This window comes from Chiloscyllium punctatum, chromosome 33 (genome assembly GCF_047496795.1).
Source record: "Chiloscyllium punctatum isolate Juve2018m chromosome 33, sChiPun1.3, whole genome shotgun sequence".
NCBI lineage: Eukaryota > Metazoa > Chordata > Chondrichthyes > Orectolobiformes > Hemiscylliidae > Chiloscyllium > Chiloscyllium punctatum.
This window is the reverse complement of record NC_092771.1, coordinates 17,146,817-17,218,905: the sequence shown is the minus strand read 5'-3', so window position 1 is coordinate 17,218,905 and position 72,089 is coordinate 17,146,817.

Below are 72,089 nucleotides of genomic sequence, written 5' to 3'. Positions count from 1 at the left end.
GGAAGCTCAAACAATATTCCAGCTTTGTGAAGTGTCAAGATAAAAGTGGCATGTTCAACCAAAATGCCAAAACACGATCACATGTCCCTACTTCACCCAGATTCCTGATCGGGGTTCCACTTCAATAAGGAGGTCTTTCAGATGCATTTACTGTTGTTGAATCTTTATAATTATGGGGTTAGGTTTAAAATGATATCTTCAAACCAGATCATTATGGGTTAATCTTCCAGGGTTAAGTGGATGTGGCAATGAGCAATTGAAACAAAATGGAAAAGTATATAAAGAAACAGGCCGATTGGAAAATCCAAAACTGAAAACACTATGGATTCAGTAAAGCAGAAAGAAAAACAGCAATTGTTGGAAAAGCTCAGTGGGCCTAGCAACATCTGTGAAGATCATCATAGAAGATCTTAGAATCCCGACAGTGTGGAAGCAGGTCATTTGGCACCGACCCTTTGAACATTGTCCCACCCAGACCCATTCCCCAACATTTCCCTTAACCAATGCACCTAGCCTCCACATCCCTAGACACTATAGCATCATCAATTCACCTGACCTGCCCATCTTTGGACTGTGGGAGGAAACTGAAGCACCCGGATGAAACCCGTGCAGTCACGGGGAGAAGGTGCAAACTCCACGCAGACAGTCATCTGGGACTGGAATTGAACCACGGTCCCTGGCACTGTGAGGCAGCAGTGCTAACCTCTGAGCCACCCTGCCACCCTAAAGAGAAATCAGAGTTAACATTTCAGATCAAGTGAGCCTTCCTCAGAACCCTCAGAGTTCTAATGAAGGGTCACTTAACCTAAAATGTTAACTCTAATCCCACAAACATCTGAATTTTTTTTCTTGGGATTCCATTACTGAAATTTCCAGACTCCTGTTCCCCATCTCCATTTCATCCCAAAGGAGGGATTATTAACCAGGACAGAAAACCAAGCCCATTATGGTCATATCTTCCCCTGCAGGGATGTAGTCCACTTATTGAGGCCTAGAAAACGTAGACACAGATTGATTTGGAGATGCCGGTGTTGGACTAGGGTGTACAAAGTTAAAAATCACACAACACCAGGTTATAGTCCAACAGGTTTAATTGGAAGCACACTAGCTTTCGGAGCGCCACTCCTTCATCAGGTGGTTGTGGACATGAACAGGAGTGTCTGGGGTTCTGTTCACTCTAAGAGCTGACTCTGAGAAGTCAAAGAGTGTCAGGTACTGTGTACGTGTAAATAAAGGGTGACTTGGTGAAGGGATATGGGCCTCTGAGGAGTTATCATTTTCTGTGTCATTATAAGACCATTCCATTTTAAGGGATGAAATTATTGAACATGGTCCCGAATAACATCTTGTTGTAATGATCTTTTTCATTCGTCCTGATGATTTCATGTTTCCATTAGCTTCATGTCTGAATTATACCAATCTCAGTAGGAGAACATTGTGATTAAATAAGAGCCTTGAATACTGAGGGGTGCTATTAACCAGGTATTATAGTCATCACTCCATTAACAGCAAATCATCCCCAGTGCTTTGCCATCAATGCGTGACGAGAGCCAAGTAATAAAATCCATTAAGCTTTCATTTGAAAACGGATTTCAATTTGAACACACTAACATCTTTCTCAACCCAGAGAAATTTCCTCAGCAAACGTTCTCCATTGAGCAAAGATGCAGGTTTCAATTGGCTAGATTTCATACTTAGTGTTGTTCATGGCAATCGCATAACTTTCTGAGTTATATCCACAATGGGCTTAGCATTGGAAAATGGTTCCCGGGCTTTGAAGATAAAGTAAGCCAAACTGAAACAGAAGTTGCTGGAAAAGCTTAGCAGGTCTGGCAGCATCTGTGGAGGGAAATCAAAGATAACACTTCAGGTCGAGTGACCCTTCCTCAGAACTGATGGTAGCGAGGAAAATGATGGTTTACATGAAGGAGATAAGGTGGGGGGAGGGGGTAAGGAGTAAACGATGGGTGGAGATAGAGCCCAAAGAGAGACAAGAACAGTTGGACAGACAAGGAGTGGATAATGATCCAGCTTGAAGGATCAATAGTTGTTAATGGGAACTGCTAGTAGCTGAAATGTGGGCCAAAAGGTCTGTTCCTGTTCTATCTTCTAATGGGTTGTGTGTAATAGCAGACTATGTGATAACAAAGTCTGGTTTGTGAAGTTTAGGGTCAGGAAATGAGACTGCTCAAGTCCTAAAATTGTTGAACTCGCCAGAGGGATGCAGGGCCCCCAAGTGGAAAATGAGGAGCTGTTCTTGCAGCTTACGCTGAGCTTCACTAGAGCACTGCAGCAAGTCTGAGACAGAGATGTTGGCCAGGGAACAGGGTGGGGTGTTAAAGTGGCAGGCAGCTCAGGGTAAGTTTTTTTGTGGGCAGAATGTAAGTGATCTGCAAAGGAGTTAACCAGCAAAACTCACTCTGGGTCTCTCAAAGATCTGTCCTGTGTAGCCAAAATTACATGCAAATGTTCGACATCAAAAAGAGTTTGAAGCCATGAGCGTGAAATGGCATACACATATCCTGAGCCATTTCTCCAAGCTTATAAACATACCCCCATTTAAATCTATCTATCTATCTTGCTGCAAATATATGTTGTAAAGACTGTGTCATTTTGATTTTTCTGAATTTATGGACAGGACTGGGGAAAGGACTGGTTTCAAACTCAAGGATTGCAGAAGGATTACGATGCTTTTTAAAGTTATGTAGCCTGACACTTAATGTAAGTACAATTTACACAGCTGCTTGTTCAAGCACTAGTGGGTCTTTCTACCTCACTTTCCTCTTCGGACTTTAGACATCTGACCTAATGCGTTGAATCATATGTTAGTTTGGCTATGCGTGAATTACCTCGAATGTTTAGGAGGGATTCACATTGCAAGGCCCAATGAGGTGTTGCACCAAACATACTTCGTAAGCAACCTACTCCATTCACATGGCGTCCTTCAATTCTGATTCTATCCCTAACTTACCATGCACCATTCACAGAAAAGCTCTTTACTCACTGAAAGACAAGAATGTCTTGCACCCATGCCATCTTTCAAAAGCCCATTCTGCATCTGGACATGTACTGTCAGTCCAGAGCTGCCCTGCGTGGTACTGGACATGGAGAACAGGGAAATGGGTGCCCTGCTTTTCAGGCAGGAACCTAGATGTCTTGCTGGATGGGGTAGTACTGATGTAGGGTGTCCTCTTCCCTCAGGACCAACAGTGGAGACCATGACACCAGACCATACCAGCCTGGTCTGAGGATACCACCCCAGTCAGTTTCAGCCATCTGGAAGAATGCCCAACACTGCAGGGAGAAAGGTCAATGGACTTTCTCCACTCTACCAGCATAAGTGTCACCATCCTCTCCCTGCTACTTCATGCCCACTCTGTCTCTCAAACTGTAACCATCTCCCTCCAAGGTACCTTCTTGACCATTCTCACGACTGGCTTCGAAACCTTCTCCACTCACTCTCATCCACCCCAAACCCCAACAACACCAGCTTTGCAAACCGGCTGAGTTGCCCACTCACTCACTTGAGACACCTTCCCACCTGCACTGACAGTAATATCTGTTCCACTGACTTTATCAATCTGATAACGTCCTCTGTCTCGTTCCTGGTGTAAAACAGGCCTCAACGGGGTGGATACTGGACTGCTCAATATTCAGGTTTTCATTCCTTATGAGGGAGAGCATCCTGACTCTGACCATGACTAAGCCCCTGGGAGGCTATCTTTGCTTTACAGTGGTGAGGCAGTGGTTGAGTGGTATTATTGCTGGACTATTAATCCAACTCATGTTCTCAGGGTGGCATAGTGGTTCAGTGGTTAGTGCTGCTGCCTCTCAGTGCCAGAAGCCTGAGTTTGATTCCATCCTCGGGCAACTCTCTGTGTGGAGTTTGCACATTCTCCCCGTGTCAGCGTGGGTTTCTTCCGGGTGCTCTGGTTTCCTCCTACAGTCCAAAGATATGCAGGTCAGCTGAATTGGCCATGCTAAGTTGCACTGTAGTGGCCAGGGATGCGTAGGCTCGGAGATTTCAGGGTTGGGGTCTTTTGGAGGGTTGTCATGAACACGATGGGCCAAATGGATGCCTCCACTCTGTTGGGATTCCACGATACTGTGCTGGGAACCTGTAACCAAAGGTTATTTCCTCTTGACTTGGCTGACATATCCATGACCATCCTCCTGGCTTTGTGTACGGGGCTAAAAGACACAGTGGTACAACAGTGATGTGAGCCTGGCTGAAAAGGAAAGACACCAAAAGGTGAGGCAGAGATGATATGAGTGTCCAGGTAGGCTCAGAGGAAAGTGCGGGCTCTGACAGAGAGTGAGGAGTACAATGATGCAGCTTTGTGTAGTCTGTAAGCTGGGTGCATAGCCCTGAACACATGGTGTCCTTGCTGCAACATTACAGCCAAGAGTTGCTGGTGCAGGCTGGGCACTGAAGTTCAAACATAAGCTGGAAGTGGATCGGAAATGCCCCACAAGGTCTCTTAGAGGCTGCATATCCTAGATGCCAATGTCCGTGGATGTAGGATCCATCTAGCTGGTGGATGTTTGCAGCCAGTAGTGAGCTGTATTCCATGACAAGAATTCTCAATGTCTCGTATGTTTGGTGCATTTGAGAAAGTACAAAGCTGAGCATTAATGTAGCACAGTGGTTCAGTGGTTAGCACTGCTGCCTCACAGCGCCAGAGATCTGTGTTCAATTCCAGCCTCGGGTGACTGTCTGTGTGGAGTTTGCACATTCTCCCCGTGGGTTTGCTCCGGTTTCCTGTCACAGTCCAAAGATGTGCAGGTTAGGGTGGATTGGCCATGGGAATTGTGCAGTTACAGGGTAGGGGTGTGACTCTGGATGGGATGTTTTTCCAGAGGGTTGGTGTGGACTTGATGGGCCAAATGGCCTGATTTCACACTGTAGGGATTCTACGATGTTAAGCGATAATTCAATTGGCAGGTCACAGCTGCCTAGTGGCAAATTCGTAAAAGATATGACGAGATGCTTACGATGTTGAGACAAGACTTGCTGGACTCTCACCTGATTCTGTCACAAATCTCACGATAGCCCATGTTACCCAGCCCACAATAAGATTTCACCAGTATCTCCTTATGCTTTGTCTGATAATGTCTCCTTTGAACAGTCTTGGGATGCTCTATCCCATTAATAACGTTTTAAAAATATAAATCATTGAACTTGAGCTGGATAGCTTATTGCAAACGTCATGAGTATTATGTCTGTCCTCAATTGATATCCTACAGAATTATTTTCTGTTTAATTCCTTTGTGCTCATCATTGCTTTGAAGTTTGCTGTTATAAGAATCCTATATTTCTGCCCTGGCTTTTTCTGGGGATGATTAATCTCCAGTTTCGAAACATCTCACTCATATTAGTTCCTTTGGTTCCATGTTTGAAATGCTATCTTAATCACAGCCAATAACCAGGATTAGCAACTCTCTCAGAGAGTGTCATCACATATTTCCTCACGTTATTGATCAACACCATACAAGTATATATTTATCGACAAAACAGTGTAAAGCAACAGATAATATTATGGGAACAAACATAATACAAAGAACTGCAGATGCCGGAGATCTGAAACAGAAACAGTAGTTGCTGGAGGAACTCAGCAGGTCTGACCGCATCGTTGGAGAGAAAGCCGAGGTAACCTTTCGAGTCCAGTGACCCTTCCTCCGAAGTTCTGGACTCTCTCTACACATGCTGCCGTACCTGCTGAGTTCCCCCAGCAATTTCTGCTTTTGTTTCAGGCTGTGCCACTGGGATCACATGGTGGCTCAGTGGTTAGCACTGCTGCCTCCTGGTACCAGGGATCCCAGCCTCGGGTGACTGTCTGTGTAGAGTTTGCACATTCTCCCTGTATCTGTGTGTGTTCCCTCCTACAGTCTAAAGGTATACAGGTTAGGTAATTTAGCCATGTGAAATGCAGGATTACACACATAGGGTTAGGTTTGGGTGGAATGTTCTTCAGAGAGGTGTTGTGGATCTGATGGACTGAATGGCCTACTTCCACACTGTAGGGATTCTATGAGGACAAGTGTCCATCATACTTGACTTTGATCACCTTATGATTTGGAGATGCCGGTGTTGGACTGAGGTGTACAAAGTTAAAAATCCCACAAAACCAGGTTATTGTCCAACAGGTTTAATTGGAAGCTCACTAGATTTTGGAGTGACGCTCCTTCATCAGGTATCACCTGATGAAGGAGCGTCGCTCCGAAAGTTAGTGTGCTTCCAAGTAAACCTGTTGGACTATAACCTGGTGTTGTGAGATTTTTAACTTTGATTACCTTAAGGACAGAAGAGCATTGTAAAACCGTATTTGTGTATAGGAAGTGGCAATCTTGCAGCATTTCCCATTCCTCCACTTGCAGGCAACTAATTCTGTCTTATAACAATACCTGAGGCTTAATTTTAATCTGTCCGGCTAACTTAAAATGGTGTAAGTCTCAGTGGTTTGGTTCTGATAAAATCAAAGCTGATCAGAGCAAGTACTATTTCTCCCCTCCCTTCTACTGTACCCCAGTTGTAACTGTCAGGGTTCAGGAATGTCAGTGGATTGTGGTCTTGTTCATATCGTGCTATCAGACTTCGGAGATGTGATTCACACCCCAGTACAGTTTTAACTCTGAAATGCACAAGTCTTTGAGGTTCCAGGAAAGGTGATCAATGTGAGCACTGATCCAGGGAAGGCCCGGGTAGGGAGTGAGTCAAAGAGGAAGATTGTGGTGTGATGAAGAAACTGAAGGCCTTTGTTGAGAAACAAAGAAACTTTCCAGTTTTGGAGATGCAGCAGCCTCCAGGTGATGGGAAGTAACTGAGTGGGAGATTTTCCATGGAGGTCTTCTCTCAGCAAATGCTTTTTTTTTTCAAATTCAGTTACAATTAATTGCTCTCGATAAAGTGCTGTCTTTCTGAACTGTTGTAGTCCATACAGCGTGGGCACATCTATAATGCCATTAATAAACAGGTTCCAAGGTTGTGACATGAAGGAACAGCAATATTGAATCCCTACAGTGGGGAAACAGGCCATTTGGCCCAACATACCCACACTGGCCTCAGCCAGGCCCATTCCCCTGCATTTCCCCTGATTAATGCCCCTAACCTACACATCCCTGTACACTATGGGGCAATTTAGCATGGCCAATTCACCTAATGTGCACGTCTTTGGACTTTGGGAGGAAACCAGAGCATTTGGAGGAAACCCATGCAGAGGGAGAGAATGTGCAAACTCCACCCAGACAGTCGCCCTCAGTTGGAATCAAACTTGGGTCCCTAGCGCTGTGAGGCAGCAGTGCTGACCACTGAGCCACCGTGCCGCTTTCTAAGACAGTTGTGTGGCCTAGATGGGAGTTTGCAAATGGAAATGTTTGCATGAATTGCTTCCTTTTTCCTTCTAAGAGGGTAGAGGTTTGTGAGGTGCTATTGAAGGACCCTTGGCAAATTACTGCAGTGTGCCCTAGAGATGGTACGCACGGCTGCTACTGTGCATTGGTGGTGGCGAGAGTGAGATTAGAAGGTCGCGGATGGGAATGCCAACTATGCGGGCTGCTTTGTCCTGGATGGTGTCAAGCTTCTTGAGCATTGTTGGAGCTGCACCCATCCAGGCAAGTGGAGAGTATTCCATCGCACTCACGACTTCTGCCTTGTGGGTGGTGCTTTGAGATGTCAAAAGGTGAGTTAATCACTGCAGAATTCCCAGCCCCTGACCTGCTCTTGTAAATACAGTGTTAATCATTTTCTCATCATGACCACAGCACAGTAACTGTGTACAAACTGCCTGCAATATTTCCTTATATTACAACAGTAACTACAACAGAAGAACATCCAATTAATGTCATCTGAAGTTCCAGAAAGATGCTGCATAAATGCAAGGTAATAATTTCTAAAACTTGGATACTTGCTGCTTCCTTAAAGTGCATGATGAAAAATATTCTTCCTCGGAATTTCAGTAAAATTAATAGCTGAAGCTTTAATCTGAGGAGATTAAAGAGATGGTCAAGGAGATGTTTTGAGAAGGGCTGAAGCCATTTTACAACTGTTTAAATAATAATGGCTAGCTAAGCGTAAAATTAGTGTTGTCAGTTGATTGTGCACAACTTAAATATTGCTGACAAAAGTGATGTATTCTCAAAGGTTCTCATCTTGAAACTCACCAGGACAGACACAAGGAAGCCAATTGTCAATAGGTGTTGCACATGATTTTCCCTGCTGGGGCGATGTTAGCTATGCAGGCTGTGGATGTCAATGAGTGGTGGAATGCATCAAATAGCAGGTTCCTCCATAATAGGCAAGTACTGACCTGTCCTCGGTCAGCCTGTTCTTACAAGATGCAGAATGCCACACCAATGCCGGGCTCTGACTGTAAGTGACAATTGAACCACTGCCCCTTGACAATGGTGTTCCCATCACTGAATCCCCCATTATCAACAGCCTGCGCAGTTGTCATCAACCCAAAATTCAATTGGACTCACCACATGAACACAACGGCTCCCAGTGGAGGGGTGTCCACGTGTGAGTCCTTCCCCTTTCTCTCGGGGATCTGGGATGGGTGCAGCACACAGTGGTCCCCTGCAATCGCAGATTGCGGTGGTTCATGGACTCCCAGCCCAACTGCTTGTTCTGTGGCGCTGTGGAGGCCGTGGACCATGTATATATTGGGTGTGGGTGTTTGCACTCTCTTTATAGTTTTCTGGAAAATCTTTTCCTCTGTTTTCGGCTACACTTCAGTCCCACGCTCCTGATCTTTAGGCACCTGGTGCCAAGGGGGGAGTATAGGTCAGAGGATCTCCTCGTGGGTCTGCTCCTGGGCCTGGCCAAGGTGGGAATAAACAGGTCAGACAGCGGGTCATGGAGGGGTTTGTTAAGGCCGATTGCCTGCCCCTCTTCCGTAGCTACGTCTGAGCCCGGGTGTCCCTGGAGAAGGTGCACGCAGTGTCAATCAACACCAAGGTTTTCAGGGAGAGGTGAGCACCACAGGGATTGTAGTGTTTTATTTTCCCCTCCACCTTTATTTTGATTTAATCCCTGCCCTCCCCTTTACTGTTTGATCACACAGCATTGGCCCTTGATGTGAAGGGCACTGCTTATCACTAGCCACTTGAGTGTTTCCTTTCTTCCTGGGGGTAGAAATTAAATAAAGATTTGTGCATCTGTTGTCTTTCACTGTGTCTCACACCTGCACACACACATTAAAAAAAAGAATAAACACAGTGGCTATAAGAGCACGTCAGTGCCTAGGAATACTGTGGTGAGTAACTCACCTCCTGATTCCTCAGAGCCTGTCCACCATCTACATGGCCCAAGTCAGGAGTGCATTAGAATGCTCCCCACTTGCCTGGTTGGGTGCAGCTCTCAAGATATTTGACACCTCCCAGGACAAAGCAACCCGCTTGTTTGGCACCACATCCACAACCATCCACTCCCTCCACCAACAACAGCAGCAGTGTGTACTATCTACAGGGTGCACTGCACAAATTCACTGAAGATCCTCAGACAGCACCTACTAAACCCAAAACCAGTTCCATCTAGTAGGACAAGGGCAGCAGATACGTGGGTTCAAGTTCCCCTCCAACTCATTTACAGTCCTGACTTGGAAATATATCGCCGTTCCTTCACTGTCGCTAGGTCAAAATCCTGGAATTCCCTCCCTGTTAGGGATAATGGACAGCAGGTGGACAGCAGCGGTTCATGAGGCAGCTCACCACCACTTTATCAAGGGCAACTAGAGATGGACAATAAATACTGGTCCAGCCAGCGACATCCATATCTCAGAAACGATTTTTAAAATTCTAAGGTTAGATGTGATTTCTCAATTAGATGACACTATCTGAAAAATCCCAAGAGTAAAATAGATAACCCATTTAAGATTATCAGATATGCTTGCAACATGGATCAGACTGCTAGATGCCATTTATACTCATACAAGGAGACATGTCTTGTGCAAGCAAAGGGAGCGTGGCCTAGCATTTCATATCATTTAAATAATAAGTATGGGGGGGAATCAATAATTTCCTGGCATACAAAGGCCTATGGTATGCTTGCCTTCATTGGAAGGGGCATTGAGTGCCAGGATTGACAAGTTACGCTGCAGCTTTCTCGAACTTTAATGAGTTGGAGATAATGAGGACTGCAGATGCAGGAATGTCAGAGTCGATAAAATGTGGAGTTGGAAACGGCACTGCAGATCAGGCAGCATCAGAGGATAGTTAAGCCACACTTGGAATACTGCGTACATTTCTGGTCACCACACAACCAGAAGGGTGTGGACGCTTTGGAGAGAGTACAGAAAAAGTTTACCGGGGGTGGGGGGAGGGAAGTGGTTGATATGAGGGATTTTAGCAAGGAAAGTTAGATATACTGGGTTTGTTTTTACTGGCGTTGTGAGGCATCCTGATTGAAGTTTAAATGATTGTGAATGGCATGGCTGGAATGGAAAATATGAGGCTTTTTTCCCAGGGTGGAGGGGTCAATTACTCAGATTTAAGGGGAAGTTTAAAAGAGATGCACGGGGCATGTTTTTCACACAGGTTGGTGAGTGCCTGGAACACGCTACCAGAAAAGGGTTAGGGTTAGGGTCAGGGTCAGGGTCAGGATCAGGGTTAGGGTTAGTGTTAGGGTCAGGGTTAGGTTTAGGGTTAGGGTCAGGGTTAGGGTAAGGGTTAGGGTTGGGGTCAGGGTCAAGGTGAGTGTCAGGATTAGGGTCAGGGTCAGGATTAAGGTCAGGGTCAGGGTTAGGGTCAGGGTCAGGATTAGGGTTAGGGTCAGGGTCAGGATTAGCATTAGGGTCAGGGTCAGGATTAGGGTCAGGGTCAGGGTTAGGGTCAGGGTTAGGTTTAGGGTTAGGGTCAGTGTCAGGGTCAAGGTCAGTGTCAGGATTAGGGTTAGGGTTAGGTCATGGAAGCAGTTACAATAGTAGCATTCAAGAAGCACTTGGATGAACACATGAATAGGAAGGGAACAGAGGGATACGCATCCTGTAAGTGAAGACAGTTTGATGGCAAAATGTGGCGGCACAGGTTTGGAGGGCCAAAGGGCCTGTTCCTGTTCTAAAACAATCTTCAATATGGCAAGAAAAGTTGCAGGTTGCTTGATACTTGGCGTCTCACCCGTTAGGTTGAGAACATCCTGACTCTGATGGCCTAGAATGGCTGACGGACCTTGTCCAAGCTGGTGTCAGAACCTGCCTTTGACTTGCTGTAACAGGATTCCCCAGATGAAAGCCACCTCCTCTGACTTGCCTGACAAGCAAGCTTCCCGGCTTTGTGTATGCATTAACCAGTGGAGGCAAGGTGACAGTAAGATGAGCCTGGTAACCTCGGGCTGAGGGGGTAAAACATACAAAGGCCATGCAAGGCAGCGACGCTGTCAGCATCCAGCTAGGTCTGGAGTAAGTGAGCAATGTCAGACCGAGTGAAAGTCTGGGGATCGAGCTATATACATCTCCTTAAAATCTGATTCCTGAATTATTTAGCCAGTTTGTTAACTGGTACTTAGAAAAAAAAGAATAAAAAATATACATGTCCTTGATGCCTTAGAGTGGCCGGAAGGTGGGAGGGACAAGTAGCTTGCTGGGTTGCTGGTATCTGTATTGTATGCACTGTTTTTTATCTCATTGAACTGTCTTATATGTATGTATCATTGTTACTATTTTGTGAAACTGGGATTTGAGATTTGTCCTCATTTCCCTGAAAACTGGTTGAATGGTAGGGTTTGGGGTTTGGCTTTGCTGCTCCTCTTCCTTGTAAAGTTGCTATTTGTCTGTACACAGCTCTTAATATTAACTGTTTTGTAAACTATATTGTTTCATAAAGAAAAAAACATGTCCTTGAGAGCTCAGTGTCCTTTCTGCAGCGTTACAATGGTCACCAGTGCAGCCTGAGGTGCAACATTGAAGAGCAGACAGCGTCACCCTGTCGAATGGATCTGAGATGTGCCATGAAGGTTCTGCAAGGCTGGCACATATCAGATGCTAATGTCCATGGGGTGGTATGTGGTTTATACCAAAAGAGTCTACCCTTAGAGATTGGTACCCAGTGCCCAAAGGAAGATGATTTGCAGCTAACAAGGCACTGAAGTTACTTGCTCTGACTTCCATGTTGAGGAGTCCCATGTCTAGCTTATGTATCCAGTCAGACGGGAAGCTTAATATTAGCAAGGCCAGTTGTGGCATTAATTGTCATCTATTAAGCTTTAATCTCCCTTAAATTGCTGCCGTCTAGTGAGAAATTCTCCCTATCATTCAGCAAGAACATAGAAGATGCAAGGAGATGTTCTCACCATTGAGATTGGTCTCACTGAGCTGCTCAGCTGATTCTGCCATAATTCCTACCTGAGCCCACATTGCTACATTCAACAAGCTGAGCTGCGGGACAAAAATCTTCAAATTCATTCCAATTATCATGAACAAAACAACGACTGATATTTTCTTTACAAAGAAATCACTATCTTTTCAAGCAATCTGCAATCGCTGTTCAGCGTGGGAAGTTCAATCTTTCAACTGAGTGCAACGTGACTGGTGAGAATAAACAGCCAAGTTGCCAGCGCTATAAGATACCGTGCGTAGGATTTTATGTCAGCACAGTAAGAAGTTGCTACAAGAGTCCCTCAGTTAGTTCAGCTCCATCACCATCTCCCGAAGCTCTGCAAACATTTTAAGATGGTGGTGGAGTAGCAGCCCTTTGTTTGAGCTCCTGTGCCCAGGGCACATCTACTTGCAATGCTTTTGGTTTTTGCTTCTTTTCCATTTTTCTTTCCTTTTTTTTGCATATTTTTTACCTTTGCGGTGGGGTCATTGGCATCAACATGACAATCAGAATAGGCAGTGCGTGGAATTGCGGCAACCTCCCGGCAATCAAAGGGGGCAGTGGCAAAGTTGTGACTCCTCCTGGCAGTTGGAGACTCCGGTAGCAAGGTCGCCACCTCTCCTGTCCATTGGCGATGGCATCAACACAGTCACGACTCGTCTTGGCAACTGGAGCTGGCGTCAGCAAGGTCGCAACCCTTACTGACAATTGGAGATGGTAGCAGCAAGGTCGTGACCCCTACTAGCAATTGGAAAAGATTGCGACTTGTGATTGGAGATGGATGGCAGCAAAGTTGCCACCCCTCCTGGCAATTGGAGACGGGGGCAGCAAGGTCGTGACCCCTAACGGCAATTGGAGACAGCGGCAGCAAGGTCGCGACCCCTCCTGGCAATTGGAAATGGTGGCAGCAAGGTCATGACCCCTAACGGCAATTGGAGACAGCGGCAGCAAGGTCGCGACCCCTCCTGGCAATTGGAGATGGTGGCAGCAAGGTCGCGACCCGTCCTGGTGATTGGAGACAGTGGCACTTCCGGCAAAACTTGTCCCAGCCCCTGAATCAATGGCAACAGTGGCACAAGAACACAGCCCCACCCAGTGATCATTTTACATTTTATTAACCAGACCAAATCACAAATAAACAGTTAACATGAACAACCATATACAGAGAAGCAGCAATTTACAAGGGAGAGGAGCTGCAAAGCCAAACCCCAAACCCCAAACCTCACCAATCAAACAGTTTTTCAGGGAAATGAGGACAAACATCAAATCCCACTTGTTTTCATCACAAAATTAACAGTAACAAATACATGCGAGACAGTCCATTCAAATAAGAAACAGTATATAGAATACAGAACACCCCCTCCTCCCAGCAACCCAGCAAACCACCCGTCCGTCCTACCATCCGGTCACTCAAAGGCAGGAAAGTCAAACTTTTGGCTGGAATCGTTGATTTTCCTGCTCCTCGGATGCTGTCTGACCCACTGTGCCTTGTCTGCTCCATTCCTATTGGCTCTGACTTCCAGCATTTGTAGTCCTTACTCTCCCCTCCTGGTGATCAATGGGAGGCTGCCTAAGCACTCTATACATCTTTTTTTGAGATGGGACTTTAAGAAGATATGGACGTTTTTCTTTCCTTATGGTTCTGTTTCTTTTATTTCTCCTGTTGCTTGTTTTTAAAATTCTGCATTGGTAACCAAGACAGCTCCAGAGAATAGCAATTTTGTACACTTTTTACTGTATTAAATCAGCTTTATTGGATTGAATTAACTTGACGGTCACATGTAGACAAATGTGTGCAGTGAAAAGTTTACAAGTAACCACCTGTGGGACAATCTTAGTACAAAGATACAGATTCTGAAGTGCAGATCCTTAGGAAGAATAGATAGAAAAATAAAGAAATAAAAAGTCCAGCATTAGAGGTCATAGGAATAAATCAGAAAAGTAGAGGAATTAAAAGTTCAGTATAACTGTCCTTCCAACTCAGTCCACAGCAGCACCTAACCTTCTATAACAGAAGGAATTCTCCACTGCCTCACTAGAACCAGGGGTCACAGTCTGAGGATTCGGGGTGGACCATTTAGAATGGAGATGAGGAGAAATTTAGAGTCATAGTCATAGAGATGTACAGCATGGAAATAGACTCTTCAGTCCGTCTCGTCCATGCCGACCAGAGATCCTAACCTAATCTAGTCCCATTTGCCAGCACTTGGCCCATATCCCTCTAAACCTGTCCTATTCATATACCCATCCAGATGCCTTTTAATTGCTGTATTTGTACCAGCCTCCACTTCTTCCTCTAGCAGCTCATTCCATACACGCACCATTGCAGCACAAAGGTGGAACGAGTGGAGAGTGTCAAGCTCCTGGGAGTGGTCATCAACAACAAGCTTTCTTGGACTCTTCATGTGGACACGCTGGTCACAAAGGCCCAATAACATCTCTTCTTCCTCAGGCAGTTGAGGAATTTTGGCATGGCAAATACCTTTACCAACTTTTATACATGCACCATTGAGAGCATTCTATCTGGATGTATCACTACCTGGTATGACAACTGTACCATTCAAGATCGGAGACGGTTACAGAGAGTGGTGAGCTCAGCCTGGACAATCACAAAGGCCAACCTCCCATCTATAGAAACCATCTACCAGGCCCGCTGTCAAGGAAAGGCCACCAGCATTCTCAAAGATCCATCCCACCCTGGTAATGCTTTTCTACAAAATCTACCATCGGGGAGAAGGTACAGAAGCCTGAACACACACATCAGCTGGTTTCAAAACAGTTTCTACCCCACTGCTGTTAGAATACTGAATGGACTCACAAACTCTTAACATTCGTCTGTACCTGTGTTTTTGTTCTTGCTGCTATTTACCTATTACTTACTTATCTATGTTATTTAACTCTGTGGTCTGCCTGTATTGCTCGCAAGACAAAGATTTTCACTGTGCCTCGGTACACGTGACAATAAATTCAATTAAATTCAATTCAGTTCCCTCTGTGTGAAAACATTATCCCTTAGATCCCTTTTAAATCTTTCCCCTCTCACCCTAAACCTATGCCCTCTAGTTCTGGACTCCCCCACCACATGGAAAAGACTTTGTCTATTTTTCCTATCCATGCCCCTCATGATTTTATAAACCTCTATAAGGTTACCTCTCAGCCTCCGACGCTCCAGGGAAAACAGCTCCAGGCTATTCAGCTTCTTCCTGTAGCTCAAATCTTCCAATCATGGCAACATCCTTGTAAATCTTTTCTGAACCCTTTCAAGTTTCACAACATCTTTTCAATAGGAAGGAAACCAGAATTGCATGTAATATTCCAAAGATGGCCTAACCAATGTCCTGTACAGCTGCAACATGACCTCCCAACTCCTGTACTCAATGCCCTGGTGAATAAAGGAGAGCATACTAAACACCTTCTTCACTATCCTATCTACCTTCGACTCCACTTTCAAGGAGCTAAGAACCTGCACTCCAAGGTCTCTTTGTTCAGCAACACTTCCCAGGACCTCACCATTAAGTATATAGGTCCTGCTTTTCCAAAATGCAGCACCTCACAATGATCTAAATTAAACTCCATCTGCCACTCCTCAGCCCATTGGCCTATCTGATCAATATCCCATTGTACTCTGAGGTAACCTTCTTTACTGTCCATTACACCTCCAATTATGGTGTCATCTGCAAACTTACTGACTATACCTCTTATGTTCTCATCCAAGTCATTTATATAAAAGATGAAAAGTATGGACCCAGCACCGACCCTTGTGACATACCAGGCCTCCAGTCTGAAAAATAGCCCTCCACCAACACCACCCTCTGTCTTGTACCTTTGAGCCAGTTCTGTATCCAAATGGCTAGTTCTCCCTGTATTCCATGAGATCTAACCTTGTTAATCAGTCTCCCAAGAGAAACTTGACAACCGCCTTACTGAAGTACATATGGATCACATCTATCACTCTGCCCTCATCATCCCTCTTTGTTATTTCTTCACCCAAAGAGTGGTGAGCCTGTAGAATTCATTACCACAGGAAGTAGTTGATGCCAAAACATTGAATGTATTCAAGCGGTGGCTAGATATAGCACTTGGGGCAAATGGGATCAAAGGTTATGGGGAGAAAGCAGGATTCGGCTAGTGAGTTGGACGACCAGCGATGATGGTGATGAATGGCAGAGGAGGCTCGAAGGACCAAATGACCTCCTTCAGCTCTTATATTGCTATGTTTCCATGGACACCACAATGTAGAAATAGCCACTCTTTAGAAGCCATCCCTTCGCCAGTGCACCCATACTGACAGTGCCAAATCCCACATTGACCCACACTCGCCCCTCAACCAGGAGAGCCTGGCTCTGCTGTACTCTTGTACTCCTGCACTTGAGTACACATGACAATGAAATTTAACTCTCGTTCTAATTCTAAATGTTTACTCTCCAGATAATTACCCAATTCCCTTCAGAAAGATACGATTGAATGGACCTCCACCGTGGTTTCAGGCAGTGCATTCTGGGTTAGGAGTACTCACTGCGATTAAAGATTTCTCCTCATGAACACAGTTTTGCCAATGACTTTCGATCTGTCTCCTCTGGCTATTGACTCTTCCACTCATGGGAATGGTTTCTCTCTCTATACTCTATCTAGACTTCTGAAGACGGTCATTACATCTCATCTTGAACAGCTCTTCCCCCAAGGAAAGGAATTCCAGTTCTGCTGATCTATTCACTTGAGTCCTTCATTTGCAGAGCCTCTTAGCCTGGGTAATGCCTTCACATTATTGCTCAGAATTGAATGCAGAACACTCCAGTTCAAGTTGAGCATTTCCCCACAGCCCACAGTCAAGAAGCCTTCAGATTTGCACTCACACACAAAACCTCCCTGTCTTATCATGATGTATTTTCAGTCAGAAATCAGAAAGAAGCCAATTATTTTCAGGAAGGGATTTGAAGTGTTGCAACTGGTGGGAGAACAGTTCTTACCGACTCCTGGAAATGTCACATTTACCTCAAATCCTAATTGTTACTGAAGCAGAAAACTCGCAGTCAGTTGCTGCCTGCGGTGACTTAATAGAACAAGAAAGGTCAAACAGAAACCATCTCAGCTGAGCGTGTTTTACCCCTGGGTGGTTTATCATAGGTAATGTTAACTCACTAAAACTGGAAACTCTGTAAGTAAAGGGACATAGCATCTCGTTCATGATGAGTGCACTGAATTATGCAACAGATATAAGAGCTCTTCACCAAAGATCCGCAGCAGTTAACTGGAAGCAACAAATGATGGAAATCCCAGCGGGCCAGACAGCATCCATGGTGAGAGAGCAAGCTCACGTTTCGAATCTAGACGAGTCTTCATCAGAGCTATGTGAAAGGTCATCCAGACTCGAAATGTTAGCTTGCACTTTCTCCACTGCCTGACCCGCTGGGATTTCCAGCACTTTTTGTTTTCAGCACTGTTCATCAGTCTCACTACATTCCTATCTGTTGAAATTGGGACATTTCACATCGCCCTTTTCCTGTAATTCATTAATTCACTTCAGTCCCATTATTTTTCCAAATCCTCTTATCTCTGATGAGTAGTGATTGTTTTAAGTTCCTCTCTCCCTTTTGTTCCTTGAATTTCTATGATTCTTGTCTTGCTTTTATTATGTCTTTCAACATATGAGACAGGTATGAAACAGTTGTTCAAACCCTCTGCCATATCTTGGGTTCCTATGATTAATTCCCAGTTTATCCTCCAAAAGATCAACACTTGCTCGAGCTACTCTCTTCCTTTCCTATACTTTTGTAAGGTCAGAGGTCACATGGCACCAGGTTATCGTCCAACAGGTTTATTTGAAATCACAAGCTTTCGTAACACTGCTCCTTCCATCTACCTGTTCCAGAGGCATGTCTGGATCAGTTGATTTAAATAACTTTAATTCAAAAGACCTTGCAAACTAAAGATGGGGGGAAGGAGAGGCAGGGAGTCGTGTGGTATAGTAACAACATCACTGGCTGAGACATACAAAGGCCTCAGCTAATGTTCTGGGTTCAGATCCCACCAACATCAGCTAGTGGAATTTGAACCGAGTTAGCAATTTTGGAATGTGCAACTAGCCCTAGCAGCGGTGACCAATGACAACTATAATTGATTGTTGCAAAAATCCATCTGGTTCACAAAGGTCCATTAGTAAAGAAATCTGTTGCTCAGAAGAGAGACATCTGAGACATTGGATTGGTAGATAGGAAACAGACAATATCATATTATTCTGAAAATATTAGTGTCTACTTTCATAATTCATCAACTGGTCCGAGGTTGGACTAATCTAATAAATTACAAAATATGCTTCCTAAACCCAAATAAATGTTAGCTGAAGTCCAAAAAGTGTATTTCTGTCAAGATCTCTCTTCTCTGTGGAGAAAAAAAGCCATTTGTCTCCTGAAATCAGCTAGCTGCATCTAAAGCTCAAGGTAAATGTGTACCTCTGTCGTAGAATAGAGCAGCGTGTAACCAAAACTTTCAGCAGTCCGCTGTGGAATTTAGCCAACTGTGCAACTATTTTGCAGCTGATGCATTCAGAATATTCCCCATAACAAGCATTTCAACAAAATGCAAAGTAATTACCTGAATAATTTGATAATACCTTGCCAGAAGGAAGCTCATGGATTGTAATTTTACAACAACACCTTCTGTTCACAATTTTCTAACCATCTTCACTCAATGCTACATCAAACACAGAATGTAAGGTAAAGTCACCACAGTTGCCACACTAGAGAAAGAGTTGCCTGGTTAATGATTTACTCTGAAGGCCTCCTCACCTCTGACAAGAGGAGAGGTTGAGAAGGAGTCCTCATATTGGTGGCATCACAAGCTACTCATCCAATTGACTGAGCGAACCAAATTGCTACAAGCACTGCACAGACCATGAGGTCAATAATAAGGGAAGAAGCACTTGCATCATAGACCCCTTACAGTGTGGAAGCAGGCCATTCAGCCCATCAAATCCACACTAACTCTCCAAAGATCATCTCCTTCAGACTCCACCACCTATCCCTATAACCCCAACTGAATATCCCTGGGCATTATGGGCAATTTAGCATGGCCAATCCACCCAACCTGCACGTCTTTGGACAGTGGGAGAAAATCCACATAGACAGGGTGGAAACATGCAAAATCCACATGGACAGAACCCGAGACTGGAATCAAACCTGGGTCCTTAGTGCAGTGAGGCAGCAGTGCTAACCACTGAGCCACGTACCACCCACTGTGTGTATATCTAGCACTTTTCACAATGTCAGGATGTACTTACATTGAAGTCAATCAAAGGCTTTTGATGCACTGCTGCTACAAAGCACCAACTTATGGACAGAAAGCTCACAAACAGCCATGAGATAAATGCCCAGAGAAGGTATTGGTTGAGGAATGCATATATTGGCAAGGAACAGAAAATTTGTCATGGACTATTTTACTACCACCTAACAGGAGCTCGATATTTTTCACTTATTCAATAGAAGCATAGAATCCCTACAGTGTGGAAACAGGCCCTTCTGCCCAACAAGTCCACACCGACCTTCCAAAAAAAATCCCACCCAAACCCACTCCCCTACCCTGTTACTTTATTTTTACCCCGACTAATGCACCTAACCTACACATCCTTGGACATTACAGGGTAATGTAGAATGGCCAATCCACCTAACCTGCACCATCTTTGGACTGTGGGAGGAAACCAGAACACCCTGAGGAGACCCACACAGACACGGGGCAAACGTGCCAACAGACAGTTGGCCGAAGTTGGAATCCAACCCAGGTCCCTGGCACTGTGAGGCAGCAGTGCTAACCACTGAATCACCATGCCCACCATTCAAAGGTGGGCATTTTCAATTGTGCAGGCCTCCCTCAGTACCACATAGAAGTACTGGCCTCACAATTTTGTACCCACATTCCTGGAGTGGGATTTGAACCCAAAACTTTCTGTCTGATAAGCAGAAGTTTCTAGCCAGCTGATTGAACATCTTGACACAGAAGCACTGACAGTGCAAAGTACAGTTGCTTCAGTTATCCCAGGTGAATGTGTCAACTCTGCTATGCTTTGCTATGTTCTATAACGTTCTGGACCCTTCGCAACCAGAGTCATGTATCATAAAACTGGGCACATTAAGCAGAAAAAGTACAGAGGCAAGATGCTTTAGCTTTCCCTTTGTGGGTCATTTGGACAAATACATGGATCCTATTTTAGCTTCATGTATCTGGTTACATGTGCATTGATGTATATTTGGTATTTTCCTTGTCCCATTACAAAATATATGATAAATAGACTCAGAAGGCAAATGAATAGTCCCCTATCAGTGCACTTTGAGGCAATTGAGTAGTCCCTTTTATCTCTGAAAGGCACATTACATCCAATTGCTTGAAAAATTGCTTACTGTAACTGTAATGCTTTCTGTTGTTGATCGTGAGTGGTTTTCCTTTTGTTTCAGAATTTAATTCAGTTCAGTCTCTTTGCATCATGAAGTGGTGGCAAGTAGCTCTAAGGGGCCTTGTTGGAGGTGACCATGTGGCTGGTATGGTCATAATTGCTGGCACCATCCCTAACAGAAATATAAACATCAGCATGGGATCATCAGATCAAATCATCTATCTTTGTGCTGTGTGCTCTAGGGGGTTTGTCATGGGGTCACCAACAACCAGCTCCCAAGCACACAGTGGCTCAGTGCTTACCACTGCTGCCTCACTGCCACGGTCCCAGCCTTGGCTAACTGTTGTTTGTGGAGTTTGCACATTTTTCCCTTGTGTGGCTTTCCTCCGGGTGCTCTGACTTCCTCCCATAGCCCAAAGATGTCCAGGTTAGGTGAACTGGCCATGGAGAAATGCCCGTGCTGTCCAGGGATGTATAGGTTAGGTGGATTAGCAATGGGGGATAGGGGGTTACAGTCACAGGGATGGATTGGGTCTGGGTGAGATGCTGTTCAGAGAGTTGGTGTGGATTCAATGGGCCAAATCGCACGCTTCCTCTCTGTAGAGATTCTATCTAATTTGGTAATGATCGTTGTCCTCACCTCTCTCATTGTTCTGCTCAACTGGAGATATGAAGCCCACTTGTGTTTAATGTTAACAAAGCTGGTTGCTACCAAACCTGCAAAACCCTTAACCTTTAAGAGAGCTGCAGGTGCTTGGTCTTGCAGGTTGCTGTGGAACTGGAGCCAAAGTTAATTTACTGCCGATTGTACACTGTAAACAAGGTTGAGTGAGGGTGATGCCGAAGGAGAAAGGTGGAAGGATGTGAGAGCGAGAGTGGCGACATTACAGCAATAGCAGTGCAATCAGAGACGTGGTACACTAGTAGCATTATAGCTGAGCTATTCATTCAGAGACCCAGGGAATGGTCTGGGTTTGAATCCCACCATGGCAGATGGTGGCTTTTGAATTGAATAAAAATCTGGTAACTTTGAGTCTAATAATAATTTTCCTGACATTGTTGAGTATCAGAAAAAAATGTCATTAATGCCCTTTCAAGAAGGAACATGCCACCCTTACCTGGTCTGGCCTACACGTGACTCCAGACCCACGACGATGTGGTTGACTCTTAACTGCCCTCTGGGCAATTAGGGATGGCCAATAAGTGCTGGCCCAGCCTGCGACGCCCTCATCTTGTTTATTTTAAAAATTGTCAGTTATTTTAAGTTTGCCTCCAGTTCCTGACCAACGGCAATGCTGTCAGATCTTTACAAACCTCTTTCATCTGAGAAGTAACATCAAAGTTTTGATCACAGTTTTGACAATGAGCAGATGTTTGAGAGATGGCCAGTGTTGTAGAGAGTTGCAACCCAACTGTAGCCTCACCATTGCCTGACGAGCAGATGTTCCATCCCTCCTTGTTTATCTGGCTGGCGATGTATTCATGGTCATGGCAAATAACACTTGCATTTTTTGATGCTGACTTGGCAGAAACAAAAAAGTTGATGTCAGTTAGAAAGGTGTTGCAAATTCACAAGAAAACAACAGCAAACTAATAATAGTAACTTATAGTTACATGAGTTTATGAAAATATAGTAAAATGTGTATAAGTCACCATAAGAGTCATAGAGTCATGGAGTTATACTGCATGGAAACAGACTCTTCAGTTCAACTTGTCCATGCCAACCAGATATCCTGAATTAATCTAGTCCCACTTCTCAGCATTTGGCCCATATCCCTCTAAACCCTTCCTATTCATATACCCATCCAGATGCCTTTTAAATGTTGTAATTGTACCAGCCTCTACCACTTCCTCTGGCAGCTCATTCCTACATATATCACTCACTGCATGAAAAGGTTGCCCCTCAGGTCCCCTTTAAATCTTTCCTCTCTTACCTTAAACCTGCGCCCTCCCCTACCTTGGGGGAACAGGCCTTGGCTATTCACCTTTGGACTCCAGTCCAAAACGTCGGTTTTCGTGCTGCTTGGATGCTGCTTGATCTGCTGTGTTTTTCCAGCAACACACTCTCAACTCTGATCTCTAGCACCTGCAGATCTCATTGCCTCCAACCTGCCTATTGGGTCTGGTGGAGGAAGGGGGGCCCTGATTGTCCCGTCCTAGGTGACATTCAAAGGTTTGGATGGCGGGAAAGTGGGTAGCCTCCGAAAGCCACTCTCTGATCCCCCTCTCACCCACCCTGAGAGAGGCAGATAAAAAAGACTTACCTTTTTGGCATTGGATCCCTCTCATAAAATAGATCTTTAACAGCCAGCTTGTAGGACCCTGAAGCAGCTGACCTCTGAAGGGCCGGTAATTTCCAGAAACACAACAGGTTAGTGTTGAGGCCCTTGGTGGATGAGTATTCCCCTACCCCTCCCCTCACCCATTGATATCTTAGCAATGGATATGGCATGATAGTCATCTACTAACAAGGGGAAGGTAATGGTCTGGTGGTATTGTCACTGAGCTATTAATCCAGAGACCCAGATAATATTCTGGGTACTTGGGTTCAAACCTTGCCATGGGGAAATTTAATTCAATAGATGTTTGGAATTAAGAATTAAGAGTCTAATGATGACCAATATCAATTGTTAGTAGAAAAAAAACCCATCTGGTTCACTAATACTCTTTAGGGAAGGAAATTGCCATCCATACCTGATGTGACTCCAGACCCACAGCAATGTGGTTGACTCTTAGTTGCCCTCTGGCTAGTTGGGGATGGACAATAAACACTGACTTAGTTAGATACGCCCTCATCCTGTGAATGATTAAAAAAACATAAGCCCAATACTCCCTCCAAATTGAGTAAAACAAAGCAGACAAAATCTCTGCCAATGTTTTGCAGAATTCAATAGGTTTTCAGTTCAATTGCACCTACCTACTCATAAGACCAGTATTACTGAGGTAACAGAAGGTTTTGAGGTTACAGCACAGTCAGAAAAAGAAAGTGCATCTAATTCGTATCATCCAGGAATTCTGAACTCACTTCACGTACAGTAATTTATTTGTAACTGGAGTGAGTTAACAGACACCTCAGTATTATATTGAGCAAGAGCATATTAAAGCATGTTAGCCAGTCATTAGCATGTCATTATATGCACAGCTTGGCTGTGAACAAATTGGCTGTTGTGTTACCCACGTTGCAATAGTGATTGAACTTCGAAAGGACTTCATTGGTTGTGAAGACCTTTGACATGCCTGCATGTTTTGAAAGGTGCTATATAAATGCACATACATTTTTCTCATGGTCTGATACCCATGTTTTGCCAAGCCCTCTGGAAAGGTTGCCATAGAGTCTCCTTGAATGTGCTGGAAAGTGTAAAATGACACATGCCAAACCTCTAACAGGATCTTGGCATTATCCATTAATATGGAGAAAGTGAGGAATGTCGATTCTCCTGTTCCTCGGGTGCTGCCTGATTGGCTGTGCTTTTCCAGCACCACACCCATTATCCATTCATATAAGCCAGTTAGCTCAGTTCGCTACTTCCACATTTATTTCATCATGTTTTGGACTTATGATTGGCTTCAGAAAAGCTGAGGATTATTTTACAACCTCTGAAGAAGGCAACAAGCAGTTGTGTCCCACTTAAAAGAGGCCAAACCACATGATCGCTCAGGACCCCAGTTGGTCTAGGTTAATGAATCAAACTTATCCTTTTCAATGTCAAGTCCATCTGCTCAAGGCGCAGAACCAAATATGGGTCAAGTGTTTGTCTTTCAAATAAAGGCAGATGCCAGAAGATCCCAAGAGTTGTGCTCTCCCACTTCAGTAACATAAAAATTAAGCCAAATTTGCCCAAACGTGCCATGAGTTTAATACTCCAATCATTTCGTATAAACTGCCAATAGACGAGCTACAGATGTAGCTAAGGAATAATTTAGTTCTTTTCTGCCCTAGTCTGGGCCCCTATGCAATTTGAAAGTGCACCAGTCAAAGATTACGAGGTAAAACAGTTTGAGGTCTTGTTTAAATATGGAATTCGGGCTAAATTGCTCTGCCTGACAAGGCCCATCGAACCAAGTTTCCTCAAGGGTTGCTCATGACCCAAAGGAAAACCCCAGCCTTTGAAACACAGAAACCATTAGCAGGAGTAAGCTATTCAGCCCTTTGAGCCTGCTACCCCATCCAATATGATCATAGCTGATCATCCAACCTGTTCCTGCTTTCTCTCCAAACTCTTAAGAATGACACCTAACTCCTTCTTGAAAACAGTCAATGTTTTTGGCCTCAACTGCTTCCAGTGGCATGGAATTCCACAGGTTCATCATTCTCTGAGTGAAGAATACACAGACTTGCCTTTTTCTTCCCAACCACCTTACCAGCTGGAGATTTCCCCGATTTGAAAGCCCACATGAGTAAACCAGACACACCCACCCCCCCATCATGTCCTCTCCTTACAACTGCCCCAGGATCTCCAGTCTCCCACCCCTATGCATCTGCACACCCAACTGCCCTTAGATCTCCAACCTCCCCCCCTACACACATACACACCCAACTGCCCCAAGGTCTCCAGTCTCCCCCACCCCTACATACATACACACCCAACTGTCCCAAGATCTCCAGTCTCCCCCACCCTTACATACATACACACCCAACTGCCCTCAGATCTCCAGTCACCCCCACCCCTACATACATACACACCTAACTGCCCCAAGATCTCCAGCCTCTCCCACCCCTACATACATACACACCCAACTGCCCCCAAATCTCCAGTCTCCCCCACCCCTATGCACATACACACCCAACTGCCCCAAGATCTCCAGTCTCCCTCAACCCTACACACATACAGCCCCCAGATCTCCAGTCTCCCCAACCCCTACACATATATACACCCAACTATCCCCAGATCTTCCACTGTCGCTGCCTTCTATTTTAATGTCCAGGCAGATAATTCACTTCCATCCAGAGCAGAGGCAGTCACCATGGCAATGAGACCTGGTTTTATTTGCCCAGCTTGCTGTCCCACTTGTAGGATGGCGCAGTGGTTCAGTGTTCAGCATTGCTGCCTCACAGTGCTAGAGGCCTGGGTTCGATTCCAGCCTTGGGCAATTTTCTGCGTAGAGTTTGCACATTCTCTCTGCATGACTTTCCTTCCCAAAGATGTGCCGGTTAGGTGAATTAGTCATAGTGAGTGTGGAATTGTAGGCATACTGTAGGGGTCTGAGACTGGGTGGGATGCTCTTCAAAGGGTTGCTGTCTACTTCAATGGGCCAAATGGCCTCTTTCCACATTGGAGGGATTCTATGTTTATTGCCCCTTGGGCTCAGGGAAGCTAAAGTCTCATCCCTCAAAGCTTCTTGGGAAATCGAGACCAGTTTGAATGTGATAAAGATCAACCTTTCCAGATTTGGTGTGGTCTGTGTCTAACTGAAACAGTTAAATAAAAGTTTTGGGAGATTAAATCAGCACAGTCTGCTGCTTACATAAATAATTACATTTATGTTGCAGAGAGCTATGTAATTGCTGAAATATGACTGGTAATTCATCATGTCACTGTATTATTCCCCACAATGACAAAACCAAGAAAATTGCTCTTTTTTTAACCAAAGTTCCAATTTCTTTCTTGAATGAATTTAAGGGGCAGTTTTTTGAAAAAAAAAGAAAACATCTCATTTATTTTTAATGCTCCCATGACATTTTTCTTCACTGTACTTTGCAACAGTGTATTTGAGAGTAATATTTAATTCCAGAATAATTCAGGAAAACCCTATTAATCAATGGGAAGGCTGATATGGGCTTTTCTTCAGAATCCTAGAATTCCTGCACTGTGGAAACAGGCCCTTCGGCCCAACAAGTCCACATGAACCCTCCGAAGAGTGACCCAACAGACCCATTCCCATACTATTCTATATTTACCCCTGACTAATGCACCTAACCTACACATCCCTGAACACTATGGGCAACTTAGCATGGCCAATTCACCCTGACCTGCACATCTTTGGATTGCGGGAGGAAACCGGAGCACCCGGAGGAAACCCACACATACATAGGGAGAATGTGCAAACTCCACACAGACAGTCGCCCAACGCTGGAATCAAACTCGGGTTGCTGGCACGGTGAGGCAGTTGTGCTAACCACTGAGCCACCATGCCACTCATCAGCGGTAGTACACAACAATTAACAATAGCAGGAGATATTTGAACAGAAGAAATAGTTATGCCTTCAGCAACATTCAGACTTGGAAGTTGCAAATAACATGCAAGTGACATGAGTAAGGACCACTTACAACAAGAGAGTATCTAGTGATCTCCCCTTGGAATTCAACAGCCGTGTCCCAACTCTCAATATTTAACTGGAAATTGAATTGGACACGCCATATTAATATTGTGGCTACAAGTCATAAGTTGGGAATGTTCCAGCCAATTGCTCGCCACCTGTCTTCCCAGAATACTGTTCACTTTTTACGAGGCACAAGTCTTAGAATTAGAATTAGAATTGGGTTTATTGACATGAGGCAGTCACCATGGCATTGAGGTCTGGTCTTATCTGCCTAGCTTTCTGTCCAGTTTGTATGGTGGCACAGTGGTTCAGCAGCCCATTTAATCCATAACTCACATTAAGCATTAACTCCATCGATCACCGGCACACAGTGGCATTGGTGTCTGCTGTCAGTGGTACGATAGCTCAGTTGTTAGCACTGCTGCCTCACAGTGCCAAGGGTCCAGGTTCAATTCCACCCTCGGGTGATTGTCTGTGTGGAGTTTCTCCTTGTGTTTGTGTGGGTTCCCCCCAGGTGCTCTGGTTTCCTCCCACAATCCAAAGATGTGCAGGTGAGATGGATGGGCCATGCTAAATTTCCTCTAGTGATCAGGGATGTGTAGGTTAGGTGTGTTAGCCATGGGAAATGCAGGGTTACACGGATAGGATGGGTGCGGGTGGGATACTCTTAAGAGGTCAGTATGGACACATTGGACCAAATGGCTCACTTCCGCACTGTCAGGCTTATGGAAAAAAAATCTACCCCACCCAGAAAGACATGGGCAGCAGTTGCTCAGGACCAACTTGGCTAGCTACTTACACATCTCCTTAAATCGCAACATTACTGCTTTACTGTTGTTCGGATAAATGCCTTGAATTCCTCCCTAACAGCACAGTGAGTGCACTCACCACCACGTGGAGTAGAGCAGCTCAAGAAGGCACGTTGGGTGGCATGGTGGCTCAGTGGTTCGCGCTACTGTCTCACAGTGCTAGGGATCCAGGTTCGATTCCAGCCTCAAGCAGACTGTCTATGTGGAGTTTGCACATTGCTCCCGTGTCTGCACAAGTTTCTTCTGGGTGCTCCGGTTTCCTCACACAATCCAAAGATGTGCAGGTTAGGGTGGATTGGCCATATTAAATTGCCCATTGCATTCAGGGATGTGTAGGTTAGGTGCTTTAGTCAGGGGTAAATACAGCATGATAGGGTTGGGGAATTAGTCTGGGTGGGTTCCTCTATCAGAGGGTCAGTGTGGACTTGTTGGGCCGAAGGACCTGTTTCCACACTATAGGGATTCTATGAAGACAGCTCAGTACCCACTTTCCTGGGGCAGTTAGGGACAGACAATTAAAAAAAAAGGTTGCTTTTGACAACAACGTCCACTTCCCAAAAACCAATAAAAGTGGACTCCATTGCTCAGTTCCATTCAGCAGGGAGAGGAATGCTTTCACATCTCTTTAGTGGGGAGCTCGGACACCTAAGACATTTCCAAATGGCATTACTTTCTTTCACACAGTTCTAAGTGTTAGACACTGCAAGAAATAACTGATTGGCACATTAACTCCTCTGCAGGAGTGTTCCTGTTTGCCTGAATGTGTGAATTGGGTAAAAATAAAAGGCATCTCTGCAGGTATTAATGTAGTGGCTCCTATCTGGAGGCAACCAACCATATCTACCTGCTCATCAGACAGCGCTACACAAAACATTTGCAGGCTGAAATTGTTTTTTTTCTCTCCAGCTGCACATCTCTGGAATTCTACAGAGTTGATAGGCTCACCATCAGGAGGGGAAGTGAGAAAAGCTTTTAGCATTTTGTCCATGCTTCATAGAAATGCAGCAGCATTTACAGAGACTGTTAGTTCTATAGAGAGCAGGTCCATGCTGTGCATCCGCATATTGCTTGGAAATATCTGCGAGTTGTACGCGTTAACCCATTTATTGAAATGCTTTTAAATCTTCAGACGGGTGTAGAAACACGTGAGACTGTGATTGCACGCTAACAAGTCACGACGTAATTTCACTCTGATAAAGTTTTACCAGAGAGACCTTTTGCCCAGGTGTGGTAGAAAATGACTGACTTTGCCCCAAATAAACCCCACAACATTCAACCTTATCTAACCATTATCATGTGAGTTATGGGACTGTTGGATATCCTAGAAAGTTTCATTCTGGTTACCCTGGAGTGTTACGGATTGATAAATTGGACTTCTTTATATCTTGAAGCAATAGGTTTTTCAACAGGATGCGTCTCGCAAAGAAAATGTAGCCTCTTTTCTGGTTTGGGTATCTGAGTGTTTCACTCCTACACCCTCTCGTGTTCTACACCCTTTCTATGAGAGCTGAAATCACATTTTAAAAATGTATTGCTTCAATGTTCGCTGTTATCTGAGCCCCTCATCTGCAATCTAGAGAGCAAAATGCTAACTTCAGATAACTCAGTGATTAGCACTGCTGCCTCACAGCGCCAAGGACCCGGGTTCAATTCCACCCTCAGGCGACTGGCTATGTGGAGTTTGCACATTCTTGCTGTGTCTGTGTGGGTTTACTCTGGACACTCTGGATTTCTCCCACAATCCAAAGATGTGCAAGTTCAACTGGATTGGCCCATACTAAATTGCCTGTAGTGTCCAGGGATGTGTAAGTTAGGTGGATCAGCCATGGGAAATGCAGGGTTACAGGGAAAGATAAGGGAGAAGGCTCTGGTGGGATGCTCTTCAGAGGATTGCTGTAGACTTGCTTCTCTCAAATAAGTCTTTCTGACTTAACCCTTCATCAGTACTTTGCAGAAATTATTGTTGACCATTGCGATCCGATGTAATAATTATTCGATCAGGTTGCCTATCTTTAATACATTAACCGTTGAAGTTTCACCGTAATCTTTTTTAACTAACCATGTTAGGACTTGTTAGTTACTGACTGAAGCTTTTCCTAAAGGTAGCACTCAGATACCCAGACCAGAAAATATACTATATCTTCCTCATGAGATACATCATGTTGAAAAGCCTGTTGTTTCAAGATGTGAAGATGTCCAATTATCAATCTACATCAAAATGCAACTTTCTAGGATATCCAACAGTACCATACATGACAAGATAATGGCTAGGTAAGACTGAATCTTCTGGGTATTTTTTGATTAACCATGCCACCACACAGTTTTTAACTACACCCCATGTCATCACCTTCTCTAGATCACTGGCAGAAACAGAAGCTCATAGAATGCCCACAGACCAGAAAGAAGCCATTCGATTTTGGTTTGATTTATTTATTGTCATGTATATATTGCTACAAAATACAGTGAAAAGTGTGGTATAGTGTCGCCACTCTCTGGCGCCAATTTAAAACACAGAAAACTAAGTCAAAACATAAAATATAAAAGCAGAAAAATGAAGAAGTCAAGAAAGTGTTCAACTTTACAGTACTTCTTGTTAAGTGCTCCTGGTGACCAGAGATAACTCCTTGATACCATGCACTGCCACTAGAGTGAAAGTCATCCACCCTTTGGTGCCATTTCACCTCCTCCAACACCCTCCCTACTCTGGGCCCTTGCTGGACCTCACAAAATGCCGATGCCACCGATGCCCTCGAGTCTCGTACTGGGCCCACCACCAAACTCTGAGAGTGCAGGCTGTTGGGCCTGATCGGGCCTATTCAAGTCAGCATTGCCGGGCCCACTCACCAATGCCATCGCCATGATCAAGCTCTTCACCAAGAGGTGAGTAAAATAAAATAGAGGAGAAAAAGAATCCCAACAGAAGAGAGGCAAAAAAAAGAAAAGAAGCTAAAAGGAAAGCAGACAAATCCCACGCTCAGAAGCCCTAATCCACATCCATATTACCCATCGCGTCTGCACCAACCCTCCAAAGAGCATCCTACCCAGACCCATGGGGTTTTTACCATGGCCAATCCACCTAACCTGCACAGCTTTAGACTGTGGGAGCAAACCTCATGCAGGCACAGGGAGAAGGTGCAAAAACACCACACAGACAGTTGCCCAAGGGTGGAATTGAAACCAGGACCCTGGCGCTGTGAGGCAACAGCACTAACCAATGAGGCACCATGCCACCAAAATTGCTGGAGAAGCGCAGCAGGTTTGGCAGCATCTGCAAGGCGAGAACAGAGTTAGTGTTTCAAGTCCAGAGAACCTTCTTCAGATAGTAGACAGGAAAAGTTGATGTATTGGCTGATGACAGAGATGTGGCATGGTGGGGCAGCAAATGAGCAGGTAATAGAGATAGAGCTCAGAGTGGGATAGAGAGAGAAAGTGAGGAGAACAAAGGGGTGGTTGATAGGTTAACCAGGAAGCAAGAAAAGTTCACTGCTACTCTGTGTCCAATGCCCACTGGAGACACTTATCTTTTCTTTTTCCTGTTGGAAAGTGTCACTTACCCAAGCAAGCAATGGGCCAGTTCCAAACATGAGAGTTTACTGACTGCTAGCAATGGTGAATACAAACAGTGGAGGCTGCAGCTCACCCCCACCATGTGAACTATAAAGGTAGAACAGTGGCTCAGTGGTTAGCACTGCTGCTTCACAGGGTAGGGAGCTGGATTCAATGTCCCCCTCGGGCGACTGTCTGTGTGGAGTTTAAATGCTTGCCCCATATCTGTGTAGTTTCTGCCAGGTGCTCTGGATTCCTCCCACAGTCCAAAGACGCGCAGGTTACGTGGATTAGCTGTGCAAAATTGCTCTGTAGTGTCCAGGGATGTAAGTGCAGGTTTGGTGGATTAGCTAAGGGAAATGCCGGGTCACAGGGTGGATTTGGGTGGAATGTTCTTCAGAGGGTAGGTGTGGAACTGATGGACTGAATGGTCTGCTTCTATGTTGTAGGGATTCTGTGAAATTCTGGCATCTAGGGCACTGACTATTTACCATTCCACGATGGTCTGCTGTTCTCAACTGGCATCTGCTGGAACCAGGTGACGCTAAGACACTGGTTTATAGCCCTAATGCAGCTGAGCTTGGTCACTGACAATGTCAGCTTCCTCTTCCCCGGTCTCTGGGTTCCCTTCCTTGGAAAATTACCCCCTTTGTCCCAGTTCCTCAGTATAGAATCATAGAGTCATACAGCACAGAAACGGACACTTCAGTCCAACCAGTCCATGCCGAACATAATCCCAAACTAAACTAGTCCCACCTGTCTGCTCCTGGTCCATATCCCTCCAACCCTTTCCTATTCATCTACTTACCCAAGTATCTTTTAAACATTGTAATTGTACCCACATCCACCACTTCCTCAGGAAGTTCATTCCACTCACAAACCACCTTCTGTGTAAAATTCTAACATATCACACATTGCGCGCTCCAATTGTTCAGGAGTACAATATGCCAGGATGGCTTAGTGCTCTCTGTCTGGATTAGGCTGGAAGGCAGCACCCAGTTGGCCCCAAGCAGTGGACCTACATTTGCAACAGTGCCATGACCTGCCCCCCCACCCCACTCCCACCCCCCACCATGGCCCCCAGTCACAGCACAGCATTGTATCTGTGCACCACTTCAGTCAGGGCAGTGATACAATGGTGTCATTTTTATCATAGAATCCCCACAAACAGGCCAATCGGCCCAACAAGTCCACACAAACCCTCTGAAGTGCATCCCACCCAGACTCACCCCCTAACTTATCATTGTATTTCCATGGCCAACTCACATCCCTGAACACTGGTCAATTTAGCTTGGCAAATTCACCTAACCTGCACATCTCTGAACCTGGTGGACAATTTAGCTTGGCAAACTCACCTAACCTACACATCCCTGAACACTGTGGACAATGTAGCTTGGCCAATCCACCTAAACTGCACATCTTTGGACATGGCCATGGTGACAATCTGTTTCCCCGGTAACCAGCATCGTCAGGTACCTAGGCCCTCAAACACACCAAGTGTAAGAGACCGCTCCCGGCCATAGGAGTGGCAGTAGCTGCCAGGATAGTGGGCACACACAGGCCTGCATGTGAATCGAATGGAAACCCTTCCTGTCAATGGAATCCCACTGTGTTTGCTACAATCCACGCAGTGCCATGTGTCTGCAGTCGATAGCACCTGGGGCAGGAGCCAACTGTGTTCCTGAACCCAACTGCCCTACCCTGTCATCAGGCAACACAGTAAACTAGTGTGGCCATCGCCATTGGCATTGGTCACTATTGTAGTGCATTGTCAGAGCACGACTGAGAGTTCTCACACAGGCTACCTGTCACTCCCTGTAAGGATATGGTCCAATGGAGTTCAAAACCTTCTCAACCATAAGGAGTGGATGGTCTCCAGTATCCAGCACCACTCTGTCATAGTGTCCTGGGAGTCTGCATTGACATAGCGACTTGCTCATCCCCAGGAGTTGGAGATATGAACTCTGGACCTCCTGCCAATCCTATGCATCCTGAGCAGTCGTGCCAATTGAGAGTTGTTCCTAGTCTGGGTGTTTTCAAACCTCCACCTATCATCCGCTTGGAATTTCTGCATTCACCTGCATCTTGTTAGGAAGGCAACTATGGAGACCAACATCCCTGCAGTAACAGGGCATGGGATTCCCAGTGACTGACTTACACTGGAAATGTAAGGAGCGAAGGAGGTTCTGAGATCTCAGGAGAATCATTGATGGCGTTCCCGTTGGCTGAGGGCTGCTCACATTCTCTTCCACATAGTGAGACACACAGCAGCCCAAAAATTAAGGCCATATCACCATCACCCAGTCAGCTTCAGCCAGAGGCCATTGGTGTAAGGTGAGGGGCAAGTGGTTTGGAGGAAGTGGGAGAAAGCATGCTTTTACCCAGATGGTGTTTGAAACGTGGAGCATTCTGCCTGTGAGGGCAGTGGAACAGACAGTGTAACAACATTTAAGAAGCATCTGGATGAGAACTTACTCAGGGGATAGTGGGCTATGGACCATGTATAGGTAAATGGGATCAGTGTAGCTTGGTCTCTATTGGTCAACGCAGGCATGGTGGGCCGAAGGGCCTGTGTCTAATTGTATGACTGTAACATGGAGGTTCGTCACAGGCAGTGGTGACCTGAAGTCACCATTTACCTGCTCTGACTTCTTGACATCCAACTTATGCGGTTCATTTCATAAAATTGGAAGTGAAATATTAATGAGATGAGTTGCAATGTTAATGAGGCTTTAGCAAGTTATTGTTTTCTGATTTATTATTGTCACATGTACCTAGGTACGGTGAAAAGTTTTTTTTTGTGTGTAGTACAAGCAGATCACACAAAGGCCACAGGGTGATAGAACAGAGTGAGGAATACAATGTTGTAGCTACAAAGAAGGTGCGTAAGAAGCAAGATCAACATTTGATTTAAAATTTGAGAGGTCCAAATAATACTCTAATAATAGCAGGGAAGAAGCTGTTCTTGAATCTGTTGGTCCATGTGTTTAAGCCTTTGTATCTCCTGTCTAACAGAAGAAGTTGGAAGAGATTATCACCAGGGCGGGAGGGGTCTTTGATGGTGTTGGCTGTCTTCGATGGTGTTGGCTGTCTTCGATGGTGTTGGCTGTCTTCTCGAGGCAGCGGGAAGTGCAGATGGCGTCCATGGATGGAAGACTGGTTTTCATGATGGAGTGGGCTATGTTCACAACTCTCTGTAGTTTCTTGTGGTCCTGGGCAGAGCAGTTGCCGTACCAAGCTGTGATGCATCCAGACAGAATGCTTTTTATGGTGCACCTGTAAAAGTTGGCGACAGTCTTTATGGACACGCTGAATTTCCTTAGCTTCCTGAGGAAAAAGAGGCATTATTTTGCCTTCTTGACTGTGGCTGTGGCATCAATAGATAGTCCCCTTTAATTGATAACTTGCTCCTGCCACCACTATTCGACCACAGCATAAAAGATGTAGCAAATTGTTCTCAATGTTTGGATAGGCATCACCAGACATCTTGCCCAATTCTGCCACAAATCCTGCCATATTCCTTTTCACTCAGGCCCCATTTCAGTCAGTTTGCCCTTTGTTCTTTCTAAATTCCAGCAGACACAATCATTATTGCACATTATTAAATGGAGCCCCAGCCAACGTGCACGCTTCTGGCAAAAAGATTGGAGATTGAGGTAATGAAATTCTCATAGCTTGCATTTCTCACTCCAGGGAGATGGTTGCCATACTGCCAAGGTGTTCTCCTCCAGCTTTGTACAGAGCTGCCATTGGCCACTCTCAAATCATTTCACAGTCAACTCCCCACAAAGGGGAGGTGACGGCCTAGTGGCATTACCTCTGGACTGTTAACCTGGCAACCCAGATAATGTTCAGGGGATACAGGTTCAAATCCCACCATAGCAGATGGTGGAATTTGAATTTGATGATTCTCTAATGATGATCATTATCGATTGTTGGGGAACAATAACCCATCCGGTTCACTATTGTCGTTTCAGGAAGGAAAGCTGCCATTTTTACCTGGTCTGGTCTACATGTGACTCCAGACTCACAACAATGTAGTTGACTCTCAGCTGCCCTCTGGGCAATTAGGGATGGGCATGACATGTTGGCTTCTCCAGCCACGTCCACATCCTGTGAAAGAATTATGGATGGGAAATTTCAGATGATCGGGATTTCAGTGAGTTCAGTAGCTCATTGGAGTACAAGAGCAATGAGGTGATGTTGCATTAATACAAGACACTTTGTCGAACCCCAACTAGAGTGTCGTCTATGGTTGTGGGCACAACGTTGTAGGAAAGATGTGATTGCATTGGAGAAAATGGTTTCAGGAATCATAAACTTCGATTGTGAGGATAAATTCAAGAAATTGTGACTGTTCTCTGCAGAAAGAGGAGATTAGATATGGGTTTCACAAAATCACAAAGTGGGTTGGATGGAGTAAATAGGGAGAAACTGTTTCTGTGAAATGAACAAGAATAAGAGGGCATGGAGAAAATGTGATGTCCGAAAGGAGCCAAGGTAACATGAGATAAAACTTTGTCACGCAGAAAATAGTTACGGTATGGACTGCCTGGAGATGTGGGGGAGGCAGGGTGAATGAGAGTATTCAAGGGGGTAGAATAGCAAAAGCATGGAGTCAACGGATGGAGAGAAGCACTTGGTAATGATGCTTGTCTGGAAAGCCAGTGATGGGTCGAGTGACCTCCCAGTGACCTCCTTCTGCACCATAAAAATTCCATGATTCTGATAAAAAAAAATTATTTCAAAATGGCAGCCGACCAATCTCTGCACCATTTCATCCTGATTTGCATTTGCCTGAGGAGAGGCCCCACTTGATTTACATCACTATAATCAAGCCCGAAGAGTGCGTAAAATTAGGAAACATGACCATTTGCACAGCTCTAATCCTTCCCTAGATCAGTGCACGCTGCAACAATTCCTTGGAAGTCATTAGCGTAAACCGACTGGGAGGTGCTGTGTGGTCCACCATTCATAGCTGACTTGCAGCTCCATGGCGCAAGGATTACACAGATGATTTGCTTGTTAGATTTAGCTTGGTGCAACCCCCCGCTGCAGCAGACCTACTTTGTAACATAAGCCACATGCCTTCTTCCTAGCCATTTCCTTTTTAGTGGGAGCAGAACTTTTCTGCCTAAACTAATGGTGATTAATGAGCAATGAATAAATGTGCATTCACAATGGCATATGAAGAAGTAAATTAGCAACAATGTAAATGAATTCAAGAAATCTCTGAAGAAATAATCGCCTGTTAGTAATGGAGCATGGATTTCACCCCATCTTTAAAGGGAGATGGTCATCCTTATCATCCAAAACTCATCCACCCATATCTTAAGTTGCAGTAAGTGTTATTCACCAGTCTCCCTTGTGCCTTACTTGCCTACATTGCCTTTTCCAAGAGTCAGTGCCTCGATTTTAAAATTCAAATCATTGCTTTCACATCCATTGCGCGGTTTGTCACTTCTCAGATTTTGTCCAGCTCCAAACCTGCCTGAGATATTGGTGCACTTCTAATTCTGGCCTCTTGTACATCCCCAGTCATAATATCTCTACTATTGGTGACCATGCCTTCAGTTGTCTAAGGTCTGTGACGATGCTGTGGTTTTAAGAGGTTGATTTTGTCCTTTTTTTCGAAGATAGGTTTTAAGGCAGAGGTACAGTGCTGGCTAGAAGAGATCCATACAGTAAACAGCTTGGGAAGCCTTGTGTTTTTCTTTAAAGTTGGAACAATAGAAGCAGCCTGGATGGGTGTGGCTAGCTTTCACAGACCAGGATTTCAAGCTATTTTTTAGATTTTAGTTTTAGCTTTAAGCAGTTGCTGTTGGAGTCTCAATAGGGCAGAAACTGCTGGATAAAAACCAAAAGAACTACAGATGCTATAAACCAGAAATAAAAATATAAATTGTTGGAAAAGCTCAGCAGGTCTGGCAGCTTCTGGGGAGAGAAATCAGAGTTAACTTTTCAGGTTGAATAACCCTTCCTGTTGCCAGACCTGCTGAGCTTTTCCAGCAATATCTACTTTTGTTACAGAAGCTGCTGGAGTTTTGGAGTAGAAATTATCCTTTCCTTCTCTCAGTTACAGATGGAAGCTGGGGATTTCTGTCTGCTGCTGTGAGACAAATTGATTGTCTGAATTTTCTTTTTTGCTGAGGGCTATATTTTTGGGATGTCGCTATATTGGAACAGTTAATTCCTTATAGTTACTGTATCTATTATTCAGTTAAGTTTTCCGACAGAGTTCAGTTATTCTAAGTCTTTTTTTGTATTTTAACTATAGTGTTCAAATAAATTGTATCTTGCTTAATGTCGAGTAGTTTGACCAATCAAATTGCATCAGAGCACAGCACGTTACATTTACCTTTAAAATAAGGAAAAAGTTAAGGTCTAGGCTACCTCCTTAAAATATTTTGAGGGGGTCTGGCCCATAACAGATCCAAGCTGTGGATTTCGCTCCTAGTTCTACCAGACCGTAGGGCTGTTCTTCCATGAGAGAGAGAGAGAGAGAGACAACTGGTAGTGGTTTAACCTGAGGGCCACCATGCCTCAGATGTGGAGAGAGGTTGAGAAGAAGAGAGATTTGTGATAACCTCAGCTGGTGTGGGAATTCAAGCCACACTGTTGGCATCACTCTGTATTGTAAGCCAGCCATCTAGACAACTGAGCTAAAGGCAAATGAAATGTATGATTCACTGAGTAATTGAGATGATTGGTTCAAGGGGGAAGGACGAGGGTGAAAGAAAATAAGAAGGGCATGGTGGCTTAGTGGCTAGCACTGCTGCTGCACAGCACCAAGGACCCAGATTTGATTCCAACCCTTGGCTGACTGTCTGTGTGGAGTTTGCACATTGCCCCTTTGTCTGTGTGGGTTTCCTCCCACAGTCCAAAGATGTGCAAGTTAGGGTGGATTGGCCATTCTAAATTGTCCTGCAGTGTGCAGGGATGTGTAGATTAGGTGGGTTTACCTTGATAGGTGCGAGGTTACACAGATGGGTTAGGAGGCTGGTTCTGGGAGGGATGCTCTTCGGTGGGTCGGGGTGGACTCAATAGGCTGAATGGCCTGCTTCTACACTGGAAGGGTTCTATGATTCTTGAGGAAAAAAAACATTCTGATGAGATGAAAGAAGAGCATAAAGAGTTCATGTTCAAATATGTAATAAGTTAAACCACATCAGATGTAAGAGAACACATGGCAACAGACCCCAGAGAGAGATTATTCTGTGCACAGCCTCATGCTAAGCTTAATTACATTAATAGTTAGCAGAATGTTAAATAAAAAAAGGTGATCTTACTAACTTAGACCTTAGCAGTCTCTCTAGATCCTAACAAGGACACAGTTATTCCTAAGATCTGTCACCATGATACTACAGATCCTTGGACTGAATGTGTCCATTTCTAGGCTGTAACTAGTTTCCAACTAAATTACCAATCACGAGTGCGAAGAAGACAGTAAAGCTAACAACTCTGCTCTGAGGCTTTTGTCTAGTAGTGGTCGGGAAAATTGATCCCCCTTATCGATATTTCTAATCACTCTGTTCAGAGACATTATTACACAGCTCTGGAACAGATGGGATTTGAACTCAGGTCTCCTGGCCCAGAGGTACTGGCCCCATAATCTGTTTGTTTTCCTCACTGTGTTAATACAACGCTTAAGCTTCAGTCTGTTTGGAAACATCTTTTCAACTTTATTTCTTTCAGCAAATGATCATCAAAATCCCCTTGATGAAGATTTGTGGACTGTCCATAAAGATAATGTAGAGGCAGAGAATGGCTTGGAGATTTTGGAGCATATCTGTGGATGCTTAGCACTTGAATGTAATTGGAACTTAATGTATCTGTGTAATTTGGTAAATGTTGCTAATTTGAAAACTCCATTCCTTGTTGGTTTGCCTTTATCTTACAAGCAACACATAAAGTGGGCAGCATGTTGAATTACCATTAAGATCCTATTTACATATGTCTTTACTCATGATTTATCTTCCACATTTTACCTCTGTACATTTGAAATAACTACTTCCCTGTCTTAACTTAGAGTAAACCATGTTCCCCTGTGCTCTCTGACCTAGATTGGCTCCTATCCTGCAATATATGGAGTTTAAAATGATCCCTGTTTTGTAATTACATTAGAAGCCATTCAGAGAAAGTTCACTCAATTTATTCATGGGATGAAGGGCATTTAAAGATTGAGGCTTTACCTATTGGAGTTTAGAGGAATGAGAATCATAGAAACCTGTAAAGCTGTATGGAGACTTGACAGGGTGATTACTGGTTGGATGTTTTCCATCCTATAGGGGAACCTGGAATCGGGGCCTAGTTCAAAATATAGATGCCTCCCATTGAAGGCTGAGATAAAAAATGTATTTTTCTCTCAGGGTCATTCAAGTGAGAATTCTTATTGGTGGAGTCTGGGTTATTTAACTTATTCAAGGCTGAGTTAATTAGTATTTTTTGGGAGTCAAGAGTCATGTAGGACACGCAAGTAGAGTTGAGACCAAAGTCCGGTCAGTCGTGATCATACCGAATGGTGGAACAGGCTCAAAGGACCGAATGGCCTGTTCCTGTTCCTAGGATATATGTTCTTGTGCATTCTTGAAAAGGGGCCACATGGACCTTTCAACAACTCTCCAAACCTCCATCCCTTCCACAAAACTTTGCCCATAAAACGTTGGAAATGCAATTCGGGTGACATTGTGAGAACATCGAAAGTCATTGTAAACTTGTCTATGTGACTCGTAGAAAACATTTGGGGCAGGAGTGGACCAATCAGCTCTTAAAGCCTGTTCTGTTATTCAATATAATCATGGATGATCATTCCTCAGTAATTGCTGGAAAAGCTCAGTGGATCTGGCAGCATCTGTGGAGAGAAATCAGAGTTAACGTTTCGGGTTTCAGTGACCCTTCTTCAAAGGGTTAGAGTCTGGAATACATTGCCTGGTAACATGGAGGAGGCAGGACCAATCGAAGCACTCAGGAGGATTTTAGACGATTTTTTGAAGGGAATCAATGTACAAGGGAAAAGGCGGGATCTTCAATCAGAGAGCTAGCCTGGATGGACTCTTCCTGCATTGGAACAAATTTTTAAAAATTCATTCATTTGGATGAGGGCATTGCTGCCTAGGCCAGCATTATCAACCTCACTGGGGTCTGGAGTCACATGTAGGTCAGACCAGGTAAGGATGGTAGTTTCCTTCCTTAAACAATATGAATGGACTAGTTGGGCTTTCCCCTACCACAATCAATTCACAGTTACCAATAGGGTGTCAATTCCAGATTTAGCAATGTAGGTTTGCTCGCTGAGCTGGAAGGCTCAGTTTTGGAAAAACTGGAGGCTCACTGATGACATTACCTAGTATGGTGACAAAATGCCTGAAAGTAGGCCTTCCAGCTCAGTGAGCAAGCCTACATCCAGAACCTCAACCTGGGCTACAAATTCAACCATTTGCCACAATGGGATTTGAACCTTGGTGTCCCCAGGATATTACCAGGGTCTCTGGGCTGACAGTCCAGCAATAATACCACTAGACCGTTAACTCCCATGGCTCAGCAGGCAAAATGGACCACAGCTCAGTAACATCTGCATAAACTGTGTCTCATATTTACATACTTAGGTCACTTGTGCACATCTACTTTTGCAACCAAAGTGTTTACAAACAAATTGGTACAAATTAGCATTTCGGTAGTTACTGGCCTGTTACTTAACATTATCTGATTTTTATTTTATCTTACCTCTTAATTTAATTCAATCTCTAATCTATTTGAACTTTTTATTTTGCACTGGCACACTGCGTTATCTAAAGTTTGAATGGCACAACACAGATAACACAGCACAGTGGAAATTTAGGGCTGAAAGGAATTGGAATTGTCAGATCACTTCAATGAGCCATTTCAAAAATCAGACAAATCGACTGTGCGAGGTCTGCTGTGTCAATCCTTTCATCTTTCCTGCTTGATGCTTTCCAAAGTGTTTCTTGCACAGTAAATCATGCCAAGGTGCAGCAATAAAAACTACGCTATTATTCTCCCAATTAAGCAAAGAGTTCTGCTTACAATGGCACAAGATATTCCCAAATGCCTCGATAATAGTCTGAAGGATAAAAGTCCGTGGTCTCTGTTAGAAATTTCCGGGCTGACATTTGTGAGCAACAATATTTTGCACAACCTTTGTGTTCATTGTGCAATTCTCTGATAATTCTCCAATGTCTCAGTTTAAAAACCCCCAAGTTGATTTTGCTCACCTTGGTACTCAGAAACATTTCGATGGTGTAAAATCTTTGGGACAATTTTATTTTGCTTTGGCTAAGTGCAAGTTGGGTTCCGGACCTTTGGAAAGATGCTCACTGTGAGACCTTGGCAAGAATTTTTGCTCAATCTTACTGAAACTCACTTGATTAACCATCGACCCCAACTCTATGGTGTCACTCATATATGATTCTATTCACACGCTACCATGACCGGACCTGAAACGCTGACTCTGATTTCTCTGCATAGTTGCTGCCAGACCTGCTGAACCGTTCGAGTAATTTCCGTTTTGGTAGATACAGGGAGAAGGTAGGAGGCTGGGGCTGGGGCTGAGGCTGGGTGGGATGCCATTCAGATGGTTCCTGCAGATTTGATGGGCTGAATGGCCTCTTTCCTGTAATGATTCTGTGGTTGTCTTTTGGATTTCAATGAGAGGATGACATCGAGAGAGAAATGGGAGCAAAGCACATTGAGAAAAGCCAAGGGAACCTATGAGCAAGCTGAAGTACACTGGTATTTGAATGGGCACTTAACGCAGATCCCTCTTGAGAAAAGTGCAATTATGTTAGCTATGAATGCACTAAGGTTAGCTTTAAGGCACCAATATGTGTGCTTAAGCAAAGCAGAAGAAAGTGAGGACTGCAGATGCTGGAGATCAGAGTCGAGAGTGTGGTGCTGGAAAAGCGCAGCAGCATCTGAGGAACTGGAGAGTCGATATTTTGGGAATTCCTTCATCAAGAATCAGCAAAGCAATAAACTGGTCCTGGAGAAAAGTCCACATAAGCAGTTAATGAAGTCACAGAACCATCACACCAGTCTCTTCCTAGATTGTAGTGTTATAACTAATTACACATTTGCCGCTATCGCACAATTGATGTGGATTTTGAGACAATTAAAATGATTGATTCTGCTCATTGTAACGAACCATTAAAATCATACAATGGAAACTAAATTGACCAGCGCAGCTGTCAACCATCGAGATGATTTTTTTTATTTAAGTAAGAGGAAGCTTTGTACTGTAGTGGTAGTGTTCCTGGACCAGGAGGCACAGATTCAAGGTCTACCTGCTCCAGAAGAATGCTAGTTAGAAAAATAGGGTAAATTATTGAAAGCAAGTTCAGTAAATTAAGAGGGACTCATCTGGTGCAGTGGTAGTATCCTTACCTCTGAGCAAGGAAACCTGGATTTGAGTCCCATCTGCTCCAGAGATGTATAATTGTAACATTGAGCAGATGAATTAAAAATACCTTCAGTAAAATAACATACAGGACTCTTTGTGGTGTAGTGGTAATGTCCCAACCTCTGAGGCAAGGAGCCTGAATTCATTCCTACCTGTTTGTGACATGTTTAACTGTATTTCTGAACAGATTAATAAGGAAATAAGACAGGAAACAGGAGTGAGTCACTTTGAGATTATTGTTTCATAGTGGGGTCAGTGACAAGTCTATTTTAAACCAGATGGTGGAAATCTGAAATAAAAACAAAAAGTGCTTGAGAAATTAACAGGTCTGACTGTGTCTATGGAGAGAGAAACAGAGTTAACATTGACTCCAAATTGACTCTGCACAATAGTTCCAGTAGAACTTTCTGTAATTCCTCCACAGATATTTATAATTCATTCACAGGGTTATGGATGTCATTGGCATTTATTTGTCCCGAGGGTTGTTAAGAGTCAATCACATTTCTGTGGGTCTGGAGTCTCATGTAGGCCAGACCAGGTAAGGATGGCAGTTTCCTTCCCAAAATGACATTGGTGAACCAGATGGATCCTTCCTGACAACCAACAATGGGCTGAATGGTCATTATTGGACTCTGAATTCCAGATTTTTAAAGAAATGTTAAATTCCCAGCACGGCAGAATTTGAACCCTCAGCATTGCCCAGGTCTCCAGATGAATAGGTTAGCAATGGTAGCACTAGGCCAACACGTCTCCTGTACTAGGCCAGCTCCAGAGACATCTTTCCAATGTGAGGAAAACTATTTAAATACAATGTGTTGGAAAGCACAAAGAATTCGAATCTAGACTACAGAATATTTGGCAGACAAATATCCACATGCTGAATCAGAGTGAAAAGCACTTTGAGAGATTTGCAGTTGTTGAGCTATAGTCCAATACTAAAACTAGTTTCAACCTTTTTCCTGTTTTCTCCCTATTCCCAGACCCCCTTCATCCTCTTTCCTTCCATACCCCTCCATCCTCCTTCCCCCAATTCAACCACTACCTCCCCTCTTCCCTTCCCCACCCACTCTCCGCTTCCCTTTCCCTATTCCTTCTCCACAGATCCTTCCCCTCTATCTTTCCCCTTCATCCCCTTTTACCATCTCCACCTTCTTCAGTTCTGATGAAGAGTCATAAGAGATCAAAACATTAACTCTGTTTCTCTCTCCATCGATGCTGCTAAACCTGCTGAGCTTCTCCAGCATTCTCTGTTTTTTTATTTATTGTAGGTTCAAAGGACCATCCTAATCTGGAGGAAGAGCAGGGAAGTCATATAATGTCACAATTGATCTCTGTACCAGTGTCCAATCCAGACGTAGACCTGAATTACAGAATGCAGTGATTATAACTTTTTGACAGATTACAATTAATTTGAATTATGGAAAACTCAGAACTCAATGAATATTTGTCACGTTAGAATTGTGCCCCATTTCAAAATGAGTTGCTTCATAAACTGAAATCAACTTACAGACCATAGATTCATAGAGATGTACAGCACAGAAACAGACTCTTTGGTCCAACTCATCCATGCCGACCAAATATTCTAAATTAATCTAGTTCCATGTGCCAGCATTTGGCCCATATCCCTCTAAACCCTTCCTATTCATATACCCACCCATATGCCTTTAAATGTTGTCATTGTACCAGCCTCCACCACTTCCTTTGGCAGCTCAGTTCATACACACATTACCCACTGTGTGAAATGTTTCCCCTTATGTTCTTTTTAAATCTTTCCCCGCTCACTGTAAATGTATGCCCTCTAGTTTTGGACTCTCCAACGCTGGGGAAAAGACCTTGGTTATTTAGCCTATCCAAGCCCCTCATGATTTTATAAATCTCTTAAAGATTCTCCCTCAGCCTCTGATGCTCCAGGGAAAACAGCCCCAGTCTATTTGGCCTCTCCCTATAGCTCACATCATCCAACTCTGGCAACATCCTTGTAAATCTTTTCTGAACCCTTTCAGGTTTTGCAATATCCTTTTTATAGCAGGGAGGTTTGAACACATTCCAAAAGTGGCCTAACCAACGTCCAATACAGCTTCAACATCACCTCCCAAATCCTCACCACCTGCAACGCACTGATCAATAAAGGGTAGCACACCAAACGCCTTCTTCAATACCCTGTCCACCTGTGACTCCACTTTCAAGAAAGTATGAAACTGCATCCCAATGTCTACAGACCTGCCTTCCCCTACCTTGCTTCCTATTGAAATGAACAGTAGTGCCTGCCGATTCTGACAGAATGTAAAATCCTCCCTTTTTTACCAGTTGTTTGGGAAGGAGTGTCAGGTCTATTCAAAGGTGCACTTGTGTTAACTTTCAAAATGTATAAGCCTTCAAACAAAAACCTTTCTCCAAAAGTGTAAGGGCAAAAGCTTTCGGGGCGGGGGGAGGGCACAGATTGAATGCTCACATGTGAGTATCCCATGTTACTGGTATAAAGCACCTTGATGATTCAAATGGGTAATAAAAAAAAATGAATGCAGGAACATTTTGAAATGAAGGAATGATGTAAATGGTTTAGCATTATAACCCACATCTTGAATTGTTCCTACAAATATAGTAGAAGTGACAAGACAAAACATCAAAGACAAATTGTGATAACAACATTTTCCATCAGCCAACGCAGTGCAGAAAATATAATGCCAGCATTCCACAAACATTGATCTCCTTCTTTCAAACTTCCAAACATATATGAAAGTATTATATTAGCCATTAAAGAGCAAGTGTAACAGAGGGAAGATCTATGCGATAACAATCTGACACAATGAGAAAATATGTTTGTTTAAGCATCATGTTTTCGTTTCTAATTTATGAACACGAAGACAGCATTGCGAGAAAGTTTCCATCTACCCCTAAATGCCAGCTAACGATAATTATCAATCATCTGCTTAAAGTGAATAGAAGATTTCCAAATCAGGAAATGTTGGTCTGACTTTCAAATTCTATTCATCAGCAAAGAAGACTGCTGATTGTATCCATGGGAATACATTCACTGAAGTGGACAAGTTGTTAATTTCAGAGTTTTAATGTGATGTTCTGAAGCCTGAGTTTTCTGAGGGAATAGTAATATTTCAAATACAAACCTCACTCTGAATTAAGCTCTGGTTTGGCAAGATTTGGAGCAGCAAGATCATAACACAAGCCAATGATTAGTGGAACAATGGACCAACAGAATTCTCAAATAGTCTATTATATATAGTCATATAACTACTGAGTTTTGATTTATTTCAATTTTAATGCCAATTCTAAAAGCTGCATGAAAAAAAAACTTCACAATTACACCGTGCCACTAATAAATTATGATATTGCTGGGAATATAGTCTAAGCTTTATCAAAGTATTAAATACAGCGCTTCAATAAGGTAGTTCACCACCATCTTCTCAAGGTCTTTTTGATTTTGATTTTATTGTCACGTGCAATTTACAGTAAAAGTACAATAAAATACAGTGAAAAGCTTTCATTTGTCGCCACAAAACAGAGTCATTTGGAATATTTAAGAATACAGAGAAAAAGAAGGCAAATAGCTAAAAGTACAGGAAAGGTATCGATCATCCAGAGACAGGCAATACATGCTGGCCCAGCCAGTGACACCCATGTCCCATGAGTGAATTAAAAAAAAGAGGTAAATCTTAAGACAGAGGTAGTACACATGTGCAGTTGTATTCATAGACAACAAACACTTCCATTCACGCAGCACCTTCAATATGGTGACATTTCCCAATGTGCCTCAGGGGGGCGCTGCCAAATAAGACTGGCCACACAGAGTGTTATGGGAGCATATGAGGCCTTGGTTGTATCAACAAGCAGGTCTTTAAAAATGTCTAAACTAGTGGGGTAGTGGCAGAAAAGTTTAGGAAGGGCATTTCAGAATTTTGGGGACAGAAAGCTAGCGGTGTAGGTGTCAACATTGGAGCGACTAAAATCGGGAAAGCGAAAGATGCCACAATTACGGAAGCACGGAGATCTCAGAGGTTTGGTAAGGAAGGAGAAGAAAGAAGGAGAACACACCCCTATCGATATCAACAGAGCAGAGGTTGAGAGGGTAGGAGAAGGTGAGGACTGCAGATGCTGGAGCTCAGGGTCAAGAGTGTCGTGCTGGAAAAGCACAACAGGTCAGGCAGCATCTGAGGAGCAGGAGAGTCGACATTTCTGGCATAAGCCCTTCATCAGGAATGAGGCTTATGGGTCAGAGAAGAGAGATAAATGGGAAGGGGGGGGTGGGGTGGTTTGGGGGGAAGGTAGCTGGGAAAGCGATAGGTGGATGAATGTGAGGGAGAAGGTGATAGGTCAGAGGGGGTAGTGATGGACAGTCAGGAGGGTGGTGCTGAGTTGGAGGCTTGGGCCTGGGATAGTGTTAGGGGAGGGGAAATGAGGAAGCTGTTGAAATCCACATTTATCCCGTGTGGTTGCCAAGCAGAATATGAGGTGTTCCTTCTCCAGTCATCGGGTGGCTTGGATTTGGTGGTGGAGGAGGCCCAGGACCTGCATGCCCTTAATGGAGTGGGAGGGTGGGTTGAAGTGTTCAGCCTCAGGGCGATGGGCTTGGTGGGTGCTTGTGTCCCAGAGATGTTCTCTGAAAAGATGCAATCTGAAACAGCCCTGTGGCTTATACCCAAAAAGTTGATTCTTCTGCTCCTCGGATGCTGTCTGACCTGCTGTGCTTTTCCAACACTACACTCTCCTGAGATTGAGAGAGTGGAGAGCATCATGTTCCTCGGAATAACGATAACTGGAAACCTGACCTGGACTTCCCACGTAGATGCAACAATCATGAAGACACAACGCCTCTTCTTCCTCAGATGCATCATTGAGAGCATACCATCCAGGCCATAATGGCCTGGTACGACAACTGATCAGCCCATGACTAGAACAAGCTACAGGACGTTGTGTGCACAGCCCAGACCATCACGGAAGCCAGCCTCCCAATCATAGACTCCAGCTACATGGCTTCCTGCTGCAGAAAGGCAGTCAACCTCACCAAAGTCCCACCATACCCTGGGGTAATGATCTCCAATCTCTTTCATCAGGCAGAAGGTACAAAAGCCTGAACTGGTGACTGTCTTAAATCTAGCTTCACACTCCATTAGGAGTGGATGTATTTTCTCTATTGGCTACCCTAGTGGGTGGCACGGTGGCACAGTGGATAGCACTGCTGCCTCGCAGCGCCAGAGACCTGGGTTCAATTCCCGCCTCAGGTGATTGACTGTGTAGAGTTTGCACATTCTCTCTGTGGCTGTGTGGGTTTCCTCCCACAGTCCAAAAATGTGCAGGTCAGGTGAATTGGCCATGCTAAATTGCCCGTAGTGTTAGGTGCAGGGGTAAATGTAGGGGAATGGGTCTGGGTGGGTGCGCTTCGGCGGGTCGGTGTGGATTTGTTGGGCCGAAGGGCCTGTTTCCAGACTGTAAGTAATCTAATCTAAACCTTTCCAGTCTCTTAAACTTCCCCCAAATAGGTCAGCTCAGCCTTTTCTGATGATTTCAGCTCTCTGCTCTGACATCGTCCAGGTGAATCTTTTGCTGCACTTTTCCAAAATCTCTCTGTCTGTTTCGCGACAGCCTGGAGCTATGCGCAGTACATGAGCCTAAAGTATTGCAGTCTGGTCTGCCTCAGTCCAGTCTTTCATTGCCAAACACATCCCCTTGAACCAAACAAAAAAGACAATACAATTGCAAAAACAATGACACACTTCGGTTGAAATTTAAAAATCATCTTTTATTTATTTCAAGACCAAATGAGCTAAACCCTCCGTTCTGCTAGAGTGGAGTTATTGACCCCAGATCAATAGACTCTCATTTGGAGGAAAGACTAGTCATCTATGAGATGCCGACACAGTAGAGTGAGAATGATTAGGCGCATTAACAAGATTTGTCACATCAGATAATTTTGCTTTATATAAACGGGTTTGCATAAAGGAACAGAATGGCAGGTTTATCAAAGAGACAGTAAAGTGGCAAGCTCTTTTGTCTATTCAGTGTTTTCAGGAGATGTTAATTAGCCCATATGTACAGCACCGTTTGCAGTCATCCACTCAGTCAAAACTACAGTGTTCTGCTCCACACATCATAGTGGGCATGGCAAGTTAGGCAAGTAGGTATACCTGAAATAGAAGCAATTAAAGCAACTGGGCACTTTAGACTAGACAGCCCTCTGGAATAGGCATCAATAGTGTGTGTCAAAAGGCTACATGGTGAGCACAATTAGCTTTAGGAAGGACCACAAATTGATGGCAAGCCAACGTGTTATCCATCCTGGTATAGTGACACTGATGAATCACTAATGGATTTCTTACATAATGTATGCATAGTCACACCATGTTCTCTTGTGAGCCACAGCCCATCCTGGTGTGGAGTTACATTGGCCAATCTTCACTGTCACTGAGTCAAACTCCTGGAGGACCCTACCCACTGGTGCATTGATGGCTCTTACAGCCCATGGTCTGCAGTGGTTCATGAAGGCAACTCACCACTCACCTTCATCAGGGCAATTTGAGATCGCAAACAAGTGCTGGTGAAGCCTGCAATTCCACAGTCCTGGGTGCAAAAGGATAAGTTTGAAAATCCCAGGCCCGTGTTGGCAAACCTGGGAGCGGAGACTACTCCATGTCACCATCTATCACACACAGCGAGAATATTCTGGATGCTTGCGGTCTTACATCATTGTGACAATGGCTGAGTCATACCCCGCAGAACTCCCTCATAAATCGTACCATCCCTACAATGTGGAAGCAGGCCACTCAGCCCTTCAAGTCCAGACCTACCTGCTAAAGAGCATCCAACATAGACCCAAACCAACCCCCATCCTATCTACGTAACCCTGCATTCCACCTTGGCTAATTCACCTAGCCTGCATATCCCTGGACACTATGGGCAATTTCCCATGACCAATCCAACCTGACCTGCATATCTTTGGACTGTGGGAGGAAACTGGAGCACCTGGAGGAAACCCACACAGACACGGGGAGAATGTACAAACTCCATGCAGTCAGTTGCCCAAGGCTGGAATCAAATCTGTGTCATTATTAAACCCCTAATTTCAGATTTTTATTGCATTCAGGATTTGAATTGAGATCCCCAGACCATTATCTGATCTGTAGATTAACAGTCCAGAGACAATACCACCAGGCTACATCTTCCCCATCTCAAATCTCAATGCCTTCTGTCACTGTACGATCAGCCTCTCTCTCACTCATCCTGTCCACATTCTTTTCTCATCTGAGGGTCACTATTGGTACTCAGAGCTGGAAACCAGGAATGGTTAGCATTTGCACAGTAGCTTTCACACTCTCAGGGGGCTCCAAACCACATTTAATCACATTCTGATGCGTCGTCTCTAATATAACATGCATTCAATTGTCACACATCAGGTTCCAGCAAGAAGTCTTGTGACCTTGGCCTGAAAATCAGCTTTTTTGGAGATGGAACAGGTACAGAGAATATTGAAACAAGTCAGCAGCATCTGTGGAGAGAGAAACCAGTGTTGCTCTCCTAGTCTGAGGAAGGACATTCTTGCTACTGAGGGAGTCCAGCGAAGGTTCATCAGACTGATTTCCGGGAGGGCGGGACTGACATTTCAGGAAAGACTGGATGGACTGGGCTTGTATTCACTGGAATTTAGAAGAATGAGGTGGGGAATCTCATAGAAAAATAAAATCCTGATGGGACTGGACAGGCTAGATGTGGAAAGAATGTTTCCAGTGTTGGGGAAGTCAAGAACTAAGTGTCATAGTCTAAGAATAAGGGGGAAGCCATTCAGGACTGAGATGACGAAGAATTTTTTCACTCAGAGAGTTGTGAACCTGTGGAATTGTCTCCCACAAGAAGCTGTTGGGGCCAGTTCATTAGATAGATTCAAGAGGGAACTGGAGATGGTGTTTGTGATTAAAGGAATTAAAGGTTATGGAGAGAAAGTGGGAGTAGGATACTGAGATTGCATGATCAGCCATGATCATATTGAATGGAAGTGTGGGCTTGAAGGGCCGAATGAACCTATTTTCTATGTTTGTATGCTTTTAAACAGAGGTAGCAGTTAATGGATAAATATTATCCTGGACTAATTTGAAACTGGCATCGTGGAATCCAGTTGGGGTGCAGTATTGTCTGCAACAACTTTGATTGGCAACAACTTTGATTGGCAACAACTTTGATTGGCAGACCACTACCTCCTATCCAAATCTATTCCTGTATTGAAATCAGGAAAGAAAGGAAATGATAACCAGGATGGTCACAAAATTGTTGTCATTTCTTTGAACCAATACAGCACATAAATTGCTGTATTCCCATGTCAGATTAGTTTATACAGCAGCAGTAAGTTTAATTTCATTTCGACTCTCCCCTCTTCATTTAATAGTCTCAATGAAGTATTTGAAAAACATTAAAGAACGACTCAGCAAATAATTTAATGAAAAGTTCTTCTAATGACAATTTGAAATATAATTTTCCACAATCATTATTGTTTTTAAAAGCTTTTTCCCCTCAGTAAATGCCATCATAACTTAAGCTTCACATAATATCAACACAATCGCAACTGTAAAACGTTATAATGACTTGAATAACTAGCTGTTCTTGATGGTTAATCCTAATGCTGAATCCTCAACTACATTTTAATTTATTGATATGGCGGGGATATTGCTGGCTAGCCCAGCGTTTAAGTTGCCAAAAGAAATGGTGGAGGCTGATACAATTACAACATTTAAAAGGCATCTGGATGGGTACATGAATAGGAAGGGTTTAGAGAGATGTGGGCTAAATGCTGGCAAATAGGACTAGATTAATTTAGGATATCTGGTTGGCATGGACAAGTTGAACCAAAGGTTTGTCTCCATGCTAAATGACTCTATGACTCAATGACCAGTGAAAGTTTTCTGATTTGCTGAGTTTAAGACACTGAGTTTGCTACTAACTCTGTATCAGGGACACACCTCTGCAGTGTGTAGCTTTGTTAATATCTCCCCACTAACGTTCTGAAGGCCCTGTGCTGGAGATTTGTTGTGCAGGGACATTGGCTTATCCTGAAGCTGTTTATGAAGGACCACCCACTTCACAGCCTGTCAATTGACATTTGGCATTTATAATGAGAAGTTTCTGGTGATTTCTTGTGTTCCACGTCCTTGATCCAACGGGACGCCTGCTTTATACGGAGGAGCTTTTGGGTGACTTTTTATTTTCTAAAATTTTCCAAAAATTAATCTTTAGACCAAGCCCGTCATCCTACATATCCCCATCAAACAAAAGTACCTTAATTTAATTTACCCATCAATTCCCCTTCATATCTTCAAAATGTTGATTAAATCACCTCTTAACCTTCAGTTTTAACATTATCTTGTGCAATTATTGTAAAGTGATCTTTAAGACTTCAATTCATCAACATGTTTAAAGTCTTCTATATTTAACTTAGAGGCTGTTACAGCCCTTTCACTGTGTAGCGGCTCTGACAACTAAATGCTAATTAACTCCTAAACAGATGAATTTATTTCAGGTCCAATAAGAATGAAGGAGCAGAACAGGAATATGATAATGGGAAGTATTATTATAATTATTCATCCGTTTGAGAATGGGACAATCTAACTAACTTAGAAATAGCTGGAAACATATTGTGGCACAGAGACACTTGTTAAGTAAATATATCAGGTACATTACACACCAGAAATGTTCCTGCTTCCCACTTCCTGTACAATGTGTCTCCAGCCATTATGGTTCCAGCTAATACCGAACCAACATGGTGGGCAGAGAACACAATCGCTAACACAAATATTCTTTCCTAAATCTTATACTGAATTCCTGTTTAAAATGATACTATAGAAAACATTTGGAAGGTCAAATATTAGCAATGCCAATAAGAGAGAGGGAATCATCATTAATGTTGTTGGTTCCAAGTGAAGAGATAGGTGAAATTAGGGTGATGGGCTCAATGGTGATTTTTAGCAATGGAATTTGTTTGAATCAACACTTATGCAGGTGATTTTGTTTTTCTATTTGTCGTGACATGTGGGATATCACTGCAAATTACAACATTTACTCTTCACCTCTATCTTCTCTTGAGAAAGTGGAGACAAGTCACCTGAGGAGCAGTGGAAGACTCTGAGTCTGTACTCAATGGAGTTTAGAAGGGTGAAGGGGGATCTGATTGAAACGTACCGAATAGAGAGAGGCTTGGCTAGAGTGGATGTGGGGAAGGTGTTTCCCCGAGTCGGAGAGACTAGGACCTTATGGAGCAGCCTCAGAGTGAAGGGACGGTCCTTTAGAACTGAGATGAGGAGGTATTTCTTCAGCCAGCGGGTGGGGAATCTGTGGAACTCATTGCCGCGGAAGGTCATGGTGGCCAAATAATGACGGGTATTTAATTGATTCATAGGGGACCAAAGAAATTTCTGGTGACTTCATGTGTTTCCACTTCCTTGATCCAAAGGGTGCCTGTTGGCAGATCTTGATCAGGAAGCCTGCTTTATACGGAGGAACTTTTGGACGATTTTTACTTTCTAAAATTTTCCAAAATTATTCTTTAGACCAAGCCCCTCATCCTACACTTCCCCATCAAACAAAGGTATCTTAATTTAATTTACCCACCAGTTCCCTTCCATATTTACAAGACAGGAGAATGGGGTTGAGCAACACATTAGCCATGAACGAATGGTGGAGCAGATTCATTGGGCTGAATGGCCTAATTCTACTCGATATAGAGTCACAGAGATGTACAACATGAAAACAGACCCTCCAGTCCAACACATCCATGCCAACCAGATATCCTAACCTAACCTTGCCCTGTTTAAACCCTTCCTATTCATATACCTATCCAGATGCCTTTAAATGTTGTAATAGTCCCAGCCTCCACCACTTCCTCTGGCAGCTCTTTCCTTACACATACTACCCTCTGCATGAAAACATTGCCCCTTAAGTCCCTTTTAAACTTTTCCCCCTCTCATCTTAAACCCATGCTCTTTAGTTTTGGACTCCCCTGACACATGGAAAAGACCTTATCTGTTCACCCTGTTCATGCCCCTCATGATTTCCTAAATCTCTATAAGGTCACCCCTCAGTCTCTGATGCTCCTGGGTATCTTATGGTCTTTTGGTCTTGGCAACTGCATTCTACATGGTGTTGTTTTAACCTCCTCCATCCAGTTTTGTTCTCATTAAATATTCTCCCAGTGGCTTGGAACAACTTAAAGAGAACAGGTAAAGATCTAATAATATGAAGAGCAAACTGAACAATGATGGGGGATAAGAAGTCGCCATGATACTGGATTAGCATCTCAAGTTAGAGTTCCAATCACATTGTGGCAATTTTACATCAATTCCATGAATAGTTGGGAGATGTTGGGACAGCGTTCAATACCATGATAGGTGTGGGCAGATTCGAGAGAGAGAAACTGTTCCGACTGGTGCATAGGATTGACTGTATTGGCAAAAGAAGAAATGGAGGCATGAGAAAAATATTTCATTCAATAAGCTGCTAAGACCTGAATGTGCTGCTTGAGAGTCTGGTAACATTTAATCAAGGTATTTCAGAGGCAATTGGATTATTATCTGAAAAGGAAGAAAATTCAGGAATAAATTGGGTTGTAAGTTTGCTGGCTGAGCTGGAAGGTTTGTTTTCAAACATTTCATCACCATGTTAGGTAACATCATCACTGAACCTCTGGTGAAGCTTCACTGGGGGCTCACTGATGATTTTACCTAATATGGTGACAAAACTTCTGAAAACAAACCTTCCAGCTCAGTGAGCAAACTTACACAACCTCAACCTGAGCTACAAATCTTCTCAAACATTGCACATGGAATACACAGCACTGAGTTGCATTGCCTCCCCCAGAAAGGATTACGTCCCCAGCACTGACTGTCATCCCCTCTTGGAGAACTAGTATGGATACAATGAGGAGAAGGGCCTCCTGATCTGTAATCGTTCTGCTGCTCTTGTCTGGCCCTCTCCAGATGTTGGCTAATGGTCCACAACATTGCTGTAGATTTGGAATAGCACGTGAACCAGATGGGCAATCTGATAACTTTGGTTAAAACCACAGAGGCAAGTTTCACATTCCAAACTGTGTTAAATATGTATGATGGTGAATTCACGTCTCTCAAAGTTTTTTTTCCTGGATTATTAAACTCTAATTGCTCTAATGAGCAACTGCGGAGGGAATCTATTCAATAGATGCATAGCCTTCGTCTTTGTTGGCAAATTATTATGATCATATAAAACTTGGTATTCTTGCATTTGTGCTGATGAGTGCATAATGGAAAGCTTTAGCGACATGTTTCTCTTTTCAGCAAGATTCAAGTTTTCCTTTTCCTAATACAGTGCTTTCTTATTTTTTTTTAAGTCAACACAATGTCATAATAACACATAACAATATATTGAATGTTTGGCACTGGTGTAATACCTATTACAGCAATTGCTTAATTAACAGACTTTTAATTATAGTTTACATCGGACCAGTTCGAACAACTTCACTGAGTTAATGTCATTATTTCAACTTAAAGAGATTATCTGAAGTACATTCTATGTGATTGAACGGTTTCAGCTTCCCAGATCTCACTGGGATATCTATTGATGATGAGCCATTCTCAATACACACACCCACACTAATCAATACTGCTTTCTTCATTCAAGTTCTTTACATGGAGTCTCACTGCCCTTGCAGTTCCCACAGTTGCCCTCCTGTGAGTCTGGACAAAGCTACCATTGCAGGCTGAGTGAGCGAGATTATATTTGCGTTTGATTCCCACCCGTGGCTGCTCAGATTCTCCCAATCCCCTCCGCACCGCCTCACCCACATCCTCTTCGATCTGCCAAGGGTTGCCCTGGATTTGCATGGGTTCCCCACGTGAAAGGGAACCACGTTACCGATCCATGGCCTGTTCGTCCACTTCAGTGTCGCTACCGCAGCTGGTCAGCCTGTGACACGTGTTTAATAACAGCACAGGCAGTCTCCCTCGAGCTTTTGTTTCCATTTCAAAGAGATTGCCACGAGGCTTAGCTACTTCAAAGCCAAGTTCCTGCATGCTTTCAATCGTTGCCATGGAAACAGTCCAATTTTCATCCGGGTTTGTTGATGCACCAGCGCTGAAGTGGGGACCACATATATATTGTGTAGTACATCTTGTTTCTTAGCGATCTGTTAATGCAGTAGCCTCCAGAGCTGACCTCTCCTTCTTTATCCTGTAAATGAGCTGTACCTGGAAGACCAAAATGCAAATTTAATCTGAATTTCTTTATTTTAATATCTCTCCTGAATTGTATCGCTGACAGCCTAATATTCGTAATGCTAATTTAGCAGTATTCAACTCGTTATTGCAAGGCAAGCTGTGAGATAAAGACATGGTGTGCTAATGGACCGTTGTATTGTGACATTGAATGCCAGAGTAGGATATTGTAACCATATTTCCCAACCCCGTGAATTCTTGTTTAGAAATAGACTACTGGATGCCATTTTTTTTGTTTGCAGACAAGTGATGGAGAACATAATATTCTTGATCCTTTGGGCTGCTACAGAATATTTATTGGATCTGCTGTGGTAAGGAACATATCAACTTTATTTAAAGGACATGTTACTGAGTCCTCATCTTGCCACCAGCTGTAAAAAGAGGGAGAGAGAAATCGCAGAATCTCTGTAGTGTGGAAACAGACCATTTGGCCCATCAAGTCCACACTCACCTAATAACCCTGTATTTCCCATGACTAACCCACACGTCTTAGGACTGTGGGAGGAAACACACTCAGAAACAGGGAGAACGTGCAAACTTCACATAGACAGTGCCCCGAAGGTGGAATTGAACCCAGGTCCCTGGCACCGTGAGGCAGCAGTGCTAATCACTATGCCGCCCACAAGGATGATGCACAAAAGACTGAGTGTTGACACAGAGTGAGAGAAAGAGGGAGAAAGAAGGGCTGACAGATTGAGAGTAAGGGAGTTGCAGGGAGAGAGAGCATAAGAGGGAGGGTGACAGACAGAGAGAGCATAAGAGGGAGAGAGCACAATGGAGAGACAGAGTAAGACTCAGAGGAAGTGGGAGTGGGCAAAATGAGATAGAGAGGCACACACCGATCAAGAGATAAAGAATAGGGAAGAGGGACAAAGAGTAAGACAGAGAAAGAGTGAGAGAGCATGAGAGAGAGAGCACTAGAAAGAGTGAATGAGAGAAAGCAAGTGAGACAGAGAGTGGATGAGAAAAAACATGATACAGAGAAAAAGAGAGTGAGAGGAAACAAGGAAGGGAGAGAGCTAGCAAGAGGATGAGAGAGAGCACGAGAGAAAGTGAGAGAAAACAAGTGAGGGAGAGAAATGTGAGACAAAGAGAGAATGAGAGAGAGTGTGATAGAGAGAAAGACAGAGAGCCCAGTGTAGAAGGAGTGAGAGAAAGATCTTTGGATGTTGCATGGCAGCCTGCGACATTGTATACTGTGTCTCATTAGCAAATGACAGCCAGAGATAATCCACTCAAAGAAAAATCGGAAAGGACAATGCAACATGAAGATTGCATTCATCAATCTAGAGAAGGCTTATGACTAGATGTCTAAGGAGGAAGGCCGGAGGTATGCTAGAATTTGTACATATTTGAAGATACGTACAAAGAGTGGCAGAAAAGAGACAGAAGCCGTGAGTAGGAGACACGCAGTTGACATGGAGTCCTTTCCCCTTTCTAATTATCATGGATGTTTTGTGAATACCTCTTAGTCGATGAAGTTTGGAGATGACATTGTGTTCTTAGTTAGAAATTGTTTAGATATTGGTAAAAATAAGCAAGCTTTTTTTTAACTTTTACCATCAGATTTTAATGTCTGGAACCTTTGATGGACTCAAATGGTTTTATCAAAGGCAAGACATTGATTTGAGATGGTCACAGGGATCACCTGACCAGGCTGATCAAGACCATGGAAAAATCAAAGAACAAGACTCCTGAAATTAACATGTCACCAACCTGACAGAAACCACTCACTTCCATCAATAAAGCAGTTTCATTTTAAACCTTTCTAGAAGTTTCACAAATCGGGATGAAAGACTAGCCTGTAGGTTACCTAACTTGAAAGGAAAACTTCGCAGCCAGAAGTGGGAAGAGACAAAGACACTGTATTTCAAGCTGCAGTTTATGTGTAGAGTAGAGAGACAATTAAGGGATCAGTAACAGTATAGTGGGGAGACTTCCTCATTGTGTCTCTCTCTCTCTGTTTGTCTCTGATTGGAGTAATTGAAAGAAACACAGTGGGGTCTTGTGTTAGGTAAAAATATAATTCAAATTGAAGGGAAGAATCTACAAGCCTTTGCTTTATCCTGCAGAAACCCAAAAAATATCAAGACAGGAATGATGAGCAGACATTAATGAATTGTGGATGTTGGGACGGGTGAGTAGCCAGAGAAGGCAAAAGCAGGAAGCAGGTGCTCAGTAAAGATTGTGCAAGAGTCAAAGCAAGTAGCCAACAGAAGATTGAAATGGTATCCATCTGTTGGGGAGACATAGTCATTGAATTGTATAGCGTGAAAACAGATATTCAGTACAACTTGCCCATGTCCACCAGATATCCCAAACTCATCTCGTCCCATTTGCCAGCATTTAGCCATATCCCTATCTATTCATATAGCCATTCCAATGCCTTTTAAATGTTTTAATTGTACCAGCCTCCGCCACTTCCTCTGGCACCTTATTCCACACACACACCACCCTCTGCATGAAAAAGTTGTCCCCAGGTCCCTTTAAAATAGAGTCATAGAGATGTACAGCATGGAAACAGACCCTTCGGTCCAACTCATCGGCCAACCAGATATCCTAAATTAATCTAGCCCCATTTGCCAATATTTGGCCAATATCTCTCCAAACGCTTCCTATTCACATACCTATCCAGATGCATTTTAACTGTCGTAATTGTATCCACCATCACCACTTCATCTGGTAGCTCCTTCCACACACTCACCACTCTCTACATGGAAAGACTGCCCCTTAGGTCTCTTTTAAATCTTTCGCCTCTCACCATAAATCTATGCCTTCTAGTTTTGGACTCCCCACCCCAAGGGAAAGGCCTTGTCTATTCATCCTATCCATGCCCCTCATGATTTTTTAAACCTCTATAAGGTCACTCCCTCAAACTCCTATGATTAGATTAGATTACTTACAGTGTGGAAACAGGCTCTTCGGCCCAACAAGTCCACACCGCCCCGCCGAAGCGCAACCCATCCATACCCCTACATCTACCCCTTACCTAACACTACGGGCAATTTAGCGTGGCCAATTCACCTGACCTGCACATCTTTGGACTGTGGGAGGAAACCGGAGCACCCGGAGGAAACCCACGCAGACACGGGGAGAATGTGCAAACTCCACACAGAGAGTCACCTGAGGCGGGAATTGAACCCAGGTCTCTGGCGCTGTGAGGCAGCAGTGCTAACCACTGTGCCACCGTGCCGCCCTATGCTTGAGGGAAAACAGCCTCAGCCTATTCAGCATCTCCCTGTCACTCAAACCCTCCATTCTTGTGGATCGTTTCGGAAAGCAAGTGATGAAATTGGGAGTGCCAAATGGATGGAGGAGAAAGAGGTTTAAGAGCAGATGGAAAAGACACAGTGATGATAATCTGGAAAAGATCAGGATTGGAAAAGGACTAACTGAATGGTAGGAGGAGATGGAGAAGGCCGAACAACCATTGTCATGGCAACCAAGTAAAACGGGAGACACCAAAAGTAAAAAGAAACCTTGTCAAATTATGTAACATCCTAACCAAAGAACTGATGGTGACATTTCCCCAAGGTGATTAAGTTGTGATGTCAGCTATTTTGGCTGCCACTCCAATTCAACAGGATGGAAATGTCATCATCCAGACAAAACCAATTAGTTGTGCCCTCCCCACGAAACCCACTGTGTTCACCCATCCTCACCCCTTTCCCCACCCTCCACCTCTCAGGTGGATACAAAAGATGACGTGACCCTGAGTAAATCTGGGTGGAGGGAAGCAAGGAATGGAAGTTGGAGGGGGAGGGCATGGTGAGCTGGAATCCTCGCTGTTTGTCTGGGCCAATATCCCTCAAGCCACATCATTCCAAATTCCAAGCTCACTGCAACGTAGCTGAATGAGGGGAACTTGCTGTTCACAAATTGGCCATGGTGTTTGAAACATTCCCCTTTTTTTCACTGGAGCGTAGGAGGTTGAGGTGTGACCTTTACAGGGGTTTATAAAATCATGAGGGGTATAGATAAGGGGAATGGCAGGTGTCTTTTCCCAAGAGTGGGGGAGTTCAAGACTAGGGGCCATATTTTTAAGGTGAGAGGAAAAAGATTAGAAAAAAAAAACATGAGGTGCAATCTTTTGCCATAGGGAGTGGGTCACGTATGGAATGTACTTTCAGAGGAAGTGGTGGATGCAGATGTATTCACAAGATCTACAAGACATTTGGATAAGTCCATGAATAAGGAATGTATGCAGGGATATGGGCCAAAAGTAGGCAGGTGGGACTGGTTTAGTTTGGGATTATGGTAAGCATAGACTGGTTAGATTAGATTCCCTACAATATGGAAACAGGCCTTTTGGCCCAACCAGTCTACACCGACCCTCCGAAGAGTAACCCACCCAGACCCATTGGGCAATTTAGCATGGCCAATTCACCGGACCTGCACATCTTTGGACTGTGGGAGGAAACCAGAGGAAACCCACAGAGACAATGGGCAAACTCCACACTGACAGTCACCCAAGCATGGAATTGTACCTGGGATCCTGGTGCTGTGAGGCAGTAGTGCTAACCACTGAGCTACCATGCCGCAGAAAGGGTCTGTTTTTGTGCTGTGTGACTCTATGACCACAATTGAAAAGTAATTCATTGCACGCAGATCATTGCCTCAAAGTCGTTTCAAAGGTCACTAAAGGTGTGATATTGAGTGCAGGATTTTATTTTTACATCACTCATCATCAGACCCGGCACTCACAGTGTGAGTTAAACAGAGCTAGAAATATTTTGATAAAATGAAGCATTCCCCTGCTTTGTATGCAAGGTGCAACCTGTAGCCTCATGACCAAATAAGTCATCACATCTGCTCCACACTAAAATTAATGTTCAGTCTTTAAAAGGCAGAAGGGAAATAATCTGGGCTATATCCCCAATTCCAAGTATCATGATTCACATCATTAATTCTACTACATGACACAAGTTATTAGACTCATAAAATGGAAGGATTAAGAAAAACTATCACCAGATGTTCTCATGGTTGGTCCACATTTATGACACTACCTTCTTATGCGTTCACAACGGCACTTATTCTATATAAATGAATGTTTCTTTTCCCACATGTATCAATATTTGGATTCAGCTTTTCTGCAAGAGGGTTAGCTGCAGCTGAATTTTTGTAACCCCTTTGTGCATAGGAAATGTATCAAAACAAAAGCAATATAATTATTAATTCAGTTCCAAGAAAATCAGAAACTAGACACCATTTTTTTCTTAGGGAATTGTTTTATTCAATTAATTGCGTATGACTGCTTCCTAATAATTGGCCCAGTGCTCCAGCAAACATTCCTTATAGATGTTTTTAATCAACCTGATCAAGGATGTTATGATCCACTTCTTGAATCCAAGACTTCTTGCCCATAGTTAAGGACACTCCCCCTGAACCACAAGAGCCCCCACAATCTCTATTTATAGATATTTTTCAATCAAGTTGCTCAGAAATGTTATGTCACACCTCTGGAGCAGGTAGAACTTGAAATAACTTCTGGTACACTATCACTACATCACGATAATCTTAACTGGTTTGATTTGATTTACTGTTGTCACATGCACCGAGATACAGTGAAAAGTGTAGTTTTGAGTGCTATACAGGAAGATTGCGCCATACAAAGTGCATCGTGTAGCAGAACAGAATGCAGATTTCAGTGTTACAGCCACAAAGAAAGTGCAGAGAGACAGAGCACTGCTGCCTCACAGCGCCAGAGATCTGGGTTCAATTCCCGCCCCAGGCGATTCTCTGTGTGGAGTTTGCAAGTTCTCCCCGTGTCTACGTGGGTTTGCTCCGGGTGCTCCGGTTTCCTCCCACACTCCAAAGATGTGCAGGTCAGGTGAATTGGCCGTGCTAAATTGCCCGTAGTGTTAGGTAAGGGGTAGATGAAGGGGTATGGGTGGGATGCGCTTCAGCGGGTGCGGTGTGGACTTGTTGGGCCGAAGGGCCTGTTTCCACACTGTAAGTAATCTAAAAAAATCTAATATTTGAGAGGTCTATTCAACAGTTCTTATAAAGCAGGGAAGAAGCTGTTCTTAAATCTGTTTATACATGTATTGAAACTTTTATATCTTCCACCTGACAGAAGATGATGGAAGAGAGTATACTCTGGGTGGGAGGTTATGTTGGTTGCTTCTCAATCTGTTCAGGCAAAGGATTGTTGTTGACCGAGGGGGTGAAAGATTATTGGGGGTGGACAGGAATTAATGTTGAGGTTACAATCAGATCAGCCACATTTTATTGAATGACAGAGTAGTCCCGAAGGGCTGAGTGGCCTAATCTTGTTTATTCTTCCTATGTATGCATGCTCCCTCCTCAGAGTCATCCAGCTGTGGATATAGACTCAGATGAGGCAGGCACTCAGCTCTTATGACTACCTCCAAGAACCACTGCATGGGTATGTCATTGGCTACCTTGGCCAATACCAGGAGCAGATCTAGGAGTCAATACTGAGTTAACCAAACTCACCTACCTTCTCCCTACACCCTCTCCCCATGGGTTTACTCTTAGCAGAATTGACATATTTTCTGCTACTCACACCTATTTTTAGCATCTATTCCATAGCTATAATACTCCTCTACAAGCATTAGCACTCCCTTTTGTCTTTTGCTTTTGTTACTCTTACCGTAAGTTCCTCACACTCCTCCTGCCCCTTTGTCAATGGCATTGAAAGAGTATTATTTTCCAGCCCTCTTTAGTTCTGAAGAAGATCCATATCAGACTTAACCTTGCTACCAGACCTGTTAAGTATCTCCAGAAATTTCTGTTTTTATTACAACAGTGACAATCCTTTAACAATATTTCTTCAACTGCAATGTTGGGACATCCTAAGACAGCAAGAGGTAAATTTTAAATTGTTCTTCTAGATTTTGAGCACTAAGATTAAGCACTGTACACAGCCCATGCAAAAGTGAGATGTGGATTTTCCCTTCAGGAGGGCAAATAGGACAGAATAGAATATAATAGAAACTTATTTTACAAAAAAAATACAATGAAAAGTGTTTAATTCGCTCTAATCCAACACCTAAAGTAATACCAGATATCACATATTTAAAAAGTCAAGACAAAGTCTATATTTGTTCAATTCAAGGCTTGTGGGTTTCCAGGTCAAAAACTATGGTCCTGGAAAAGCACATCAGGTCAGGCAGCATCCGAGGAGCAGGAGAGTCGACGTTTCAGGCATAAGCCCTTTATCAGGAATGTGGCTGGGAGAGGGGGGGAGGGGAAAGGTGGCTGAGAGATAAATAGTGGGACGGAGGTGGAGCTGGAGGGAAGATAGCTGGGCAGGAAATAGATGGATGCAGATGGGGGGTAATTATGAGAGTTCGGAGGAGTGAGTGGAGTGTTTAGGTGGGAAGGAGATGGACAAGTAGGACAGTTCAAGAGGGCGATGCCAAGTTGGAGGGTTCAATCTGGGATACGGTGGGGGCAGGGGAGATGAAGAAACTGGTGAAATTGACATTGATTCTGTGTGGTTGGAGGGTCCCAAGGTGGAAGATGAGGCGTTCTTCCTCCAGGCGTCAAGTGGCTTGGATTTGGTGTTGGAAGAGGCCCAGGACTTGCACGTCTGTGGTGGAGTGGGAGGGGGAGTTGAAGTGGTTGGCCACAGAGTGGTGGGGTTGTTTAGTGCATGGGTTCCAGAGATGTTCCCTGAAGCGTTCCACAAGTTGGCGTCCTGTCTTTCTCATGTAGAGGAGACCAGATCAAGAGCGATGGACACGGTGAATGAGGTGGATGTAACATCTGCGCCCACACCTCCCCCCTCACCTCCATCCAAAGCCCCAGTGTTTCTTTTCACATCTGGCAGAGATTTTCCTGTACATCCACCCACCTCATCTACTGTGTCCATTGCTCCTGATGTGGTGTCCTCTACATTTGGGAGACAGGACACCAACTCGCAGAGTGTTTCAGGGAATATCTCTGAGACATCATCAAACAACCACAGAACACTTCAACTCCCTCTCCCACTCCACCAAAGATATGAAAGTTCTGGGCCTCCTCCACTGCCAAATCCAAGCCACCTGATGCCTGGAGGAAGAACACCTCATCTTCCACCTTGGGACCCTCCAACCACACGGCATCAACATCGATTTCACCTGTTTCCTCATCTCCCCTGACCCACCTCACCCCAGATCCAACTCTGCAACTTGGCACCGCCCTCATGACCTGTCCTGCCTGTCCATCTTCCTTCTCACTTATCTGCTTCCCACTAATCTATCAAAATGACCCCCCACTTGCATCCACCTATCACCATTCCAGCTTCCTTCCCTCCAGCCAACCCCCACCCTCCTATTTATGTCAGCTCCCTTTCCCCCTCCACATTCCTGATGAAAGGTTTATGCTGAAAACGTCAATTCTCCTGCTCCTCGGTTGCTGCCTGACCTGCTGTGCTTTTCCAGCGCCACATTTTTCAACTCTGATCTCTCCAGCATCTGCAGTTCTCACTTTCTCCTCATGGGTTTCCAAGGTCTTTCTGGAACCTCAACCTAACTCCAGGGTTAAACTGTGGCTTATTTTCCCAAGTTCTCACTGTGGCATCGGTAGTGGAATGAATAATCTACCAGTTTAAGAGGAGAAATAGGCAGTGATGGTGGTTAGGTTAAAGATGGTGCTTCATCATGCAGGCACTGAGTTAACCCTTTGAATAAAATATGGTTCTTGCAAATGGGCCAATCCTGTAGGAGGGGTTTCAAATTCTCTACAGGCTGACCTTTAGCCACGCTACCTTCATGCAGGGAATGTTATCCTGTAGCACCTCTTCCAACCTGCTGCATCCAGGCATCAAAGTCATTCAATACTGGTGCAGATTCCTGAAAGCCAAATGGAATATTTAATTTGACTTCCTTTAATTGCCCTGAGTCAAGTTCTGAAATAACCAACTTGACTATCCAAGCCAGCCCAGCTCACAGGAGCAACATTGACACTTAGGATTCCCATTGGTACTCTCAGGCTTTTGGCCAGTTCCCAATCTTGGCATGATCTGAATAATCAGCTGGTGGCATTATCAAATGCACTGAATGTTTGCAAAGACAGTGGATCTTCTAGACTTTTTTATTTATTAATTCACAGGAAGTGGGTATTGCCCATCCCTAGGTGCCCCTGAGAAAGTGATGGTGAGCGGCTGTCTTGAAGTGCTGCAGCCCCTTTTGAGTCAAACCATGCAATTGCTGTCTCTTTAAGAAAGGACATATGTGTCCATAACCTACTGACATACACCAGTAGCAAGCACTCTGAGGTTGCATAGTTGGATGCAAAGCAAAATTGACCAAAACCAAAATAAAAACACAGCACAATTTTAATCTTAAACTCTATGCATCCAAGCCTACACTTCAGTTTCCCCCAGACCTCCTGACCTGTTCAAATCCAGCTCAAAATTGGCATTGACATCCCATTCATTGGATGGAAACTGACCTAGCGTGTTTCATCTACAGCCTTTCCAGCTAACCCACATTGAAAAGACTGTAACCCCATTCATTAGTAGTTGGAGTCAAGTCTATAGAGGCAAAAGAATAACATTTAAATGAGATGTATGATTAGTACCCTATGGAGACGATGCTCAGAAAGAAAAATGCAGAACAAAATGTAATGTATGGAAATCGTAATCATGTTGTGAAAAATTCTGAAAGGCATTTTCACCAGTTAAATGAAGCAATCTAATTTTATTCATTACAAGCTATTAGAAATATATTTATGTTTAGGCTTTAGAGTGGGAAATAGCCTTTTTTTGTGTGTAATGGGAACCAAGAACATTCTGTACTCAAGTGAGCATCAAGCAGCTTAAAAGGAATGTTATATTCTTGCAGGATCCAAAATGTTGCTGATCACCATTCACATCACGGTAAGTAAATGAATAATTTCTTCACTTAATTCCAAGAACCAAAGTTTTCCTGAAAATGTGAAGGAACAGGGTAAGATTTAACACATTGTGTGGCACTCCTGTCAGGCTGAAAGACAACTTGAATTTGACATGTGATTGGGGAATGGGTTCAAAGATTACAGGTGCAGCTGTTATCTCTGCTAGGGCAATCTTATAGAGTCATAGGGTCATACAGCATGGAAACAGACCCTTTGGTCTGACCAGTCCATTCCAACCATAATCCCAAACTAAACTAGTCCCACTTTCCCATATCCCTCCAAATGTTACTTATTCATGTATTATCCAAATGTCTTTCATAAGTGTACCAACATCCACCACTTCCTCTGGAAGTTCATTCCACACACGAATCACTCCCTGTGTAAAAACATTGTCCCTCATGTCCTTTTTAAATCTTTCTCTTCTTACTTTAACAATATGCCTGCTAGACTTAAAATCCCCCTCCATGGGAAAAGTCACCTGCCATTCGCCCTAAATGTACCTTCTTGTCTACATCTTCTCCAGAGTCTCTGGGAATGCAGGGAATTTATTGGGGCCATGATCTACTGATGTCATGGGATCCTGCAGATATGTCAACCCAGTGATTGCATGCATTTCAGAATCTCTAATGAAAAGCAGGAATTTGATTTTACATTTTGCATATATATGTAGTGACTGGAACCAGGGCCAGGTGGGTCTCATTGACTATGAGGTCCTTATCCCTAGACTGAGGAGACCTTCTGAAGCTCCTGTTTATTGCTGTCAGAGCCCATTTACTGTGCACATGTAATTGACTTGGTGATGAAATACCAACCTCTGTGCAGTAATTTCAGTATAGATAAGCATGTGGATGAGGGTAGAGCAGTGGATGTAGTGTACATGGATTTTAGTAAGGCATTTGATAAGGTTCCCCATGGTAGGCTTATGCAGAAAGTCAGGAGACATGGGATAAAGGGAAATTTGGCCAGTTGGATAGAAAACTGGCTAACTGGTTGAAGTCAGAGAGTGGTCGTAGATGGTAAATGTTCATCCTGGAGCCCAGTTACAAGTGGAGTTCTGCAGGGATCAGTTCTGGGTCCTCTGCTGTTTGTAATTATTATTAATGACTTGGAAAAGGGAGTCGAAGGGTGGGTCAGTAAATTTGCAGATGATACGAAGATTGGTGGAGTTGTGGATAGTGAGGAGGGCTGTTGTCGGCTGCAAAGGGACTTAGATATGATGCAGACCTGGGCTGAGGAGTGGCAGATGGAGTTCAACCCTGTCAAGTGTGAGGTTGTCCACTTTGGAAGGACAAATAAGAATGCGGAATACAGGGTTAACGGTAGGGTTCTTAGTAAGGTGGAGGAGCAGAGGGATCTTGGGGTCTATGTTCATAGATCTTTGAAAGTTGCCACTCAGGTGGATAGAGTTTGTAAGAAGGCCTATTAGCGTTCATTAGCAGAGGGATTGAATTCAAGAGTCGTGAAGTGATGTTGCAGCTGTACAGGACCTTGGTAAGGCCACATTTGGAGTACTGTGTGCAGTTCTGGTCGCCTCACTTTAGGAAAGATGTGGAAGCTTTGGAGAGGGTGCAGAGGAGATTTACCAGGATGTTGCCTGGAATGGAGAATAGGTCGTACGAGGATAGGTTGAGTGTGCTAGGCCTTTTCTCATTGGAACGGCGAAGGATGAGGGGTGACTTGATAGAGGTTTATAAGATGATCAGAGGAATAGATAGAGTAGACAGTCAGAAACTTTTTCCCTGGGTACAACAGAGTGTTACAGGGGACATAAATTTAAGGTGAAGAGTGAAAGGTATAGGGGGGATGTCAGGGGTAGGTTCTTTACCCAGAGAGTGGTGGGGGCATGGAATGCGCTGCCTGTGGGAGTGGCAGAGTCAGAATCATTGGTGACCTTTAAGCGGCAATTGGATAGGTATATGGATGGGTGCTTAAGCTAGGACAAATGTTCGGTACAACATCGTGGGCCGAAGGGCCTGTTCTGTGCTGTATTGTTCTATGTTCTATGTTCTATAAGTAACATGAATGGATATATTTATTTTCCCTTGGACCAGCATTGACAGAGCCTTATAGAGCCGAAGTAGTCCATTTGGCCCACCTTTCCTGTTTGGGCTCTTTCAAAGAGCTATCCAATTTGTCCCTGCACTTTCCCTGCAGCTCTTACAGCCATCATTTTCCTTTTCCAGTTTTAACGTATTTTTTTTAAATGTTATTCTTGAATCTTTTGAAACTAAATTGTAGATACTAATACTAAATTGCATTTACTAATTGTAAATACAAATGAATAATAGATCATAAAATCTCCCTGCATTAAAAATACTTCCCTACAGCTCCTTGTGTCTTTTGCCAATTAACTTACAGAGGATGAAGTAAGAGCCCAGCTATAGGGTTAGCTAAAGCTACTTCAACACAAAGAGCGACTTATTAATGACGTTATTCATTGACCCTTGTCCCCATCCAGTTCCCCAAAGCACAGCTTGTTTTACGGGCTAGCCCGAGATTCATATAAACCAGCTTGATGAATTGATCTTGTTCATAGCTACGTAAAAACATATTAATTTTAACAACCCCTGCCCCCGCCTCCCCATTTAAGAGGCAGATTCAGTGGCATGTGCACCACCTGGTGGAGATTAGATTCTTACCCTATAACTGAGTTTATGTGAACCCTAAAAGACAACAGGAATTCAACTCCGTCAAAAGAGAAGCCACCACTTCTTATCACCTTACAACTTCCTTGTCTTTCCTAAATTTTCATTTGCTAACTCTGACAAGGTAAGAAAAAAAATCTTAAAAACAAGCATTTGAAGAAATCATGGTTGAGAATGTAGTGCTGGAAAAGCACAGCAGGTCAGGCAGGAGAATCAATGTTTTGGGCATAAGCCCTTCATCAAAAATAAATCATGATTCAAAGAAATCATGCGAGATTTGCTTTAAGAAACATTGCAATTTAAAACAAAGCAGATTTACACAGGGAATATGACATTATACAGTTAGTATTCATTGGTTATAGGTTTTTTTAAGTCAATAAATCTAAACCAGTTCTTCAGCTTTTAAGCAACAGTCTTGCTGAATGATGTTTCCTCAACTTTGAAATGTAATGTGAAATGTTCTCAACCTTCAGACATCAACTGTTGGTTATGTTCCAAGGTTATTTGCCAGACCTATATTAAGAGTTAAAAAGTGTGGCACTGGAAAAGCACAGCAGTTCAGGCAGCATCCGAGGAATAGGAGAGTCAACATTTTGGGCCCATTCATCCATTTACTCTCCTGCTCCTCGGTTGCTGCCTGACCTGCTGTGCTTTTCCAGCGCCACACTTTTCAACTCTGACTGTCCAGCATCTGCAGTCCTTACTTTCTCCCAGACCTATATTAAGGTAAAATAGGCTCATGATTATAGCATTGAACTAGACAGAGGTAATTAAGCAGTTCTGTTGTGTGACAGTAGTCATCAATCCCATAGACGCGAAATACATAAAAGCAAATTGGGAATGGTACCTGTATAGGGGTCAGAGCAGGGTGAGAAATTAATGTAAAATTCACAACAGAGTTCTGTTTGCAACACAAAGCATTAAAAGGATGATCATATGTGGTTCTATGTAAACTAAAACTTACACTTCTCTACTCTCGAATTATCTTTGTGGCTGTTTACCATGCCTGTATTATCACATGCTTTGCAGAAGCTTTGAAACGATACTACGTACAAATGCAGGTACGAAAGCTTAATGCATTCTTGCACAGTATCTCCAATTCCTATCCCAAGTCATTGATCCCATTTTAAAACTGCGGCTGAAGCAATTCATAAAAAAAAGTCTGCCCACGATTATTGCAGATTGCCATGAAAACACTAGCCTTTTTTTACTGGTGGGCTGTGGTATTTCAAAACTAGTTTCTGCAAAAATCTTTTCATTTCAAAATAAAATTCTGCATCTGCCAAGGTTCCACAGTTTCCTGGAACATTTTAAAGCTCACAAATGATTAGTTATTGAGAAGCTGCGAATCGCAGTTTGAACTCCTCGTAGATACTTTTAATCAAACTGTTCAAACACATAAATGGTGGGACTTAAACCTGGGACTTCTCATCCAAAGGCAGAGACGTGAGGTATTTAACTCCTTGGGAACTTAACAAATAATCTTAAAACACACTTGTTTTGGCAAAACAGCATCTGCTGAGGAGAGATGTTTGCACAATTATTTAATAGCTTTCCTGAATAAGTGATAATTCTGTTTTTCACGTTTGGCGGTCTTAAGGAGTTTATTGTGCTGACATTGGATAATGGTTTTTGGATATTGGATAAATGTTGAGTGAATGATTGATCTCAGCCTCCTCTTAAGGTTTCCAGAATCACAGACGTCAGTCTTCAGAAATTTTGATCCATTCGTTGTGGTATCAAGGATCAGCTACAACTCTCCAGCAATTATACTGATGACCTGTGCTCCAGAATTAACCGTACCCCCTAGCCTAGTTGTTCCAGCACAGCTATAGAACTGACATCGACCCAACAATGTGAAAGAGTGCTCAGCTATGTCTTTCTCACAAAGCAGGACAAATATCTACCAACCCATTAATTTACCACCCCATTAATTTATTCACAATCGTAAGCAAGGTGATGAAAGGTGTTATTGATAGTGCTATTAAGTGGCAGGTAAGGAGATATATAAACTGTACACTGCTGCTCAGTTTGAACTCTGCCTGCTCCAATCACCTTCTGACTTCATTCCAGCCATGGCCAGAATATGGAGAATAAAGGTGAACTCAAAAAGGTGAACCATAATGACTGCTCTTTACACAAGTGCAGCATTTGACCAATTCCTGATGAAGGGTTTATGCCTGAAACGTTGATTCTCCTGCTCCTTGGATGCTGCCTGACCTGCTGTGCTTTTCCAGCACCACACTCTTCTGATCGCCAGCATCTGCAGTCCTCACTTTCTCCCAGCATTTGACAAAGTGTGGCATCGAGGACCCTTAACAAAACTGGAATCATTGAGTCATAAAGGTTTCCTGTACAGAAGAAGGCTAATCGGTTCATTGAGTCTTTGCCAGTCAAAACCACCTAACTATTATTAGCCCATTTTCCAGCACTTGGCCCATAGACTTGAAGGTAGGAGACAGATTGTGGTGGTGGAGGGTTTTTCGGACAAGAGGCCAGTGCCACAGAGATCGGTGCTGGGTCCACTGCTTTTTGTCATTTGTATCAATGAATTAGCAAATTTGCAGCTGACACCAAAATTGGTGGTGTAGTGGACAATAAAGATGGCTACCCAAGCGTACAATGTGACCTTGATCAGATAGGCAGATTGGCCGAGGAGTGGCAGGCACGGTTTCATCCAGATAAATGCGAGGTGCTACATCTTGGAAAGGCAAATCAGGGCAGGACTTATTTCATACAGTAAAATAAAAACAGAGAATACTGGAGAATCTCAGCAGGTCTGTTAGCATCCGTGGAGAGAGAAATACAGTTAACATTTCGAGTCCAACTTGACTCTTCTTTAGAACTGGAGGTTCTGGAGTTTGGCAAACGTGGTGCCACTGTTTAAGAAGGGTGGTAACGATAAGTCAGGGAACTATAGACGAGTGAACCTGAACTTGGTGGTGGGCATGTTGTTGTAGGGAACCCTGAGGGACAGGATGTACATGTATTTGGAAAGTCAAGGACTGATTAGGGATAGTCAACATGGCTTTGTGCATGGGAAATCATGTCTCACAAACTTGATTGAGGTTTTTGAAGAAGTAACAAAGAGGATTGATGAGGGCAGAGTGGTAGATGTGATCTATATGGACTTCAGTAAGGCGTTCGACAAAGTTCCCCATGGGAGACTGATTAGCAAGGTTAGCAAGGTGCGAGCATAAGAGGTACAGTTAATAAGTTTGCAGATGACACCAAAATTGGAGGTGTAGTGGGCAGCGAAGAGGGTTACCCCAGATTACGACAGGATCTTCACCAGATTGATCAATGGGCTGAGAAGTAGCAGATGGAGTTTAATTCAGATAAATGCGAGGTACTGCATTTTGGGAAAGCAAATCTTAGCAGGGACTTATGCACTTAATGGTAAGGTCCTAGGGTGTGTTGCTGAACAAAGAGACCTTGTTGTGCAGGTTCATAGCTCCTTGAAAGTGGAGTCGCAGGTAGATAGGATAGTGAAGAAGGCATTTGGTATGTTTTCCTTATTGGTCAGAGTATTGAATACAGGAGTTGGGAGGTCATGTTGCGGTTGTACAGGACATTGGTTAGGCCACTGTTGGAATATTGCATGCAATTCTGGTCTCCTTCCTATTGGAAAG